Source organism: Saccostrea cucullata, unplaced genomic scaffold, assembly GCF_032062105.1.
Source record: "Saccostrea cucullata isolate Sc308-1 unplaced genomic scaffold, CSIRO_AGI_Scuc_v1 ctg439, whole genome shotgun sequence".
Lineage (NCBI taxonomy): Eukaryota > Metazoa > Mollusca > Bivalvia > Ostreida > Ostreidae > Saccostrea > Saccostrea cuccullata.
The window spans coordinates 95,300-154,609 of record NW_026928938.1 but is presented as its reverse complement, the minus strand read 5'-3'; the positions used below and the strand labels follow the sequence as shown (position 1 = coordinate 154,609).

The 59,310-nt window shown below is 33.3% G+C and overlaps 5 protein-coding genes across 14 annotated transcripts in view; 2 read left to right on the top strand and 3 right to left on the bottom strand.

Annotated features, from left to right (window-relative positions):
* Nucleotides 1-5,789: 5,789 nt before the first annotated feature.
* Nucleotides 5,790-30,902, bottom strand: LOC134279316 (protein dachsous-like; the record flags this gene model as incomplete). The annotated part of the gene is made up of 9 exons (XM_062761674.1): nt 5,790-6,193; nt 7,747-7,886; nt 8,064-8,307; nt 10,879-11,046; nt 11,224-11,341; nt 12,419-12,669; nt 19,568-19,664; nt 30,096-30,436; nt 30,758-30,902. Coding segments are annotated over 9 exons (1,779 nt in total), but the record flags the coding sequence as incomplete, so codon positions are not given.
* A 109-nt stretch (nt 30,903-31,011) lies between these two features.
* Nucleotides 31,012-32,905, bottom strand: LOC134279315 (uncharacterized). The gene is made up of 2 exons (XM_062761673.1): nt 32,833-32,905; nt 31,012-31,295 (listed from the first exon to the last, which is right to left on the bottom strand). The coding sequence occupies exons 1-2, from the start codon at nt 32,903-32,905 to the stop codon at nt 31,012-31,014; spliced, it is 357 nt and encodes a 118-aa protein (XP_062617657.1).
* Nucleotides 32,906-44,479: 11,574 nt separating this feature from the next.
* Nucleotides 44,480-46,017, top strand: LOC134279311 (uncharacterized). Its single transcript, XM_062761671.1, has 4 exons — nt 44,480-44,583; nt 44,729-44,773; nt 45,196-45,300; nt 45,671-46,017. The coding sequence occupies exons 1-4, from the start codon at nt 44,548-44,550 to the stop codon at nt 45,884-45,886; spliced, it is 402 nt and encodes a 133-aa protein (XP_062617655.1). The 5' UTR covers nt 44,480-44,547; the 3' UTR covers nt 45,887-46,017.
* Nucleotides 46,018-49,538: 3,521 nt separating this feature from the next.
* On the top strand, nt 49,539-51,679 carry LOC134279309 (uncharacterized). The gene is made up of 4 exons (XM_062761670.1): nt 49,539-49,623; nt 49,786-49,830; nt 50,083-50,187; nt 51,352-51,679. Exons 1-4 carry the CDS (start codon nt 49,588-49,590, stop codon nt 51,544-51,546), a joined length of 381 nt encoding a protein of 126 aa, XP_062617654.1. The 5' UTR covers nt 49,539-49,587; the 3' UTR covers nt 51,547-51,679.
* Nucleotides 51,680-56,272: 4,593 nt separating this feature from the next.
* The window catches only part of LOC134279319 (tyrosine-protein phosphatase non-receptor type 12-like), a 36,757-nt gene continuing 33,719 nt past the window's right edge, over nt 56,273-59,310 (bottom strand). For all 10 annotated transcript variants that reach the window (XM_062761677.1, XM_062761680.1, XM_062761678.1 and 7 more), the window contains 2 exons: nt 58,103-58,132; nt 56,273-57,533 (listed from right to left, as the gene is read on the bottom strand). In XM_062761677.1, coding sequence (XP_062617661.1) covers nt 57,465-57,533; nt 58,103-58,132 — 99 coding nt within the window. In that variant the 3' untranslated portion in view covers nt 56,273-57,464. The remainder of the gene's footprint in view (nt 57,534-58,102; nt 58,133-59,310) is intronic.

The window sequence follows — 59,310 nt, the reverse complement described above, 5'->3', positions numbered from 1 at the left end:
ATTGTCAAAGAATTCATGCATTTTCATTATATAATCATTAGAACCCTGCCCCAACACAAGAACCCTTGAACAAGGGGCCCTAAAATTCACAAATCTAAAGGAGGCATCCTTCCTCATCATAACTGTATACATAGTTCATTGGTTTAATACTCTGGAGCAGAAAAGAAGATTTTTAAAGAATGTATGTATTTTCACTATATAATGAATTGAACCCCACCAGAACCCCTGGCCCTGGCCGGGGCCATGGGATTCACAATTTTGGAAGATACATTCTTGTTCATCTTAACTATGTGTTTGGTTAGTTTGTTTAATACTCAGGAGCAGAGATTTTTCAAAAAATCAATGTATTTTCAGAGCCCTATCCTAACTCCAGAACCTGGCCATGGGGCCATGAAATTCACAATTTTGGAAGGAGTATCCTTAATTTGCTATGTACTTAATGGTTAGTTTTTATAATACCCAGGAGGAGAGAAGAAGATTTTCAAAAAAAAATAATGCTTTTTCACTATATAACCTATTCTACCCCGCCCCAGTACTAGAACCTCTGAACCCGGGGCCGTGAATTTCACAATTTTGGTAGAGGACTCGGTGCTGATTACAATCATACCAACAGTTTGTTTGCTTGATGTCCAGGAGTAAAGAAGAAGATTTTTAAAGATTGCATTAATTTTAGAAGTTTTGCCCCCCCCCCCCCGGCCCCAAGGGGGCAGGGACTATGAAATACACAATTTTTGTTCTCCATCACCCAAAGATACAGTACTTTATGTCAAAAATTGGTTGAAAATGGTTCAGTGGTTTCAGAAAGCTGAAAATGTTCAAATGTTAACACACGATGACACGAGAACGGATAGCAATAGGTCACCTGACCAAAAAAGAATAAATGTATTTTGAAACATCATGATATTTCAGGGGAAAGAAAAATTGTAGTTTATCCAAGTAATCAAAACTTCTCATTTACAGGTTTCAACTTGCATGTAATTAATAGGTTTTATTCTAATGTAAATTTTAGTTTTAGTTCATTTGTTGATTAACAAACAAGATACAGAACTTAAAGTTCTTCGTAATGTAAACAAGGCTCGTGCCTTGTTTTTGTTTACATATATAGAAAATATCATATTTATAACAAAATGAAGTTCAGCAAATCTGTGGTAACTGTCGAAACGTATTTAAAATTCACTTTTATTTGAAATTATCTTCTTTGAACGAACATATATTAGTATATTAACCTGTGTAAACAAAAACATGACATTAGCCTTGTTTACATATTAACAAAGAATCTGTCTTGTATCTCGACAACTGGTGTTCATATTTTTGATGATCATTATAAAGACCCTAGTTCAATATTTGTAAGAATGCAAAAATAAATTTTGAAATTTTTAGCTGAAACTGTTTCCATGCCCGTTTAAGATGAAATTTCAAACAAAAATACTGCATATATATTCTGGAAGCTATCAGCAAATACAAGGTGCACACAGGGGTGTGACCGGTCGACAGTTGATGCTCACTCGTCCATGGCACCTGATCCCACCTCTGATGTTTTAGAGGTCCGTGTTTGCTCTGCTCCTATATTGTATTGTTTTATGGACTTTGATGTTGAATACTGCTCGTTCTCTCCAGGATATCCTTCATCGACCACGTCAGAGTGCATCATTAATTGATGTATTTTAAATCCCTACGTCACTTACTGCAAACTAAGATTGTTTGTAAAATACATATAGAATTCAGGATAGGATTACGATCTAGTTCTAAGAAGTACTTGTTTCTTTAATATTTAAGGGGTGTAATATATTCTTTACTTTATTATGTGGCGTGATGAACACGATTGCATGACACAAAGGGGAAAAACTAAGAAAGGTAAAATAAAATGATAAAAGGAATCGCAATAAGATGAATAGTAAAGAAAGTGAACAGTATATCATTCTACTTCAATATTAAAGATTTAATACAGACCATCGGAATCATCGCAGATAAATCAGGGGCCTTGGAGGAGTAAGCACCCCCTGTTAACTGTTTAGACCAGCATCGGTTTTTGTATCAATTTTTGATAATTTTGATTAACAAGATGTAATACAAAAATAAAATTCGTCCTGTTTGTATGATCTCCATATTTGTGTACCCTCCCTCTTGTAAGGCACAAACAAGGATTGATTGACCATGCAAGAATGATTTATTTATTCCTTTGTTTATTTTTTCAGGAACAAAAGTTTGTCATTTTAATATATAATAACATACAAATACAATGTTAATGTTTTCTAAAAATATTACAGATAAATTCTTATGAACTACATATGTTTTATTTTTCTTAATTACAGAACTGTTACATGTGTATTGTATGCATCTCAATGAAACCCAAATGCAATTTTAGATATGTATATATTTCATTGATGGGACTAAATATTAAAAAAAAAAAGCTTAAATATAGCTACACCTGTATGTGTATGATTAGTAATTATTCCAAACATTTCACTTTAATGTTTCGTTAACAAATAGTTTAACATTATTTCCATTGCTGAAAACATATATATGGCACTTTGATTTTTATTTGTAGAAAAGGACCATGGCTCATTATGCATTAAAAAGTAAGCGTTTTATTTTAATATCATTAAAAATGGAAATGATAATCCAACCAAATGAGTAACAGCTTTACAGATTTAAAGAAAAGATAAATTGTACAATCTAAAGAAAACACAAATGTGTCCATGCGAAATGTAAATAATTTATGGGTGTCGTTAAACGGACTTTCTGGGAAATCACGACCGAGACGGACGATATCTTTATTAAAAAATCTAATTGTTTATGACAATAGCAATGTCTTCTTATTATCCTTATATTAACTAGAAAAGTCTAGTTTCTTGAAAAATTAAAAAAACCAAAAATACCGGTAATTGTTTGCCCCGAGAGATGATTTTAGATAATGTATAAATCACAATCGTAACCCCATACTCCCTATCTCTCTCGCTCTCATCGTTGTATCCATAATTACGGTCTTCCTGTCTCCTGTTTTCCCCGTAATACCCTCTCCTCACATACCCGTCACCGTATCTCTGCTTTCCATACCCGCCATACAAGTCATAATCGTAATCTGAGTTATGGCGGAAATAACGGTACCTATAGTCGTAATTGTAGCGGTTCTTTCGGTTTTCTTTAGGTTTGAATGATAGAATTCTGTATTCTATCAGATCCATGGTAATGTTCATTTCCCCCTTCCTCTCGGAAACCAATTCTCTTTCCTGACGGGCCTCTCCTATTCTGCCCTTCACAAATTTTCCGTCTCTTTCCAAGCCCTCTCTACCTTAGGAGCTTCCATTACTTTCAGATCTGCCTCCCTATCATCCCCTATAGATCCCCTTTAAGGACAGATGATACAAACAAAAAATGGATGCCTGGATTGATATATAGTTTATGGCCTTATTTCATTGAAATTGATGCAAATAATTAATTTCTAGAATATAAAGAAATTGTAAACCTTCTGTGATGTTCAAAAGTCTGCCCTTCTGAAACCATCCTTATTAATCTATACAAATATTTTTCACTTTAATTTAAATTTTTTCCAAATTTGAGTAAAAAAGTAAAAACTACGAGGTGAAAGTTATTCATTTTATTTATTTAAACATGACCCAAGTTGTTATTTTCTAATTCTTTGACAAAAGTCTGTTTGTATCATCTGTCCTTAATCGTTTAAATCTATTTTAGTCAAATTACAACATCAAATATAGCTACTGAACTGTAGCTCTCCGAAAAAAATATATATTGACAGACCGGATCAATGCCGTATGCAGGTGATGAAGGTACATGTGTATATTATTGCATAAGTAAGGGAATTTGACAGTTGAAAAGTTACAGTCATCACGTTTATCACAGAGCTTGGTGGTTAGATTACCATTAACCTCTCTTTTTTAAGTAAAATATCCAAATATGAAATTCTGCTTCATATGAATACAAAAATAGGTCTGCTAATAACGGGGCGCAATTGATACCCATGGGAATTCCAATAGATTGTTGGTCTCAAAAACAACATAGATATTGTCAATCAGAAACTCAAGCATCTTTTTGATGTGAACTTCTTTGCCAGTTCATTTCTCTGCAAGTGTATATATATATGAGTGCGTTCCTAGTGAATGTGTACTCCATGCAATTCGGAGTTGGATATCTTGTGTTATTTTACTAAATTCAAAACATTATCACAGAAACAAGTGCCTGTGCGAGTAACGTATAGTATATACATGTACAAGAATGACATATAAGGATGAAAGAAACTTCATCACCTTCATCACCTGCATACGGAGTATATATATCTCAGTTGATTCGATACGCAAGAGCATGCTCTACGTATGAACAATTTCTTAAACGAGGTAAATTATTGACAAACAAGTTGATGAAACAAGAATATCAACAGTCTCGTTTAAAGTCATCATTTCGTAAGTTCTATGGTCGATACAATGACCTTGTCAGCAAATACAATTTATCATTGAGTCAAATGCTGATTCTTTTCTGACGTTTTTCATACCAATTGTTAGTTCATTATTTATACACTGAATTGACGACGGATTTTTTCCGTTATTTCCTGATCATGATAACGAGCACACGGCGGGTGTGACCGGTCGGCAGGGGATTTCACTCAAAACTCCATGGCACAAGTCCTCTGATGTTTCGGAGGTCCGTGTTTGTATATACATTTTGTAAATTGTATAATGGACTTTGAGATTGAATACTGTTCGTTATCTCCATATCCTTCCAAGTAGGGTAAATTTCATAGGCACTTCTTTCGGAAATGATTTTTTTAACCCATAGTATAATGTGTTATTATTACATGTATTATACTATGGGTTAGAAAAATTATTTCCGAAATAAGTGTCCTTGGTAAATTCTAAACAATTGCACGATTTCGCCATTATCCATGAATATATAGACATATAACAACGTTACATTTACCTTTATCTCTATCTTTGTTATACTTATGACAAATTACTCTGTTAGAAAAATGTGGGATATAAAGAAAAAGTATTCAATGCGACAGGCTCAAAAATCTTTTGAAACAATGCAGATCAGTAGCAGATCAAACAAGGGCCTCCACAACATTAGAGGTGGGATCAGGTGCCATGAGAAAACGAGCATCCCCTGTCGATCGGTTACAACTGCCTTGTGTTCCTTGTCACGATCTGGCAAACGGAAAAATAATCCGTAGAAAATTCATTGTGTAAATAATGGCTAACAATTGTTGTTATATAATCATCAGTAAACCTTAATTTATTGATAGATTGTAGTTGCTGATTTGGTCATTTCGCGGATCATAGATTTTCATAAAACTTTAAGAATTACCGATTTTGACGCGATAATATACTTCTGAACGCAACAAATTTTTTGGCATGTGAAACATTAATGATGCATTAGAATTGTGTCAGTTTGGGTGTCTGCCTTCTTTGTTTCTTATTTGTAGAGTTGGGTTTTTTTTAATATTAAATCAAATTTCAAATTTAGCCATGAATCATTTATTTGTCTCCTAACTTTAAAAAAAATGTTTTGTGCAGAATATCAATTTTCAAGCTGTTTCCTTATTTTTTTTATTTTACAACTATATACATCAAAAATGAAGAAGCAAACATATCAAAAACTACAGGGGAACAGAGTAAATCTTAAAAATATAGAAACGTTTGTTTTTTTAAAGGCTATAATGGCTCAGTATCGATATCACAATTCTAAGACACGACTCCAGAATAAAAACGAGAAAAAAAAACATATTAAACAAAACTACATAAAAATCATTGGAATATAAAATCACAAGAAGAGTATATATTTTCATTATAACATGAAAAGGTATTTTTGTGTTGTTATTGAACATGAAACGATTTGTTAAAAAATCCCTAAAGATAGGAAACATAGGAGAGACGTCAACACTTCGCTAAATGACATTTTCCTCGTTAGTTTGCTGGTTCAATGTTGACAGAGACTGTCATGGTCCCACTTCTAGGGCTTCCACGCGAGGGGTTATCAACACCAACAACAATAAGCGTGTAGCTGGTACCACAGGTGCTGTAATCAATAGCATTACTTGTGGTTAATATTTCATTGCCGACAATCTGAAACTTCGGAATTTGATCATCTCCACACTCAATGAATACGTCACTACACCCAGTAGGATAACCTTGATGATCCTTGTCAAAATCTGTGCAGTCAAAGCGAGCCACAAAAGAATCTACAAAGAATACCAATTTATCTTATTATTTGATAATTAAATACCTGTAAACATTGCTAATATAATATAGATAACACTAAAGGAGAAATACTTGCAAAGATAAAACGACAATTGAACCTTTTTGGCAAATTTAAAGTATCCTCAAACTTAGGAATAAATATCTAGGATGAAGACAAGAATATTGTTAAGAATGATTTTCAGGCAAGTGTGAAAAATCAGGGATCAAAAGATTTGTGCAAAAAAGATGGACGTTTTTCATACTAATCGTCTGTCCATTATTTATACACTGAATTGACGACGGATTTTGCCGTTATTTCGCGATGATGACAAGGAGCACACGGTGGGTGTAACCGGTCAGCATGGGATGCTCACACCTCCATGGCACCTGATCCTACCTGTGATGTTTTTGAGGTCGATGTTTGCTCTAGATCTACTCCTATTTTGTATTGTTTAATGGCTTTTTGACGTTTTCCATACTAATTGTTAGTCTATTATTTATACACTGAATTGACGACGGATTTTTCTGTTATTTTCCGATCACGACAAGGAGCACACGGCGTTTTTTATGACCGGTTAAATTTATGCATATATCGGGATGCTCAAAAGTTCTTCTCCATGGCGCCTGTTTGGAGGTCTGTTTGCATGATCGGGGAGGAACGGAAAAATTCAATGTCAATTTAATGTATAAATAATGGACTTACAATAAGTATGAAAAACGTCAGTCAGCATTTGACTCAATGATAAATTGAATTTGCTGACAAGGTCATTGTCGTGATCTGGGCATATAACGGAAACGTCTGTCTACTATTCAGTGTGTAAATTATGAACTTACAATTTGGGTATGAAAAACGTCACAAAGTATTCGACCTACTGATAAATTGTATTTGCTGACAAGAATATTGTTTCAACCATAAAAATTACAAAATCGTGATTTTAAATGAGACATTTCATATTTTTGTATCATCAACTTGTTTTTCGATATTTGCCTAATTTTAGAACTCTTTTGTATCAAATCAACAGGGAGAAACTCCGTATGCAGGAGATGGGGTAATAGAATATTACTACATACTAGTGAATAATGGAGCTTCACAATAGAATTGCCAAGTAATCACGTTGATCATAAATTTTGATTTCAGGTTAACATAACGGATTTTTCTTTTTTCCCAATAATGACAATGAGCACACGGCGGGTGTGACCGGCCGGCAGGGAATGCTTACTTTTGCATTACACCTGAACCCTCCTCTGATATTTTAAAGATCACTGTTTCCTCTGCAATATTGTTTTAATGTACTTCTGAACTTGAATACTGTTCCCTTCCTATATTTCATCAGGAATAAGACTGCCTGGTACTTAAAAAATGTGCGTTTCCTCTTTTCCTATTCCTTAATCATTGTTAATTTATAATTTAAGTAAATTTTGAAGAAATTTCAACTCTCTTTGTACAACGTTTAATACTATATCATTGATTTTCCTCAGGATTTGGTATCTTCTTCTGTACATGTTAAAATATATGATCATTAAATATTAGCGATTCACTGAGTGATTTCGCTACCTTGTGGAAGTCTTTCCTTAATGTATACTGTCTGAGTTGCGACACAGAATTGTGGATCATGTTCATTGACTGGCAGAACGTTGACAGTAATCTCTGGACAATTTTCTCCATCAGAAGCGGAGGTACTTCCGTCTCTCACCCTTTCATTATGTCAAATATATTTTTCTAAGTAAATTCAATAATTTTATATCTTGGTATTAACATGAGCCACAATTAAAGAATAAAAAAGTAAAATACACATATTTATATTTAAAGCAACAGTTAAAAAATAAAAATTTTCGCAGAAGATATAAATGAAAAAAAATATTGACATTTACCATACATTGTTGACAATATGTTGAGTTGCTTGTTCAAAATCCAAATGAGCTTTCACAACAAGATTTCTACCATTCAGTGAAAAATATGGGTCATCTCCTCTCATGTAGTATATAACTCTGTCTCCATCGGCATCAAATCCGGAAATCGTGTAAATAGTAGAACCAACATATATTGTCTCCTCCGTGGAAACTGTAGCGCTACCAAGCGACGGACGCACACAAACGGCTTTAGTTCTTGTTCCAACTATTAATTTAATTTTGATCGTTATAAAAATATCTCTAAGATCTCTATATGTTTCCGTCACAATTAGTAAGTGTGTATAATATAAGACTACAATTATAAAGCCTTGTAGCAACTGCTCCGAAATCGCAAGTTTCATAAGTTAAATCTACAGATCTTATTCATAAAATAATATTATGATATTAGTCTCAGAAAAGAAACAAAGATGTTTCAAATATACTCTCTGAAAACAATGTCATTCATGTATGTGAAAAGAAAAAAAACCCAAAATTTCAAAAATCTGATTTAAAGTAAACAACTCCTAGAAGTCATTGAATTGAAGTGAACACATTTCATTGAGAAAAAATTGAAAGGCTCGATCAGTTCTAATGCTAAAAGATTAAAAAAGGAGACGGTTTTCTCATTTTACTACATTTTATCAAATCGTCAAAATATACAGCTCAACGCACTTTTTAAACTCACATGGTTTTTCGCACAAATTAAGGTCACATTGTTATAATGCAAAATTGTGTAACGTGACAACAAAATATATTTTAAAAGTGAATTATAACTTAATTTTGATCTTATTCCTTTACTCTAAATATAATTTACACACCTTTGCCTTGCCTAAATACAGAAAAAGCGCAGTTCATGTAATTTTCGTATTTCCTGTACATTAATATGACACTAAGGCGTAAGATGATAGAAGTATTTCTCATCTATTCGACTATTTCAGTGTTAAAAGATGATATTTTTTCAGGTTAACTCTCTGAAATCTAGCATCATGAAAGATACCTTCCAACGCAAAATTTCAAAGTTTCAGATCCTAAATGTAAAAGAATTTTCTTTTCAATAGTAACAATTTAATTTGTTGAAAGATAAAAAATACTTTATTATCATATCCATTGACATGATTTCTTTATGCAGTTTTGTCATTTTTTGGCGCTGCATTTCGACAAAACCAAGACAAGTAAGGAAATTCTGCAAATTACGTAGAAAAATACTCGTCTGTAAGAAGTCAATTTGAACATTTCAACTATATACCGGTAGTATCAAAGAAAGTTCGATTTATTAATTTGTGAATACGTATGGTAGAATCATACACATGTAACATCACACATTTTTTAAACACATTCCCTTTTAAAACATCGAGTTTTTAAACTTAAGGTAATGATTTTTAGAGAATATGCACCTTTAACGTAAAATAATATAAGGGTTATGTCTCGTACTGAAGTTCGATAATTTTAAGTTTTATTGCAAGAAAAATGTGACCTTAATTTGTGCGAAAAACCATGTGAGTTTAAAAAGTGCGTTGAGCTGTAAATCTATGTAAATGAATGTTTTATATGTAGACTTCTACATACGGGTAGTCGAATTCATAGAGAAAATATTTTTTTTCTTAAATATTTGCCCCTGCCCATGCAATTTGAAGAACATTAAAACAGATATGTGCCTAGTACAAAACACTCGAAACGATTTTTTCCCTTTAATTTCTGGCTGCTTGAATTTGTAATGATTTAGAATTGAAGACTTTTCTTTACTTTGTATTCTTCATATTAAATATCTGTTATGTTAAGCAAGTGCTTTGTTTATATATTTTATGTGTATAACATGCTAGAAGATATGTCCTGTTCCATGCAATTTGTAAATGTTATTTTTTCTATTTCTAAATATAAATATAAAACTCAATTTGAAAGAATTCAATATTTCATATTAAAAGACATTTTAGGGGTCCATAAAAAGAATCTAATTTAGCTGTCAGAGTAGAGTTTGGGGCCCTTCCTATTATTTTCAGAATATATAAATTGCGAGTATTATTCAGATATTATTACAGAAAATTGTTTCGGACCAAGAAAACTCCAGCTTGTTTTAACATCATGCATATTTAGAGGATGAAAAATTTGCAGGAAATGGAAAAAACATGTTGGCAAAACTGTATACAAACTATACTTGATAAAGTCTTTGTTTCAAATGCTAATACATTATCAATAAATGATTTTGAAAATAATGTGAGAAAATATTTTGAGAATATAGTTTATAGGGATATAATAAATATCAAAGAAAAATGTAATGGCAAATAATAATTCTACGACCAGTTTATACGTCAAGGAAATCTAAACAAGCTTGAAATTCAACCATAATTAAATTTTTCCATTTGTAAGAAATTCTTCGTTTTTTTTGTTACTCGATTAAGTAAATCACAAATTACAGATAGATATTGGCTGATGTTATAAGCCAATTTTACCAAAAGATGAGAGACATTGTATTAATAGTCAAAGTGCTGTTGAGGATGAACATTTCTTTTTGTAAGTTCACTCAATAAAAAAACTAAGAAGTGAATTTTGAACTTTTTAAAACAATACATGCATATCTTATGATATTCTTAATCCAGCAAATGTTAATTTAACAAGAAATATTCGTAACTTCATATGTAATGCATTTAAAAGGAGAAAATCTCTGTAACTAGATATATGTCTACTATATGTATGTCTTAATTGCGTCACATGTGGTTTTTATCAAATTAAATAAATAATAAATGTACAGTTGATGCAATAAAACAAACTAATGTAAAAATAAATGAAATAAAAGGAGCACCTGTTCCATTAAAGCCGTTTCTCCAGTTCTTTGTTGTGCAGGATGAGTTTTTATTGTCGACACCTGATCGCTCTAGTCGGAGAGAGACAGTGACGAATACCAAATGGAAACCATCAGAAATCTGAATCATCACGTTGTAGACTGGACTGTCAACGTCTTGATAAGGATCTGGGGAGGAATAGAAAATATTGTTTAATAATGAAATATAACCCACCAATGCGTTGTATCTATAGGGTGTTGGTTATTTTTACTAACGCTCTTATATCAGTTATTGATCTAATCTTAATTTATCTTTCGCCAAACTGTTTATCTCTTGATTTTGTAATAATAAAAAGCTGCTACTACCTTGTTTCACTATCAAGTCACCAGCGTCAGATATATCAAACTTTCCTCCATCTCCAGAAGCTATCTGGTATTTGAATTTGGTCCCCGCATCCGCGTCAGTACACGTGATTGATAAAACCTACATTCAGTTTCATTTATTTGAAAACCATATACTCAGTTAGTTGAATAAAACTATCTTATAGAAAGAATAAATGCTTTTATGGGAGCTTTACGTCCCATTCCAGAGTTTTTCACTGATGTAGAGACGTCACCATTTAACGAAAAAGTTAGGCATTTAACAAAAATTCAACGTGCATCAAAATTTGGAAAAAATCAATGCACTTTGAGCAAAGATTTGAAAGTCATTATTTTGGGACAATATCAAAGCAATTTGAAAAAAAAAAATCAGTGCTTTAAGAGTGAACTGTTACAATTTTTAACCATAATAACACTTAACATGTTTTCAAACATACGTATAAAAAAACATTTTGAACTAATATTTTAGTTGAAAAGTGCCAAATTATCACATTTTTTAATATTTTTTTTGTATTTCAGCCTTTGAGATTTCTTTTATCAGTCAAGTACATGAAAGTTATTGCAAAAAGTCACCAAACTGAGAAACTTTAAAAAGGTTTACCATTTAGATTGCTTTGGGGACTCATTGCAAAGTTTATTTTTTGATACACAATATCTCTAAAATTGCCATATTGTGGTATAAATATAACTGGTATGACTTTTTTGTTAAAAAAAAAACAATATTTAGATTGCTAGTATATTTCTTTTGATGTTCTGTCATTAGTTTTTAGTATAATATCCATGGACGTCTTGAATACTCAAGCGAGTTGTGCGTCATTCTGCAGCGTCATGCATTGCTTACAGCAGTAAGAACAGTGACGTCGTGGAAGCCATTTCCAACATTTTTTCCTAATTTTTGTCGTAAAAAACATTTTGAGACCATTTGGAGTAACAGATAATGTTATTTTTATTTTAATATCACAATATTTTCGATAAGCGTACTGCTACACATATGAATGCATGAAATCAAAAAGCTGCGCAAAGCCATGCACACTCGAATTAGACTCCGTCTTGTTAAGAATATTCAAGAAATTTAAATCAAATATGGATACATAAACATTCCAAAGCACTTATGAACATAAGAGACTGTAAGAGACCTTTTATTTTCTTATACCAGATTTTATATTCTAATTATGATTACCGCTGTTCCAAGGACCTGATCTTTACGTAAGGTGATGTTTGCTTCTTTGGGCGTACAGACAGGTTTATTGTCGTTGACGTCAGTTACTGTGACGTCAGCAGTAGCAATAGATGACAGCCCTCCTCCGTCAGAAACTTTTATCCGTAAAGAGTGTGTTTTTGGTTCGGTAGATTCAAAGTCAACTGGCTTATGGAGGTAAATTTGTCCCGTTGAAGGATTAATCAAGAAGGTCCGATTCATATCATTTCCACCTAATCAAAATATTGGAGTTCTCCAAGAGTTTGCAGTTGTAAATTATTGATGCATTTATAGTGTTTCTCTATAATATCTACTGTGATGGTGGAATAGAGAACACACTATGATAAAATTGATGATTATTAGTGCCCGCAGTTATAATAATTTATATAAAATACAATAATGACGGAGCTAACAGAGACACGTCCGTTCTCTGCAGCTTGTAGCACAAAAGAGAGCGAGGATAGGTACAATACGTCACGACAGGTGCTGTGACGTATACCATGTGATCGGAGGTAGCAGGGCAATTCGTGCCCAGTACCTCCAGGACCACCACATTCCTCCCCATTTTGAAAAAAGGGCGTCCCAGCCCGTTACAATGGGACAAACTAAGAAAGAAGTTTAAAATTTAAATAGCTGCACCTGACCCCTCATCCCTGCGGGGACAGAATTCCCCAAACTATTCGCAACCGAGATCGACGGGACTGTACTCAGGGCAGATATACTGAGGCACTGTCTTAGCATAATCCTCACAAATCCCCACACACCCAGGATGGAACCAGTCCCGGCAGTTGTCGCACTGCACCATCATCCCCTTGGGATTAGACTGCAAACAAACACAATATTTTCTGGTTTTAGTTCCCCTAGTTGCTCAAGGCCTTTTAGGCGACTTGGGCTGTACGGGCTGATCTTGTCTTTCCCTAACCCGCTTACGAGTACCCATATACGGACCTACTGACTCCGCTGGCTTGGGGCTTACTTTCAGGTGACCCCTACTCCCCAGGCTCTCAGGACTTATTCCTGAGTCCGCGGTCCCCAGCGGTGCAACCACGTCATGTACAGAAGAACTGTCCCCATCTCGGGCTACTGACTGTCCGGGCAACTTTTTCTGATAATTTATTAACCATTTAGGGAGTTGCCTGGACTCGCACCTCTTAAGCTTGTCACGGTGCATAACCTTGACCTCGCGCCGAGATTTGACTACGAATATTGTGACTGACTTGGCTTCAGGTATAACCCTGGGACCCCTCCAAACTGACTCTACATTTTTCCCGCATTGCGGCGCCAGTATACCAAATCTCAGACTTTGAACTTGCTGGTACGGACCTTAATGTCATGCGACCTTTTCATTGCCTTCTGCGCGACTTTAAGTTTCTTGCGGGCAATGTCGTGCGCGCCTTGAACATTCTCTTCGAGGTCCCGTACGTATCTGTCCACCTCACCCTCCTCCCCATTTTGAAAAGACGTGGAAGGCGGTGGGGCAAACATCAAGGTTGCTGGTATATTTACTTCACGACCCAGCATTAAACGATTCGGGGTATAACCGGTATGGCGATTTACCGCGGACCGCAATGCTCCAGCCAATGGGCCTAGGTACTTATCCCATGACTTGGGCTGACCATCGACGTAGCAGCGAACTGCGTCCATTAGAGTGCGGTTATAGAGCTCTACCTGGCCATTCCCTGACGGATGGTAGGGTGTGGTCCTGGCTTTATGTATCCCTAACATGGCGCAAATCTTGCAGAACAGCTCGCTCTCGAAATTACGGCCCTGATCTGTAAAGATTTCGTAAGGATAGCCAAATCGAGAAAAGTAACTTCCGCTGTTTGAGACGGAAGCGGAATACACTCTACCCACTTGGTAAAATTGTCTACCATCATAAGAATGTATCCGTTTCCGCTATCAGTTTTGGGGAGTGGCCCGAGAAAGTCCAGATGTACCCTTTCCATCGGGCTCCCGGCTTGATAACTCTTAAGCTCGGATCTGTTCGGCAACGAACCTCGCTTGTTTCTCGCACATACTTCGCAAGTTTTGACATATATCTTAATGTCCTTTGTCATGCGCCACCAGTAGAACTGTTGTTTAAGGCGTTCTTTAGTTCTCTGGATTCCCTGGTGACCAGAGGACGGAATGTCATGACATAAGTGCATGACCTCGGATCGGAGACTCCGCGGCACAAGGAGCCGACGGGGCGCATCCGAGTCCTCGGGTTCTCGCCAAACAACACCTGACTCGTCTAGATAAAAGCAGTCTCGCTCCAGAAGATAGCACTTCTCTTCCGGACTGCAGAAAATTAAGTCGCTTTCGGCAGGTAAAGCCCCAGACTCTAAGACTTGAGGACTAACTGTCTCAATCTTGGGATTTAAACTCGACACCCCACTGACATTAATCTGAAAACTGGGTAGTGCAGAAGTACTCGCAGTCGAGGGAGTATCTTCCAAAGAACTAGAAACAATGGCCTGACGGAGAGTGGGGTCTAACGAATCACATTCACCCCCCTCAGCAGAAGGACTCTCCGCTGACACAGGCGTTTCGCTAAAGAGTTGGGACAAAGAAATTGCGTCGTCGATTTCAGTATTAAAGTCGTGCCAGCGCTCGTGGGCTCGGCGGCAATACCGGCATCCGCCGCACGGCAAGTCTTCGACCCTAATTCTCGTCGAGTACCCCTGGCATAAGTCGGGTATGTCCAAATAACCGCCAATAGCTCTTTTCGAGTAGTACAATACCTGCGCTGTTCTGAGGATAGCACAGCACTCCCATACCCTATTGTTCTTTCTTTCCCACCCTGGACTTGGCTTAATTCCCCGCCTACGGCATGATCCGAGGCATCAGTATCCAGGATGAAATGACCTGTACTGTTCGGTATCGCTAGAACTGGAGGTTTAGTCATTAACTGAATGAGTTCCTCGAAAGCATTATGCTGCTCTTCGCCCCACCGGAAACCGCTTTTTCTGGTCACCGCATACAGCGGAGCCGCAATTCTGGAGAAGTGAGGGATAAAACTACGGTGATAATTGGTGAACAGGAGAAAACGCTCTACGCCCTAAATATCACGCGGAACAGGCCAGTCACGCACTGACTCAATGTACTGATCCCCCATCTCAACTCCATGCTCGCTCACGGTTCTACCAAGGAACTCGACCTTAGTCTTAAACAGCTCGCATTTCCGAGGCTTGAACTTACGCTCGGAATCGCTCAAACACTTGTCGTAGGTTATCAAGGTGAGCTTGCGCCGAAGATCCTAGGACTAGGATATCGTCTAAGAAAGCTAAGGCGATCTTCCAGTTAAGTCTGTGCAACACCAAATTTATGGCCCTAGCGAAGGTCGCAGGGGCATTACACAGACCGAACCCCATTCTAGTAAATTCGAATAAGCCGTACTTTGTTATAAAGGCAGTCTTTTTCCGGTCTTCTGGAGCTATTTTTACTTGCCAATAAGCCGAGTTAGCGTCAAGCTTGGAGAACCAGCGGTTTCCTGCTAGCGTGTCCATGCACTCCTCGATGAGTGGCAGAGGGTACGTGTCCTTGACGGTCACCTTATTCAGGGTTCTATAGTCCACGCACCAACGGACGCTGCCATCCTTCTTCCGGACCAGAACTGGGGCGGACGCCCAGTCCGAGGAAGACGGCTGGATGACTCCGGCTTTTAACATCTTATCGAGATGACCCTCTTCCTCCCCTTGAAATACAGCGGGGGTGCGTCGCATCCGCTGTTTGACGGGAGACGCGTTACTGGTGTCTATTCGGTGTTCGATCTCGGAAAAACTTCCGAGATCAAGGCCATCAACAGCAAAGTCGTCGGCAAATTTTTTGACTAGCTCCGCTGCCTGAGATCTGACTTCCACAGGCGCGGTCTTGTTTAACTGCTCTAAGAGTGGAGCGATATGGTCATAGTTCGTATCCCACTCAAAGGTTACACGACGCACTGTGGGTTTAGTATCGTTGACTAGATCGGCGGGGACGGCTTTCCCCACCTTAGTGCCAGTCTTCACAATATGACTTCGGTCTGTCAAGTTCAAGATGCACAGCTTGGCTTTATTCCCTGCAGCGTTGTATGTCCGCGAAGCTAATATACCAGGCGGAAATATGCTAGCTGGTTCCAGCATAAACTCTGGCATATAGGAACTAAGGGTACCCTCGATAACTTGGGCAGTGTGCGGGGGAATCCGCACTCTGCGGACTGAAACCGCACCGAGTACTGGTACTGACTCATCAACACTCATAGCGAATGTGGTGTCAATGCCCTTGACCCTTAAAGTACCAGCTCCACATGAAATTTCTACACCATGCTTGCGCAGGTAATCAATTCCCAGGAGCATATCATCTTGCAGAGGATCAACATATATCGGGTGAGCAAAATCATAATCCCCAATTCGTAAGTTAAGACTCCCGAAGTACTGAGCGGTCATACCATCTCCCTCGCCAGCTAGCCTGCCTTGTAAAGTTCGCTCGATATTATCGTTATGTCGGCTGCTGTGTTGATTGTTGCCCTCACTTGTTGGCTTTCTACTCTTATCGGAATACGCCACGCCCCTGAACCGATGGTTTGACTATCGGACCTAACAGACGGAATAACATAGGTCGCATTCACATTCGGCTCATAGAACTTGACTTTGGTCTCATGGTCTGACGCACTATGTTTGTCTTTAGTTTTATTACTCGTCGACTTAAGACAAGGCTTAGGGGTCCCCGATCTACGCCTACACTGGCGGATCGGGCAGTCGCGACGCAAGTGCCCTGGCTCTTGGCATTCGAAACATATAATAGGCGCACGAGAACGTCCCCTATTTGATGACGGATCCCTCGAGGACTTCGCTCGGGACTTGATCCTCGGGTGCTGTCCTCCGAGTCGCTGGAATAGTATGTTCTATACGAGCCCCGATCCGGCGACTCGGAACGGTCCCTGCTGGCACGTCGATCAGAACGGTCCCTGCTGGCACGTCGATCCTTCATAGAGGTGCTTTTGTCATAACTTATCGACGGTCTCTTAGGGGAACTCCATTCGACGCAAAGGTCCCTCGGATCAGGTCCGTCTCTGTCTGCGACGCAAAATCGGTCCCTTGACTCTGCGCACCCCCTGCGTGCGACGCAAAGATCTTGAGACTCAGAATCTGATCTGGCACGATAATGGCCCGGATTGGGCGACTGACTGCGGTCATTCTAACGGTCTCTAGATAGGGATCTTACCGCTCATGGCCGGCGGGCTAAAGCTCTGCAACTAAGTTGATAAGTTTTGACTCGATTAATCGCTTCTTCTGCCCCCCCCCCTTTTTTCCCCAATATTACCTTTACTATAGTAAATGTTCATTGAAAGGATGGTTGCCCCCCCCCCCCCTACTTTATACCATAGTATAGTGAAATGAAGGATTGTAGGGAAAAAATTGGAAGTGATAGCAAGTTAGCTCCGAAAAAGTTGGCCACTACCACCCCCCCCCCCCGGAATTAAATTCCAGCTGTGAGGCGGCTTTAAGTGCTTATCTCTCGGTCCATTATTTACACCCATAAACCACGAGATAAATTTATTAAATACACGTAAAAATATCTCGCGGCTAATCCGCTCAAAGCATAAAACAAAATACAAAAGAGACTTTAACCTTATAAAAATACTTTACATAATAAAAAGGTACAAAAAATCCAAGATGGCACGGCACTAGCTAACACGTGCTAGGCCGGCACCCCGCTGCCCAGACAAAAAACCCTGGGTCGCAGCGTCAATATAGCGTTTCCCTATAATATCTACTGTGATGGCGGAATAGAGAACACACTATGATAAAATTGATGATTATTAGTGCCCGCAGTTATAATATATAAAATACAATAATGACGGAGCTAACAGAGACACGTCCTTTCTCTGCAGCTTGTAACACAAAAGAGAGCGAGGATAGGTATACGTCACGACAGGTGCTGTGACGTATACCATGTGATCGGAGGCAGCAGGGCAATTCGTGCCCAGTACCTCCAGGACCACCACACATTTATTTTCGACAAATGGACGTTCTCAATCGACATATACTCATTATTAAAATGATACACAAAACACAAAGACGAAATAAGATCATTTACATTGAAGAAATTTTGAGAAAAGAATTTTTTTATGAAGATTGATTTCGAAGGAGCCCAGTATATATGGTTCTGTGTTATTTCCTCAGTAATTATCTAAGAAATTATATAGAGAATAATACATACCCTTTTCCATATAACATTCTGTATCAATCCGAGACACCAATATCAGCCAGAGGGCTAAAGGCCCGAGGGCTGATACAGGATGTGATGTGGAAAAGGGTATTTTTATTATGTTTAGTACATACTTAGTAATAAAATACAGCAGTGAGCACAAACTAAGTTGAAAAGAAAATAAGTTAATAATCATGCATAGACTTCTTAAATACATGTAGGCCTACATATTGTCTCATAGAGTTTGGGTTTATTTCTACTTCTATTTCAATGCACTCGATCCGTAATTTGAAAATAATCTATTATTTGTCAATTATATTATCCTTATTTTCAAAATGTTAAAATTAAGAGATTATGAACCCCCCAAAACATTGTGTCTGATCACAAGTACTGTTTTTGTGGTTTAATTTACTAGGGGTGTAAAATTGATCCGTATCAACTCTGCAGGGCTGATAACCTATATCAGCCCTGCAAATCCATATCAGCTCTGCAGGGCTGATACGGCTATTGTCACGCCAGCCATATCGCTGTTGTTGTTCTGATTATGTTAAATAATCTCATATTTTGAGGAAATAAAGAATGAATGAATGAATGAATGAATGAATGGAACAGAGCAAACACGGACCCCTGAAACATCAGAGGTAGAGTCATATGCCATAGGGAAGTGAGCAACCTTGTGAAAAACAAATTAAAATTTTGAAACAATCAAATGTTTAGATTGTAAGAGTCCGTAAGTGATATTTATCCTATAAATCTTTATTAAATTGTAATCAACTTATTACACTTGATAATTAAAAAAAGAGTAGAATAAAACCTGTTTTAGTAGAAAAAAATGTTTTGAAATCTTTTTTTTTTTTGGTCAAGGTCGTAATATCGAAAGGTAAATTAATCCATATCAATATTCTTTTTTTTTTTTTTTTTTTTTTTTTTTTTTATAGATGTCTCTTTATAAGGAATTACCTATAATTTTGTAGGTAAGCTTGCCATGAGGTCCTGCGTCACGATCTGTAGCATTCACCTTAAAGATCTCCCTGCCAACCAATGTATCCTCCGGAATCTGTGATGACAAAAAATCATTTACATACCGCTATATGTTTAGAAAAGTCATCAAAATCTTTTTAAAAATTCATTTTACAGTTATAATGTCGCTTTAATGTTCTTTTAACCCTTTCCATGACAAAGATTTTAAGTATTTCTAGACAAATTGATATTAAGATTTCAATGCATTTTTGGGGCATTTCTTGTAATTTTTGTAGATACTAATGTATATATATTCTGAAATATGGATTTGTGTAGTTTCTGAAAATGATTATAAAAATATCATTTCAGTTGCCATGGCAACGAAATACACCATAATCATGCTGGAATTCCCATTTATTTAATAATGAATTTCATTCTAGTTTTTTTGCTTAGTTCAATATATTTAAAAATATTTATTGTTGTGTTGAAAATTTTGAACATGTACATTTTTTTAAAAAACCAATTTAAGTATTTCAGGGGGATTGGGTGGGGTTGGGATTAGTCTGGTCCTGATTTTTAAAAAGAAGGCTAGAAATAACTTCTAACGACAAAAAATTATTATTTGGTCCAGCATAGTTTTTTAGCCTAATTCGAGTATGCTGATTCCGAAAAAAATATGCTGGCCTTCATGAAAATGGCATTGAAGAGGTCAAAATGGCGATTCAAAATAGCTGACATCCATTTTTTTCAATTTTCTCTTAATGTCGTTCAAAATGGAAAAGGTCGTGTGTGAATATCTCACTGAGTGAAATACAAGTATGAAATGATAATAGAATGCTAATATTATTAGTTTAACTCAGAAAATTTAGTCGTTTCTACACTTAATTCGAATTTTCTTTGATTTATTTGTCTATTGCTTCTATATTCTGCTTTGTTCGGGATTTTACATTTGCAAACATCCATACACTGCAGATTTGTATTTTTCCCTCTACATCTCACTTTTCTACAGTTGAACAATATGTTGAATGTTGTTGCAGCTGTAAGTCAAAATGGCGATTCAAAATGGCGGATATTCATATTTTTTCAAATTATTTCTTAATGTCGTTTAAATAGGAGAAATGATTTGTGAATATCAAACTGAGCATAGTACAACTATATAAAATGACAATAGAACACTAATATTATCACATTAATTCGGAAATTTAGTCGTTGAAATTTGAAATGTGTTAATTAGCTAAAAATGGCAATTCAAAATGACGTCATATACACTCGAATTTCGTAAAATACTAGTACTTAAACTGCTTAATTCTGAGTTTTGCAGAAAATAAATTAATGGAGGTTTTTTATTAATGAAATAATGATCAAATATGCATTGGAGGTTTGAGGATACTTTTGTAAATGACTTAAGATTTTGATGACACGGATTTTTGTTTAATTACTTCTATTATTAAGATAAACTTTTGACGACAATTCGGGAGACATTTTACCTATTACCTATCTCACTATGCTTCTTCATATAAAAAGTTAATAGTATCATACAATAATTGCTGTTTAGAGGACAATATGAAAATTAAACTACCCCGAGGGCAGTATTCCCCGAGTATTATGGCGAGTGAACATTGTAGTTCGAGGGGTTGCTAAATCATATCAGTTGTTGGAAATTCTTGATCTATTTTTATTTTTTATTTCTATTTTTTAGAAAAAAATAAATGTTTATGTTCTTGAAGGTCTAGTGCAACATAACTTAGTATGATTTTTAAAATGATGGATTATGACCAATTAGAGGGCTAATAATTGTTACAGCATATAAATCTGAATTTATTAATTATATTATAATATCCAAATAATAACATATTTATGAAGAATTATCAGTATAATATACGTTAACCATAAATTTTCTTGATTGTCTAGCTATGATTCTGTGTCCCTGCATTTGCATTTTGTTATTCTCAAGATTCAAATGCATTCACAAATATTTCATGTTGTGAACGGATAATCTTGTATTGAAAAGTGTATTTAAATTTAAATTTTGAAAGAAGTCTGTTCACTTTATGCATTAAATGGCCCTGTAGATATACAAATTAATTGATAAACGATTTATTTTCTAATTGAAGCATTAAAATAAAATAGAGACTTGGTACTTTCATATACTATTAAAAAATTATTTAAGATAGGATTCTTCTCTGGTTTTTAACGAGATTAAATATTCAAAGTATAGTTGCTTATATGTGTTATATATTTAGGTGTAAGAGATTTAAAAGACCACATCTTTCTTTTCTCATCAAAATTGTACAACTTTAAATAGAAATGACAAATTGCCTTTGAAATCTAACAGGGACTATATTTTTGGCGGAATGGTGGCAAGATGAAAATATCTTCTTTTCTGCCTTTCAAAATTATTATATATACATGCTAAATTTTGAGTCGTTTTGCAGAAAATAAATTAATGTTTGGGTTTTTTTATATTGTATATACTATAAATAGTATACTGATTAGTCTATTAAATATGAAAAAACAAAAATACTAGAAAAGTTTCATTTTTTTTCTGGAAATAGTTAAAAACAAACTCAACTTAAGAGTTTCCAAATTTTCCCCTCGTATTTGATCGTGTTCCAACGCCTTTGAGCCGACCCTGTCCACGTGAAATTACTCCTGGATCGCTGTCATTATCAACTCTCATTTCTACTTCAACATCCCTCCATCATTCAAATAACGGAAGAAATTCTTGTCTGATTTCTTCGATACTTTGTACTAGGTTTTGAAATTAGCACTGGTAAGAGCTTAGTATTTCCCCTTTACATCTTCTATTCCAGCTTTATGGTTAATGTTAAAATTAAATTTTGTTTTCCAAAACCTTATGCAAAATGAACTAGAGGTACTGTGAGCAATGAGCGCACTAAATGATACCCCCGTCTCCCATATGAATATAATGACAGTGTCCATGTTTTGCTATGGGAAACCCAAAATATGTGTTTGATCAAAAAAGTAAAATAGGAGGTGCACAATGGCAATATATGTAATGAAGATTCATGAAAGTTTCATCAAATTTCATTCAGTGGTATGAGAGGAGTTGTGGATAATAGATGGGTACCCCAAAGCGTAACAAACGGATGGATAGACATACCGATCACTATATACCCTCCCGCTTGAGAACTTGAGAAGCAGGGGTACAAAAAAATCTCCGATATTCAAGACATGTAGCTTTCTATTTTGAGGCCGTATAGATTTGTTGTCTTTTTGGGTAGAAAGGTATTTCTATTAGCAAGAAAATTCTCATAGTTTATCATCTGGAATCACGTTGTGCGCATATTTTAGTGAGAAAAGTTGGTTAATTATGCAATTTGAGAGCGCCTGCAGATTCCTTGTGATTCCTTTCACGTACAAGCTTTCGTACAAATAGGCCTAAGCCATTCTTGACTTTAATCTAGTCATCACTTCTCTTGGCAACAACATTTTCTCGAACACTCCAAGAACTTTACAAGGCAACTAGATCCACACTTCTTTGTTAGGATAGTGTAAGGTTGTATGAAGAATCAAAGGGAGATTGAACACAAACATTTTCCTCTTTCAGATTTTGTAAAGAACAAGGTTCACTTTTGCCTTATTTGGCCCTGTGAATTTCTGAAAAACTGAAACTGTAGTGTTCTAGTTAACAATTGCCTTAAATATCTTAGGCATTTGTGAATGTGTATCTATAAAAATGACGTCATTTTCTGGCTAGTCAATGCATTATGACGTCACGAAAAGCGTCAATTTCCTCATATTCTGAAAAAATCTACAAAAACGGCCAATTTTTAAAGCTATTTTTTGATATTTATATAGAGCGCAACCTCTGATCTAAAATATGCAACTAGTAAATGATGGAACTGTTTCTGAAGATTAATGGATATGTTTTATTTTTTAGATCAGAGAGTGCGCTCATATTATTTTTCGTCACTGAAAAAGCTCAATTATACCTGTTTACCTAAAAATTCAAGAACATTGCAATTTCATAAAGCCAGTTTCTCAAGACCTGGACTTTGCTGAGAAATTTTTTAATAGTATATGAAAGTACCAAGTCTCTATTTTATTTTAATGCTTCAAAAAGAAAATCAAGTATTGAACAATTTATCGGTGTATTACAGGGCCATTTCATGCATAAAGTGAACAGACTTCTTTCAAAATTTAAATTTAAATACACTTTTCAATACAAGATTATCCGTTCACAACATGAAATATTTGTGAATACAGTTGAAGTTTTCGACTGAGAATAACAAATGCAAATGCAGGGACACAGAATCATAGCTAGGCAATCAAGAAAATTTATGGTTAACGTATATTATACTGATAATTCTTCATAAATATGTTATTATTTGGATATTATAATATAATTAATAAATTCAGATTTATATGCTGTAACAATTATTAGCCCTCTAATTGGTCATGGTCCCTCATTTTAAAAATCATACTAAGTTATGTTGCACTAGACCTTCAAGAACATAAACATTTATTTTTTTCTAAAAAATAGAAATAAAAGATAACAAGAGGCCCATGGGCCACATTGCTCACCTGAGCACTGTGGCTAGGAAAAAGCAGAATTGGTTTATACTTGAAAAAGCTTAAATCCAAAAGTAGTCCCATGACCAATCATGGCTTTGCTATTCTTGAGAAGAAGATTTTTAAAGAATTTTCCTATACATTTCTATGTAAAACTTTGGTCGGCCATTTTGGCGCCGCCCTACCCCTGGGGGTCATGATTTGAACAAACTTGAATCTACAATACCTGAGGATGCTTCCATAATTATATAAATATGATCAATTATGGCTTTGTTATTCTTGAGGAGAAGTTTTTTAAAGAATTTTCCTATATATTTCTATGTAAAACTTTGGTCGGCCATTTTGGCCCCGCCCTACCCCTGGGGGTCATGATTTGAACAAACTTGAATCTACACTACCTGAGGATGCTTCCATATAAATATGATTAATTATGGCTTTGCTATTCTTGAGGAGAAGATTTTTAAAGAATTTTCCTATACATTTCTATGTAAAACTTTGGTCGGCCATTTTGGCGCCGCCCTACCCCTGGGGGTCATGATTTGAACAAACTTGAATCTACACTACCTGAGGATGCTTCCATATAAATATGATCAATTATGGCTTTGTTATTCTTGAGAAGAAGATTTTTAAAGAATTTTCCTATATATTTCTATGTAAAACTTTGGTCGGCCATTTTGGCCCCGCCCTACCCCGGGGGGTCAGGATTTGAACAAACTTGAACCTACACCACCTGAGGATGCTTCCATATAAATATGATCAATTATGGCTTTGTTATTATTGAGAAGAAGATTTTTAAAGAATTTTCCTATATATTTCTATGTAAAACTTTGGTCGGCCATTTTGGCCCCGCCCTACACCTGGGGGTCATGATTTGAACAAATTTGAATCTACACTACCTGAGGATGCTTCCATATAAATATGATCAATTATAGCTTTGCTATTCTTGAGAAGAAGATTTTTAAAGAATTTTCCTATATATTTCTATGTAAAACTTTGGTCGGCCATTTTGGCCCCCGCCCTACCCCTGGGGGTCATGATTTGAACAAATTTGAATCTACACTACCTGAGGATGCTTCCATAAAAATATGATCAATTATAGCTTTGCTATTCTTGAGAAGAAGATTTTTAAAGAATTTTCCTATATATTTCTATGTACAAGAGGCCCATGGGCCACATCGCTCACCTGAGCACTAAGGGTAGGAAATAGTAGAAAATGGCTTTCTATTGTAAAGTTTAAATCCTAAAGTAGTCCCATGACAAATCATGGATTTGCTATTTTTAGAAAATGATTTTTAAAGAATTTTCCTATATATATCTTTAAAAAATTTGGTCAGCCATTTTGACCCCGCCCTACCCCATGGGGTCATGATTTGAACAAAATTGAATCTACACTACTTGAGCATGCTTCCATAAAAATATGATGAATTATGGCTTTGTCATTCTTGAGAAGAAGATGTTTAAAGATATTTCCTCTTTCTATGTAAAACTTTGTCAGCCATTTTGGCCCCGCCCTACCCCTAGGGGTCATGATTTGAACAAACTTGAATCTACACTACCTGAGCATGCTCCCATATAAATTTGATGAATTATGGCTTTGTCATTCTTGAGAAGAAGATTTTTAAAGAATTTTCCTATATATTTCTATGTTAAATTTTGGTCGGCCATTTTGGCCCCGCCCTACCCCGGGGGGTCAGGATTTGAACAAACTTGAAACTACGTACACTACCTGAGCATGCTTCCATATATATATATGATGAATTATGGCTTTGTCCTTCTTGAGAAGAAGATTTTTAAAGAATTTTCCTATATATTTCTATGTAAAACTTTTGTTGGCCATTTTGGCCCCGCCCTACCCCCAGGGGTCATGATTTGAACAAACTTGAATCTACACTACCTGAACATGCTTCCATGTAAATATGATGAATTATGGCTTTGTCATTCTTGAGAAGAAGATTTTTAAAGAATTTTCCTATATATTTCTATGTAAAATTTTGGTCGGCCATTTTGGCCCCGACCCTAGCCCCAGGGGTCATGATTTTAACAAACTTGAATCTACACTACCTGAGCATGCTCCCATATAAATATGATGAATTATGGCTTTGTCATTCTTGAGAAGAAGATTTTTAAAGAATTTTCCTATATATTTCTATGTAAAACTTTGGTTGGCCATTTTGGCCCCGCCCTACCCCCGGGGGTCATGATTTGAACAAACATGAATCTACACTACCTGAACATGCTTCCATGTAAATATGATGAATTATGGCTTGGTCATTCTTGAGAAGAAGATTTTTAAAGAATTTTCCTATATATTTCTATGTAAAACTTTGGTCGGCCATTTTGGCCCAGCCCTACCCCCGGGGGACATGATTTGAACAAACTTGAATCTACACTACCTGAGCATGCTCCCATATAAATATGATGAATTATGGCTTTGTCATTCTTGAGAAGAAGATTTTTAAAGAATTTTCCTATATATTTCTATGTTAAACTTTGGTCGGCCATTTTGGCCCCGTCCTACCCCCGGGGGTCATGATTTGAACAAAATTGAATCTACACTACCTGAGGATGTTTCCCCATAAGTTTCATCTTTCCTGGCACAGTGGTTCTTGAGAAGATTTTTAAAATATGCCACCAAATTTTCATTAATTCCCAATTATCTCCCCTTGAATGAGGGCGTGGCCCTTCATTTGAACAAACTTGAATCCCCTTCCCCCAAGGATACTTTGTACCAAGTTTGGTTGAAATTGGCCCAGCGGTTCTTGAGAAGAAGTCGAAAATGTGAAAAGTTTACAGACAGACAGACAGACGGACAGACAGACAGACAGACAGACAGACAGACGGACAGACAGACGGACGCCGGACAAAATGTGATCAGAAAAGCTCACTTGAGCCTTCGGCTCAGGTGAACTAAAAATAGATCAAGAATTTCCAACAACTGATATGATTTAGCAACCCTCGAACTACAATGTTCACTCGCCATAATACTCGGGGAATACTGCCCTCGGGGTAGTTTAATTTTCATATTGTCCTCTAAACAGCAATTATTGTATGATACTATTAACTTTTTATATGAAGAAGCATAGTGAGATAGGTAATAGGTAAAATGTCTCCCGAATTGTCGTCAAAAGTTTATCTTAATAATAGAAGTAATTAAACAAAAATCCGTGTCATCAAAATCTTAAGTCATTTACAAAAGTATCCTCAAACCTCCAATGCATATTTGATCATTATTTCATTAATAAAAAACCTCCATTAATTTATTTTCTGCAGAACTCAGAATTAAGCAGTTTAAGTACTAGTATTTTACGAAATTCGAGTGTATATGACGTCATTTTGAATTGCCATTTTTAGCTAATTAACACATTTCAAATTTCAACGACTAAATTTCCGAATTAATGTGATAATATTAGTGTTCTATTGTCATTTTATATAGTTGTACTATGCTCAGTTTGATATTCACAAATCATTTCTCCTATTTAAACGACATTAAGAAATAATTTGAAAAAATATGAATATCCGCCATTTTGAATCGCCATTTTGACTTACAGCTGCAACAACATTCAACATATTGTTCAACTGTAGAAAAGTGAGATGTAGAGGGAAAAATACAAATCTGCAGTGTATGGATGTTTGCAAATGTAAAATCCCGAACAAAGCAGAATATAGAAGCAACAGACAAATAAATCAAAGAAAATTCGAATTAAGTGTAGAAACGACTAAATTTTCTGAGTTAAACTAATAATATTAGCATTCTATTATCATTTTATACTTGTATTTCACTCAGTGAGATATCCACACGCGACCTTTTCCATTTTGAACGACATTAAGAGAAAATTGAAAAAAATGGATGTCCGCTATTTTGAATCGCCATTTTGACCTCTTCAATGCCATTTTCATGAAGGCCAGCATATTTTTTCGGAATCAGCATACTCGAATTAGGCTAAAAAACTATGCTGGACCAAATAATAATTATTTGCCGTTAGAAGTTATTTTTAGCCTTCTTTTTAAAAATCAGGACCAGACTATAACGTGTTACCCCCGCATTGATTTTGATAATGACAAAATCGTCCAAATAGTGAGCAAAGTTTTACTTAAGCTAGCAAAAAACTGGTACAACCAATAAAAAAAATTTCTGTTTATTATTTTACCGTAATTATTTTTTCTTTCCAACGGTGCAAGATTTATTCTGATATTTGCATTTTTTACGAAGTTATGAATGTTTTTTCACACTATACTCGTGTTTCAAATCAGATGCGTAGAAATGCGTATATACCATGTAAGGGGTTAATCTACAAATTTATTGACCATATGTAAAGATAATATTAAAATTGATGGACGTAAACTCGCATTGGTTTAAAAAAAAACGTGAAAAATTGTATTGCATGCTAACGTTGATATATTTTGATCTTTCCTTTTTTTTTTTGTTGTTTTTCATTTGATTTCTTAATTTGAGTGTTTAGCATTATGTTGATGTCAATAAGTTGAATTGAATTTTATTCAATATTACTGGTTTTCAATTTTTGGTTGAGGTTATTCAAAATTTGATTTTTAAACACCGAGATTTAGACAGTACTAATATAGGAAAAAACTTTCCCCATTATTCATGTTATTTGAAACCTTTATATTTTATTCAAAGATTTGATCTTTATTTATCCTAATTTATGAAAGAGTTCTGATCAGATATTTTGGGTTGCTTTAAATATACAATACTAGTAACTATCAGACCCTTGTAAGAAGAGGGTAAAATCAGATATCCAACCTAAGAATAATTGTTGTTTTAAAAAACCATTTGCTAAATTACTGTTATATGTAATCTTAAGGGTGGTTTTAACAATAGTAATTTCCATACGATACGATATATCCTGGTGAGTTTGAGATAAAAAATACCACAGAGTCTGACACATCTGTTTCATTCTTGGATATTTTACTTGAAAAGGGCGTTAATGGTAATCTAACAACCGAGCTTTATGATAAACGTGATGACTTTAACTTTCCTATATGAAAAATAGAATATTTGTGACAAACTCACTGGATATTTACATGTATATATACCGCACTTTGAGATCTTTTTATAGATAATTATCATTCATTTTTAAAATTGATATTAAACAGATTTAGATATGAAATGCAAATTAACTTGCATCAAAACTGAAAATATAGAACCATGAGTTTTTGATAAAAAATATATTTTTTTAAAAAATCAATTGAAGTAATAATATTTTACCTTTTATATCTTATAATAACCTTGTCTTTACTAATCATAAAGCAAGGGGACTTCTTATACATGTCAAATTATTAGGTCTCTTCAGTCAAGGAATAAAAATACACTTAATTAACAAAGCATTTTAAATCAAATTCATATAAATGCATATGGCATATGTAAGCTCAAGAATGTGCTTAAACTATACTGGGAAGCTCGTTATGTTTGCCAGAATTTTATTTTCTTGCATTTACACGAGAGTGTCAACTCACAAAAAATTATTATCACTTAAAATATTTGGTTTAGTTTATATTACGTAAACAAAACCAATAATTTGTCCCAAAAACATTGCATATCTTTTAGTTTTAAATATCAAAACGTATCTTGCAAAAATAAGATGTCATCTTTTACCTGTTTGCTGTGTACTACTTTTTTCTTGTGATCAAAGACCATTCTTAATATACAATTGTGATTGTGCCAAACTAGCCTCATATCCAAAATTTAATATGTCTCACTTAACTGAATAGATTTGTAGACTTCGAATATTTCCAGATTAAAACATGAAGGTTTTAAAAGATAATTCTGCATTTGTATAATTCATAGAAATTTTAACACTTTAATCATCAGATGTCATGTTCCAAGTTGGGTAGAGAGTGACATTTAATAAATTTTGAAATGTAAAAACATGCTGTTCGTGTTCTCCATATCTTTCACATGAAAACAAAGTAGCTCCCTCTAGTATATATTATGAAAAAAGAATATAGATAAATTAGAATATATATTATATCTCACAATTGTTCCTAGTGGTTGGTTGTGTATGGTCGGGGTGTACTCGTTAACTGGTTGAATGTTAACTGTAACCGTCATGGTTCCGGTCCTACGAGCATCTCTTGTCGAACTATCAACACCAATCACAAAAAGTGTGTATCTGACGTCACCAGTGTCGTAATCAATGACGTTGTTAGTTGTAGATATTGTACCATTAAAAACTGTACCATTAACTGTGTTCGAAGTCAGTTTAAAATTCGGTTTAGCATCATCTCCCGACTCAATAGATATTATAGAACATCCGTCAGGATCTCCAACAGACTCCTTGTCCTGGTCACTGCATGCAAACTCAGCCACGTATAAATCTAAAAGCATTGGTAGACAAATTTTTAAAAACTTATTACAGTGTTTATGTATATAATTGAAAATGTGAAGCCAATTCCGATGTTTCTTTAAAAGTCTTTCAATTAACGTTTAGTACAAGTGTTTTTAAACACGTGTATTTACTGCTTGTACTTATATATAAAAAAAAAGTCAAGGGTACAGCAAAATTATTATAATGTATAGTTTTGCGAATAATTGTTCTATTTACACAATTATATCAGTTCTTCATTAATGGTACCTTGCTATTAATAATAAAATGTGTATAAATCTTTCAATATGAGAGTATTTACAGGGAAACATACCCTGTGGTGCACCTTCCGGAATGGTGATAGTCTGAGACGTTGGAGTGAGGATCGGGTCATACTCATTGACAGGAAGTACATTGATAACTAGTGCTGGACAAAAAGTAGCATCAACGTAGCTGGTGAACCTATCCCGCACTCTAGGTCAGAAACATGAAATTAATAAATATTCCGATTTATTATGTAAAGCTTAAATTTCAATTTCAAATTAAATAAAACCTCTACATAACTAAAGTAGAATTAAGAAACTATTCTTAAAAGAATTTTCTTAAAATAGGAATTTTATAAGTGTACCCAACAGTGTCCACTATATACAAAGATGTAGGATTTTCGAAGTCCAGGGCAGAAATTAATGATAGATCTCTTCCTTGCAAAGAGAAGGGTGCCTTTGCACCTCCATATGTAAAGTAGTAAACAGTATCTCCATCACTGTCTGTTCCAGAGTAACTATACAGTATGGTACCAACAGTTAAGTCCTCTGGAAAATTTAGAGTAGTTGGAGCGGCAGGCCTCGTACAAACTGCCTTTCCCGCATTTCCTATAAATAAAATAAGTAAAAAACAAAAGTTTTTCATTTTGAAACATATTAGCATATCAACATCTTTCTGGCATCTTAGAACCTCCATTGTTTTTTAATGGAACTAGTACGAGTCTAGTAAGTTATATAGTCATCGGTCGATCCAAAGACAATTCAGTATGTAAATAATGGCCTAACCGTCATTATGAAAAGCGTCACAGAACATTTGACTTACTGATAAACTGTATTGCAGTCAAGGAAATTCTATTAACCATAAAACTTGCGAATTGATGACTTCAAACACGAATGTTTATATCCTTGTTTATCAACTTGTTTGTCAATATCTTGCTTCATTTAAGACATTGTTTGTACGTAAAATATCAAAGCAAAAAGACAGAACTAACTCCCTATGCATGTGATAAGGGTGTATTGCTCCATACGTAAAGAAAGTTTAAATGACAATTAAAGAGTGTCTTCCCTACGTGTTTTCCCTGCATTCTTTGCAAAGAACTTTGCCTTTTCATTAAGCTAAAAAAATGTTAAATATGGCCTTTGCTAGAGACATGAAAGCAAACGAGGGAGTGTGCGAAACCTTTGTTTCATTTCAAAAAAATTTGAAGAACTAATTTGGAAGTCCTGGCTTTGAATAGATTGAGAATCAAGCCTTATATTTCGTCCTGCACAGATTGATTCAGATGGATTAAAATCTAAAAACAAGATGTGGTTGTACAAATTGAAGAGAATATGGTTTTGGAAGACAACAAAAATGTTGATGCAACACAAAGGTATAACTTTAATTGTCATATTCACTGTGAAAGATATTTGTTTGTTAATTGTTTAACGTCCCCCCTCTCGAAAATTTCATTTGAAGACACTGGGATTTGCCGTTTGAAGGGCAACTGTTTTGACCTATACTCGGTACTAGGGGACATAAAACATCATCTAAATGATTTGAAATTCAGTTATATATCAGTCTTTTTATCAGATCGTCAAAGCTTTGAAATAGTTTATTTCAAAATGAACTATATTAAAAGGTTAAACAAAAACGCCTTTTTTGAAGATGTGATAAAAATAGCTAAGATTTGTACAAAACTAACATGTTGTGGGATAAAGAATATTTTTAGATCAGAAATAATTTATTATCAAGCTTGTTATGTGTTTTCTCAAAGGGAAAGGAGATAAAAAAAGAGATGTGAAAATTTTATTCGAATAAAATCCATGCAAATTTAATATATAATTGATGAAATTTTTTTTCCGAAATAAATTCTCCGAACGAAGCAATTTTCTCAAAAAAAGTTCAATTGATTAATTCTTATCATACCCAAAACAAGTGGCAAATTAGATTAATGTAGATTTGTTCGTTGGTAACCCAAGGCCTGTGCATGAATTTGTGTTTTGTCTACATAAGTATTCATTGAATTTTCTGTGTATATAAGATACCCTAGAAATACATCCCAAGGAACGAACACAATTGTCCTTGTCCAAGAACATTGACGCAACAGAGGGTAGTGAAGTAAAAAAAAATACACATAAATAAAAAACAAGAAAACAATCTTACCAAAATCTACAAAATATCCTAGAAGAAGTGCAAAAATGAACAGCATAGCGGCGTTTTGCTGTTCCAATATCATCGTCTATTTTGATTCTCGTTGTAATGACTTTTAAACTGCGAATTTCATAACTTCTATTTAAATGCCTGCGTCAATCTGATGTAACAGGATGCATTGCAGTAAAAGAATTTATAAGATATATATGGAATTAAACTTAATATGGCTGTAATAAAAATTATTTCATCCAAAGAAGGGAAAAAAGAGAAAAAACAATCCTTTTCTTGTTAAAACCAGTTGATGTACTGAGCGTCATGTCTGACTAAAGAATATCTTTAACTATGAGCTACCGGGTATGCTTTATAAGTTGATGAACATATTTTTGAATAAAATTAATGCTTGAAATTGTGTGTAATACATGTGTGATTGTAACAATCAATGTCAACCAAACATACAAAGTTGAAAGAAGAATTATTTCTAAAAGCTGTACACTGGTCATAAAAACATTGTTTTCGCCATATTTTATCTTTATTACCCTATCCTTTCAACCCCTATATAATTCGCTGACCTTATAACATAGTATTTTTGCTGTAGATTGACTGCTTTATTTTACTTTCATTACGCTATGCCTACAACGTCTGCATCATCTGCTGACCTTCTAACCGTTAAAGTATTTTGTTGTAGATTGTCCGCCATATTTCTCTTTTATTACCGCTATTTCTACAACCCGTATATGATATAAGCCAAAGACCTCCTAACAGTTCAAAGTGTTTTGCTGTAGAGCTTTTACCTGTGTGGACATACACCTTATATTGAGGTGTTACTTGGTTGCAAAATCAAATATACAATTCAATGTATTATAAATTATTTACTATGTTAGAGAAAATACACAAAAAACAAAGATAAAGGCACAAAATCTAAGAAAATGAAAGGAATACTACAGGTCGACCACAAGTTTCAAGGTCGTTACGAAATCAAAGGGTTTATATACTTGGGTGTCGGTGCCTATTTATGAGTAATTCGTGATCCTTTAAATTTTTATAATTTTATTTTTTCTACAACTGAACAAAGACAAGTTACTTCTCCTGCCTAACTATGTTTTTTTTGGATGCTTTCATGTCAAAAAATATCTGCTAACAATATATTTAGCTAATAAATATAGATTCTCAACTGACTTTAATGAATGTTCGTTATTTATAGCAATGTGTCATTAATAATACTTTTACAAATCATAAAACTATTTTTATAAGACCAACTATGATACATGTATTTTACATGTACATTTTTTAAAATAAAGATTTCATATTTATTTATCTTTTACACACGTAAACTATTTATAAATTTTGTAAACAACATTATATTTGGAGATATACAATGTATTACATATAGTTTATAAATTGAAAAATCTTCTTTATTTTTTGATTTATTTTTTATTTAACACAATATTTTGATTAAAAATAATAATTGTAACCAGTAAACTATTCACTAAGTTTGTAAACATTTTCTTGAAAAAAAAAAACATTAGAAATAAGTTGGAAATATACAATTAGTGGTATTGAGCTCATCCAGATGAACTTGCAGAAACACCAAAACAGTTTGAAATTAGAACAATACACATAGTTTATAAATTGAAAAACAAAGTCTTTTATTCTCCATAGTTCTGTTTTCTTAAATTTATCTCAAGTTTAAAGTTTTTTGGTGCACATATGAAAACAAATTTTGGTATGTTTATTCTAACTTTGAATTCAAAATTTAATGTACAAGCTCATTTGCTTTAACAAATTACTTTTTATATCAGTGATCTTGAAATTGCATTTATGACTTTCGTAAATATTTTGCTACAACCTCTGCTGAGAATCATGCTCTGTACCAAGTATGACATTCCACTGTTTCTCAATACCTTCATTACTTGCATATGGAGTTTATATAGCTCAGTTGATTCGATACGCAAGAACATGCTCTACGTATGAAAGATTCCTTAAACGAGGTAAATTATTGATAAACAAGTGTTGAAACAAGAATATTAGAAGTCTCGTCTCGTTTCGTTTGAAGTCATCATTTCGTAAGTTCTGTGGTAGACACAATGACCTTGTCAGCAAATGTAATTTATCGTTTTTCATACTAGTTCTTAGTCCATTATTGATTCACTGATTGGACGACGGAGGTTTCCATTATTTCCAGATTGTGATAAAGAACACACAGCGGATGTAACCCTTCGGCAGGGGATGCTTACTCCTGCATGGCACTTGATCCCACCTCTGATGTTTTGGAGGTCCATGAGTGCTCTGCTCCTATTTTATATTGCTGTATAGTTTTTTGATCTTGACTACTGTTTATTTATTCCTATGTTTCACAACAAAGATAAAAAATCAATATAGTTTTTAACTCTACTTTATAATTTGTAATAGCAATTGCAATGAAACATAATTTATGGAGATAACGAACAATATTCAAGATCAAAAAGTCCATAAAACTATACAATATATGAGCAGAGCAAACACGGTCCTCCAAAACATCAGAGTTGGGATCAGGTGCCATGGAAGAGTAAGCATCCGCTGTCGACAGGTCACAAACCATATAGAATGGAATATAAATGAATTTCTTTTGCCAGTGACCCTGAACTTGCTGGGGAAACATAATATCAAGGAAAGCACAACTACCAGGTATTTGCCGTGTTATTTAAAGTTATTTTTATTATTTACATGTAGTCTACAGATAGCAAATTCCTGATATATTCATGTAGTGTATATATATGTATATTGACAAAATTATATTATTGATCAAGGATAATTTAACATTACACACTAGGGCTTCAAACTAACTAGTCTATCATGCCATTAATGTTGTATGCACAAAAGTTTATATCTTATAATTAATTTTAAAACAAGAACATGGATGTTTCAGACAGCTATCAAAATTCAACACAGTTATCTTTAGATCCCATACTACTTTTAATGTATGGAGTTATAAAATCGACCTTCTGTTCATCATAATAATCAAAATTCATTGATTACGTGTTAATTTGTATTGTCATGAAAGCGATTGAGATTGCATGTAAAAAAAATGGGAATAAAATTCACAATAATTTTATTTAGCACGGAAGGATAGCAAACTACTTGGAATTTACGCAGACCATTAGACAAACCAGAGGTTGGTCAGAACCCTTCTTGACACTTTACATCCATCATCAGCATTTTGTATTGATTTTTAGGAATGTGATGAACAAGAGTTTTTCATGACATTAATACAAAATTAAATTTTTTGTGTAAGACTGACTCTACGTTTCAGCAACTTAACTTTGACTTGTAACAATCAAAATAGACAAGGCACTTGTCCCCTCCTCCTTTAACACACAATTTTTTTTTTTTTTGACCAAGATTTTTTTTTTATAACTTTGTTTATTGTTCTGGAACAATAGTTTGTCATTTTAAAATATAATAACATACAAATACGATGTTAATATTTATGGAAAAATAATAAATGATTTTTACATGTAAATACAATAGGCTATGCTTATTTTTCTTAATTACAAAACTATTGGATTGTTGATATCTTTAAAAAATACTTCTTGATGAAATCTAAATCAGTGTGTGTAGGTTTTTAAGCAAATTTTATTGATTGGACTGAATATGAAAAATAAAAGGTTACATGTACGTCTATCATTTGAAACATTTCGCTTTAATACTTCTTTAAGCTAACAAATTCTTTCCATTCTTGAAGTATGTGGCATTTTGATTTGTCTTTGTAGAAAAAGACCTTGTCTCTTCAAAAAGTATTCGTTTCATAGCAAAAGGTTAAAACTGGAATCGATAATGTGAACAAAAGAGATATTTAATAGAAGGTGAATTGTACATTTGAAAAGAAAAAAAAAACATAACTTTGTTCATAAATGTAAAATGTAAATAATTTATGAGTGCCGTTCTAGGACTTTCTAGGAAATCATGACCGAGACGGACACTATCTTTATTTAAAAAAAAAAATTATGGTCATCGCGATGTCTTCTTATAATTCCTATATTAACTAGAAAAGCCATATTTCTTGAGATGAAAGAAAACATTATGTGTTGCCACAAGATATGATTTTAAACAATGTATAAATCACAGTCTTGGCCTTCTTAATAGTAAACAAATGTGCTAAACTAGTACAGAGTTTTTGTGAAATAATTTATGTAAGGCCTGTAAACCGATAAATTCTATTTAAAATTTTTTTTTTCTTCAAGAAATTTCTTTTTTTCTAATAAAACAGTGTTCACGATCAAAATGAAAAACCTAAATTTTGGTAAAGATTATTTGTTAATTAAGATCCTTGTAGTATTATAGGTACTAATACTTATACTAATACGTGAAACAAAAAAAGCAAACAAGTTCTATTGTAAACATTAAATATCACTAAATATGAAAAAGTACTTTTTTTGCACAGTCAAGAGACCGCTCATATTTCTCTTCTGGGCCAGAATGGGAGAGAATCGTACATCGTGGCCGTGGTTTGCGACAATGGTATGTTTTTCTTAATTAAGCAACTGAATGTGCAGCATTTCTTTATAAGAAACCATAGTTCCAACACAATTCTGAGAAAAAATGTGCCAAAGGACATAGAAGCCTTCTTCATATTTGCCGGAGCTTCGGAAGAAAAAAAATGGGAACGAAAATAGAAAACTCCGTCTTGGACACAATGATTCTTAAGTTGCACATGGCAAGTGGCAATCACTATTGTTGAAATATTTTTGTTTATATGAAGAGTTGCCTAAAGTATATCCCTATATCTAAATGGCAATAACATGGATATTATAATTAAACACTGTCTTGCATGTCTTCACAAATTAATCACAGATAAATATATACAATTGTTCAAAGCTGCTTTAAACCATAACCAAGGAAATATTCACCCTTATTCTAATTACAACCCAGTTTCAGTAGGTTCTTACTAATAGCCGTAAAAGTTTTCATCTCCATAGTATCTCCCGCCTCTTCCATAATCCCTTTTCCTATCGGTGACGTCATTATATCCATTTCCATCGTCTCTCTGTTTATTGTCTTCCTTGTCAGTCTGATCTGTGTCAATGTTTTCCTCCCTCAGGTCTTTACCACTTTTCCCATACTCCCTATCTCTCTCGCTTTCGTCGTTGTATCCATATCCATAATCACGATCCTCTTTTCTCCTGTTTTCCCCGTAGTCCGTACGATAAGGATAATCTCCCCCGTAACCTTTACTGTAATACCCTCCTCTCACATACCCGTCACCGTATCTCTGCTTCCCATACCCGCCATACAGGTCATAATCGTAATCAGAGTTACGGCGGACATACCGGTATCTATAGTCGTAATTGTAGCGGCCCTTTCGGTTTTCTTTAGGTTTGTATGATAAAATCCTGTACCCGTCTCTATCAGACACTGACTGGCCTCTCCTGTCCTGCCCTCTACCAGGTCTGCCGCCTCTTTCCGAGCTTTCTCTGCTTTCTCCGGATCCGCCTCCTGATCCACCACCTCCAGATCCGCCACCCCGTGATCCGCCCCCTGATTCACCGCCAGATCCTCTCCTCGACCCTCTTCTTCCTCCATTATCATCCCTCCTCCTGGATTTCCTTTCATCCTCATCACCTCTCTCTTCCTGTCTATCGTCTCGCCGATCATCGCCGTCATTGTCCCATCCTCGTCTTTTGAAGATCCCCTTATACCTTTTTCTGTATTCTGATTCCCCTACAAGATATATTTTCTTCGTCACTCACAATTCATCACTTAAGCTGTTTCTTAAAATTTTACACATTGTTTACATAAATTGGAATAAGACATAAAACTTTAAATATCAGCAGAGCAAAGACAAATGAAAAAAATGACAGGTAAGAAAGAGTGATCGGTCTGAAAATATCTAGAGCTGCAGAAAATATGTAGAGAGGGTAAAAACAAAGAGCCCTGTAAATTCAAGAGGTGGGAACAAGCGCCAAGGATAAAGAGCATCTGTTGACTAGTCGTAACCGCCTATGTACTGAGCAGGTGGACGGAACATTTTCTTAGTTTAATTCAGCTTGAAAAGTCAAAGAACTGGTACAAGTAAGCCAAAACGCGAAGCAAGGATCGGTTATGTTTGCTTTGCCTTGTTCATTTTAAGTGGGATATATCGAGTCGACACATACTAAGGAACGTAATCTTTGTTAAGTGATATATGTTGTCGATATGCATATATCTAATTACAAGTCGAAGGCTTCGGCATTTTCTTTATATCATTTTTTTAAAAAATTCAGTTTCAGAGATCGCGTTCTCTTGTTGAAAATAGAGCGTCAATATATACCGTTGAATGACTTCATGCAAATGATCAGCAACTTTCACTTAAAGTATTAAGCGCTTGGCGAAGGAACAGTTTCTACTTTTTAACTCGACTTAAGCCAGTCGCAGCCGAGGTTTGAACTTTGTGATCACGGAGCAAGTGCTCTACCGACTGAGCTATCGTGAAGGTACGAAATAAAATAAAGATAATGATCTACCAATTTTCATTAAAAAGTTCAATCAACATTTGATCTAACTTCTACAGTTAACATTCATTAATGTGACATCAACTTATTTGTATCAAAAAAATTATAGTTATATATTCTTGCATGAAATTCTATGGAGGTACATCGGAGGTAGGATCAGGTGCCATGAAGGAGTGAGCATCCCCTGCCTACCGGTCGAACTATTGAGGCATAAACAGAAAATATGCAGATGATATCAGAATATTTTTTATATGAGGAAATTAAACATGATGATAAAGATGCCGTTACATTTCAATTACATGTTTAGTTGTAAGGCAATATATCCCTGCATTCAAACATCACACTGTGATATTCAGATGCGTCTCAGCTTATCATGATTTACTGAAAATATATGATACTTACGAGAAGAACCCAACGCTTCAACCAGGAAGACAGTTAGAACGAAAAATACAACCAAAGTCCGCATAGTCTTGGATCCTAGAATTAAAAAAAAAACCATTTCTCTCAATAATTAGTATCTTCAAATATCATTTCCAGTTTATTCCAAAACACAAAAATTCTCAAAGACTTAATTTTGTTCTTGCACAAAATGATAAACACCCTGCATACCGTATTGTTTCCTATGAGACAGAGACATTAAAAATGTATGTTTCGCTTCGTATTATCTCAAATATATTTATTTTACTTTTATTTAGTTTTTTTTTTTAAACATATATTGACAGAAATTTGCTTATTAAAAGTAAGGATACAATTTTGAATAAAGGAACAAACAGTTTTTTTTCTTCAGAATGAAACCCACGACCTCAATGACAATTTATCATAATGGAAGCTCCTGTATTGATACATCTAGTTCTCATTATGTGATTACACCTTGTAAATTTGCATACAAGCATAAAACATTATAAGCATTTTATAACACACTTGTTCTGAGTATTGAATCATTTTTAAATATTATTTTGCTGAATAAAGTGTTTTTTTCTTCCATTTTTGTAAAATTAGCCTTACCAAATCAGTTATCTCCCTTTACATACCACCTGTACAATTAACTTCATCATAAAGGTTACATTTCTTTTATACCTCTTATTTTGCCTTGTTAAGGTCAGATGAGGAGACTATTGACCTTTTTAAATGAGGGTCATCTAGAGTTACCGGAAGTCCAGGGTCTAAACACAGGGCGGATTCCAAGAAAAGCAGGTCACTGGCACTACTGAGCCAGTATCAGCTCTGCTTCGTATTATTTCACTCAATTACTCTCCCCCTCATTTTTTGTTAAATATAAATGATTGAAAAAAATAAGATTTAAACTGTGTAAAAAAATGTTAATCTCAATTTAAATTGTTCATGTAACTGTATGAAAATATACTCTTTGAAAATCTCTGTACAAGACAGAAGAAATTACTACATGTGGATCTAATCATATTTCAAAAAATTGAGTATATTTCAATGAGAACCATGAACATGAATGTAACAAACACTAATCGTGCTAAAAAGTCCACTGAAACAATTTAAACCAGGAGCATATCAAACACAGGGCTCTTAACTCTTCAGAAGTGGGATCAGGTGCCATGGAGGAGTAAGCATTCCCTATCAACCGGACACACCCGTCGTGATTCCTTGTTGCCATCAGGTGAACGAAAGACAGTTCATTTTGAAAATAATGACATTAGAAATTGTATGAAAAACGTTAGTCAACATTCATGCAGCTTATGATTTCAATCCCAGAAATAGAAATTTGACATGTTCAGTAATAAGTTCTGTAAAATGATGATGATATAATTTGAACATTTATTGATAGGCCAAATAATTTTGCAATAGAAATTGAGAAAGAGCTTAAATCAAACAACCAAGCTCTATCATAAACGTGATGAGTTTAACTTTCTTTCGTCAATTTCACTTACTTATGTAGCAATATACCTTCATCATCTGCATATGGAAATAATATATCTCAGTTGATTCGATATCCAAGAATATGCTCTACGTATGAAAAATTTCTATGACGAGGTAAATTATTGACAAACAAGTTGATGAAACAATGGTATCAGCAGACTCGTTTAAAATCATCGTTTTGTAAGTTCTAAACAATGATCTTGTCAGCAAATGAAATTTATTGAGTCATACTAATTGTTGATGCATCATTTATACGCTGAATTGACGACAGATTTCTCCTTTTTTTCCCCAATCATGACAAGGACCACACGGCGGGTGTGACAGGTCGGCAGGGGATGCGCACTCCTCCATGGCACCTGATCCCACCTCCGATCTTTTGGAGGTCCGTGTTTGCTCCAATTTTTTTATTGTTGTAAGGACTTTTGATCTTGAATACAGTTTCTTATCTCCATATGCTTTATTCTAAGATCTCACTTAGTAGTCATTCTCGCTTTGAAAAATATTAAACTTAGAATAAACAAGTGTTATCTTTGTTCCACATAGATCATGTAGGTAGATGGATATTATTAATAATAATTTATCTCATTATGTTTGGGCTTCAGGGACAAATTAAAAAAAAAAAAGATATATTATTTGTAGGATGTAAATGTCATATCCTGTATTTCTGACCTACATATAGGTAAATTATTGTTGAAATTGATATATATGTAAATAGGAAAATAATGCTTACATGAGAACTAAGTGAAACATTTTTGACTTTGTTGAATATTTTATGCAGTGAAGGTCAATCTTCAATTCTTTTGTTCAGTGTACATGTATATAGATGTATTGTTTCATTTCATTATTGCTTTTTAAAGAGGTCATCAGAAGAGGTTGTGAATTGAACATAGGGTATTTTTTTAAATTAATTTGTTTATCTCGATACACTGATTTAATTTTCAAGAATTCTTATTTTAAAATAGCCTAACTTTTAAATAAATCCCCAAGACATATAAATATTTTCTTCTTATTACGTACGTCTTCTTTCAACTCATCTTACTAATAACTATGGACACGGAAAACTTAAAAACTTAAAAAAATTTATTCGTAAAAATCTGTTAGCTATTTCAAATTCCCGTGTATAGACATGTCCTTTATGATAAATAATGACTTAGTACTATATCATTCTTAAGCACTAGAGTGTCATAGAAAGTAGCTAGATTCTTTTAACTGCTAATGAAAAAAAAAACTGCAGGGGATTTCTTTTCAGTTTTCTAATTCATCGCTTTAGTGGTCAGCAAATATGTTGACCTTTACGTGTTGTTTTGATAAATTAGATACAGACACGTTTGTTTAAAATTAAAAAAAAATGTATTGATTCTTAACGTTTAAGTGTAAAATGTGTTTGTTTAGTGAACGATGTATTTAAAATTAAAAAAAAAAAGTATTGGTGTTTTCTTACCACTGATTTTGATGATAAGACTGATTAACGTTTAAGTGTAAAATGTGTTTGTTAAGTGAACGATGTGTTTAAAATTTTCAAAAATAAGTATTGATGTTTTCTTACCAGTGATTTTGATGATAAGACTGATTAACGTTAAAGTGTAAAATGTTTTTGTTTAGTGAACGATGTGTTTAAAATTTTTAAAAAAGTAATGATGTTTTCTTACCAGTGATTTTGATGATAAGACTGATTAACGTTTAAGTGTAAAATGTGTTTGTTTAGTGAACGATGTATTTAAAATTAAAAAAAAAGTATTGGTGTTTTCTTACCAGTGATTTTGATGATAAGACTGATTAACGTTTAAGTGTGAGATAAAAGTAGAAATACTTACTTACAGATTTTTTCATTTTGTTAATTTATTGAAAAATGATTTTACTGGTGTCTATAAACGATTGAAAATACAGGACATTCGTTTGGTTCATTTTAGTAAAAGGGTTTTTTTTTTTAGATTTTCAAATTCATGTGCCTAAATTGAACTTTTATAACTTATTTGTAAAAATCTTGAAAATGGCATCTCGTAATAACCGAGGAGCATTAATGTAGCTGCGTTACTAAAATTCCACAGGGCAAGTATTATTATTTGTCGTGAATTTTGTGAAATTGGGGAATATGTTATAATTATAGTATAATTCAAAGTGATACATTTTTGAAATATTTAACATTGTTTAAAGTGCATGTATTTAAAATTGACTTGTAATTGCACTTTAATTATACTTTCAAAAAATCTTTATTGCATTATCGAATTATGCACATACAATTTTTCGTTTTAATCGGTAACACAGCATAAAAAAATGAACTAGTCAATCTATTGATTTAGTTTCGTGTAAAATCGTTTTAATTTTTACAGAAAAAGCATACTTATGTAAATTTTTAAAAATCATCAAACCGACAACAAAACCAATATAATATGCACTTTTGAGCATATTATTTTACATTTTCTGTAAAAGTTTCCATCATTAGCTACAAAAATAAAAACGTAGTTCCAGTACATGGTTCCAGTGGTTCCTAGCGAAGTAAAATATGTTGGACATGGTATATGATTGTGCATGTTGGATTTCATAGTAGAACACTCCGGGAAAACATAATATTAAGTCATTTTTAAAAAATTATCCAAAGTTTTTAGTATCCTTAAAGAAATTGATTTCCTTATCTTGAGAACCTTGGGCCTCTTAAATTCACTAGATCTTTCACGCACGACATTGCCATCTATGACATCAATGTAATTATGAATGAAAACCCGGCTATCATGTATAACCTTCCGCGTTATCATCGAGGTTGCTCTAGTTGTGATATATTAGGCAAGTGATTAGGCGTTAAGAACACGTGGTACAATATCTTGAGGACTACATTCTGCAACATAAAACCAAATATATATCTATAATGTTTGTCAAACTTCTTTATTTTGAGGATTACGTATTTCATTGATGTCGTCCTTAACATTCATGAATTTGATTCTGACTAATGCCTTGTTTTTAATATAAACAAAGCGAATATTTGAGAGATATATTTTTCAATCTCTCTCTCTCTCTCTCTCTCTCTCTCTCTCTCTCTCTCTCTCTCTCTCTCCTGTAAAACAAGCAGCAAACTTCATTAAAAAGTTTCTCACTCACGAAAGTACCTTAATTCGAAAGAAGACTTCGACAAATAATTCAAAACCAGAATATAAACAAAAGTTCAGAGATTATTAACAATAGAAATATTCAAGAATTGAAGTTGGTGACCTTAAATGCTGATTTTATTTCGTTAAATAACACGCTGATCACGAAATAGCTTCAGACTTCAAGGCAAGACTTAATGTCTTATCATTCATCTAAGATACATCATGATCTCACAGAAAATCGTAATATAAAATAGACATAGCATTATACACCCATAGGTCAGTTTGACAAAATGCAGACGTTCGCAGTATTCGTTTTCTTCCTTGCCGTAAGTCTTTTCAGAATTTTTTAAAAATTTTATTATAGGAAATAGCACTTCTGTTTTAAATAAAGTTTTTTCTTGCAAAATCAATTTTTTTTGTAAGCAAAAATAGTGTTTGTGAAATAATTCTGATGTTTCCCATTATTTTTAGATTAACTATGTTCTCTGTGAACAAGTTATGTATGACCAGAAGCATGTAAGTATAATTTACTGATTTAGAATTTAGAATATTATTCAATTGAGAATAATCTTAAACCATGCGTAAAATTTGAAATATATTCATTTTTGATACTGTATCTCTTCCAATTGAAACGTTTTATAAATGTTATTATAAATATATCTACAACCTATTATAATGATAAGGTAGACATGGTAGATTCCTCGACTACCATGTACCTCTATTGTACTAAGACCCGCCTAATCTATTCGTCATCTTTGTACATAAAAGAACATGCAATTATAAAACAGGCTCGATTTTGCTGTAATTGAGTTTAAAAATTCATTTTAAAAATGCAGTTTTATTCAACATGTTCTCATTATGTCTTTATGCATTGTTCTTAAATGTGAAATTTGAAAGAATATTTTCAGAACTGTTAACATTTAACACAATCTTTTTAGCATAAAGCCATCATTTATCGACCCGGAACCGGATGTTACGAGTATCATTTGAACCACCAGGAGACCCTGGATTCTTATGACGATGCTCTCAGACCAGGCCTGGAGGTAAATTAATTATTAACTGCATCTTTAATTTTCTAGTGCACGTTGAAAAACAAAAGACATAAGATTTTTTAAAAGAATAAACTAGGAAGACAGCTAACAGTAAGCATGTACATGTACATAAGTTTATTTGAACAATACAAATTAGGAGCAAAACATGTAGACACCTCTAAATTTGTCAGAGGTCAGATCAGGAGCCATGAAGGAGTAAGCATCCTTTGTCGCATCACACCCGTCGTGTGCTCATCGCCATGATGGAAGAAACGGGAAAATCCGTTTTCTATGAAGTTTGACAATAATAGCCTAACAATGAATATGAAAAAGTCAGTCTGCATTCAACTTAAAGACAGATCATTTCTGATATCTCTTCCAGATTAAAATGATAGAGAAACTAAACTGTAGCAACGACATCCACGAAGTCGGCCATCACAGCATAGACCACCTCACCACAGAAATCCGCAACGCATGCGCCTCAGTACCTGTTTACAGATTCGATCAGACCGGGTCTGGGTGTACTACTGGAGGTACATCTGATATGCCATCAACATCTGATATGCCATCAACTGCTCCCAGTTCATCTATGCCATAAACCTATGTTTGAAGTCGCAGTTTTGCCAGGATAAATCAAGAAGACTTTATGGAGTTACTCTTTATCATGTTCATTGTGTTATAATATAAAAAACAGTTGAATGTCTTATCTTGTTCGAATACATGTATTAAATAATATTCTTTTTATATATCCAGACTGTTATTATAACGTAATTATGATGGTGCGTCAGACATTGAATTTGTAAGACTGTAATATGAAGGGGTAAACAGTATTAAGGACAGATGATACAAACAAATTTTATCTTTGGAGGAGATTTGATATCATGTCACAAGTTTAGAAAAGTGGATAATTCCTAGAATTTTTTCTCCTAAGAATTGGAAAATGAAATAGAGTTGGAAAATATTACTAATATTTCAATTAAATTATAAAAATGGATAAAACACACTCAGTAAAGGTTTACAGATGAGAATAAGTTTCAGAATGTATTAACTTGGTGTTAAAAGTGTAATATAAACCTGAGAAAAATATACCAAGCCAGTTGAATTTTATGAGGAAATGCAAACTGGTAAAAATCAGCTCATATATTATAGGGTGATTTTTACTATTTTGCATTTCCTCATAAAATTAACCTGGATCGGTATCTATTTCTAAACTTTATATAACACTTTTATCACCAAGTTAACATATTCTGAAATTTGTTTTCACCTGTAAACCTTTACTGAGTGTGATTTGCCAAATATTTGTTTTTATTGAAATATTAGTAATATTTTACAAGTTTATTTCATTTTCCAGTTTTTAGGAGGAAACATTCTAAGAATTATCAACTTTTCTAAACTTGTGACATGATATTAAGTCTCCTCCAAAGATAAAATTTGTTTGTATCATCTGTCCTTAAAGCTCAAATTCCATTTAAACAAAACAAATCAGGGCAAAGCAAACACTGACCTCTAAAACATCAAATCTTCAAGACAACAGGTTGAGATCAGAGGAAATAATTAATATACTCTTAAAGACAAGTATCACTGATTAATATAACTAATATATTATAGCACGAATTATTTATAAAAATAAGTACAGAAAATAAACAAAAAAAGTAATCTACGAATAAATAAATATGTTAATTCCTTGAGTGTTATGTAATACTTGTAGAAAAAAAAAACATACTTTTATTTTGTTTTTTCCAAAAGTTAAGAAACAACTATCACATAAAGTAGCGGAAAATGATGCCATAATAAATATTTTTAAAACTATGCCTTCTATAAGGATGTGGAGATAACGAACAGTATTCAATATCAAAGTCAATAGATCTGAAATTACAGACAACTGCTTCTTCAATAAAAAGTGTAAGCTGAAAATATTCCTATCTTGTCAACAACAAAATCTGTTGTTTAGAACACTCTTCTTTTAAATTCTAGTACTCTTAAGTTGATAATAAACGGATATTTGAGTTCCTAATTGATAACACTTATGCGGTCTTCGGTTACCAGAACTTCTAAAAAAGGGTCTAGAGACTCCCTTGTACACTAATATATTGCCTTTTTTTTTTAGCTGACATGTTTTATATTCCTATGAAACAGAATTTACTTGAAGAAAATATTGAGTTAGTGAACTTGTCCAGAACATATCTCCAACAGGATATTTTTTTAAAACAAGACAGACAACTGTTAGAAAAGTTGGCGTTAAAGATATGTTAACAATCTACGTGAAACATGCGGAAATAACAAACAATCTTCAGGATCAAAAGGCCATAAAACATTACAAAATAAGAGCAGAGCAAAAACGGACCTTCAAAACATCGGAGGTGGGATCAGATGTAATGGAAGAGTGAGCATTCCCTGCAGACCGGACACGCCCGCTGTGTGCTCTGTCATGATCGGGAAATACCAGAAAAATCTGTCGTCAATTCAGTGTATAAATAATGGATTAACAATAAGTTTGAAAAACATTAATCAGCATTTGACTCGATGATAAATTGTATTTGCTGACAAGGTCCTTGTATCGGCCATAGGCCTTGCAAAATTATAACTTTAAATGAGATTGCTGATTTTCTTGTATAACTTGGTTTTTAAATAATTCACCTCGTTTTAGAATTGTTCATACATAGAGCATATTTTGGCATATTGAATTAACTGTAATGTATATAAACCCCGTATATGGTTGGAGTCAGTATTCTGTAAATTCTGTGGTCTTTATAAGGGCGTTTTGAGCAAATATAAACTATCATTTGATCGTTTTGTTTTGTTTTGCTGCCTTGTTTCCTAACAAATCATTAGGGATTTGTTTCTATAGTAAATTTGAAAACAGAACTTTTCGTCTACCAGATCAATACAAAGGGCTCACAACGGAAGGGACCAATCTACAGGGGATGTTTTTACCTCGTTGGCACCTGATCCTTCCTCTGTAAATTTCAGGTGTTTGCGTTTTATATCCACCTCACAGACTTGTATTGTTGATAAAGATCAATCAATGTTTTTTTTTATTTATTTTTACCTTCATTAGTGTATAATCCTATTAACCTGATCCCATGTCTGGAATTTCTGGGATTCATTCCTTGATCACCGAATTGTAGTAGTTTTCGTGAGATTGGTCTGTATTCGATATCTTCACCTTTTTAATTATAAAGTATAAAATAGCCGTGCATTTAGATCTCACTCAATTAAAAAAAAATATCAAACAAATTTAAAAGTTCATGAGAATTTTGAAATTCTGCATCTAATTTACGCCATCTCTAACATCTCTAAAATATGCTGAAATAACAATTAACAATATTAATGGCTTTTTCCATTCTTATTTCGATACAATACATCCCGGTCAGCTTGAGATGATAGATACCACAGAGTCTGACACATCTGATTCATATTTGGGAATTATACTTGAAAAGACGTTAATGGTAATCTAACAACCAAGTTCCAGGATAAATTGAATTACTTTTTAACATTTCAATCGTCAAAATCCCTTACTTTTGTAGCAATACTCCTTCATCACCTGCATACGGAGTTCATTACCTCAGTTATTTCGATACGCAAGAGTATACATTACGTATAATTTTTTTAAACGAGGTAAGTTATTGACAAACAAGTTGCTCAAACAAACATATCTGCAGTCTTCTTTAAAGTCATCATTTCGTAAGCTCTACGGTCGATACCATGACCTTTTCAGCAAATTCAATTTATCATTGAGTCTAATGCTGGCTGACGTTTTTCATACTAATTGTCAGTCCATTATTTATTCATGCACTGAATTGACGACAAAATTCTCCGTTATTTCCTGATCATGACAAGGAGCACACGGTGGGTGTGACCAGTCGGCAGGGAATGCTCACTCCTCCATGTTACCTGATCCCACCTCTGATGTTTTGGATGTCCGTGTTTGCTCTGCTCCTATATTTTATTGTTTTATGGATTTTTGATCTTGACTACTGTTCATTGTTACCGTATTCCATCAGGCCTCAGTTCATAAACTTAAAACAGAATTTGTGGTAATGCAACAAACTTTATGTTTTCCTTTTTTATTATATATTTGTATAAAATATAGTAAAAATCATTCGAGACTAGTTGTAGATCAAATTGGTGATTCAAGGGCTTATAATTAAGTTTAATAACTAATCAAGGAACTGTTTCGGTTTTTATAAGACAGAACTAAGCGTCTTATCATTTTCGTGTGACACCCTTTGCTCTCATGGACAAATATACTGATTATAAATTTAACATATCATTTCATCATTACCTCACTTCGTCAGAATGCAGACATTGACAGCCCTCGCACTACTGCTTGCGGTAAGGGTTAATAATGTTATAAAAGTATATCCGATTTTTTATATCAAATAAATGGAAGTAGAAGATTTTGAAAATTCAATTGCAAAAAATTAATAAATAAATAAATAAAAATACTTTTTTTAATCGCATTGAAAGAATTTCATCACGGTTGGTTTTCTATAGGTGAACTACGTTCTTTGTGAACAAGTTTTGTACGACAGGAAACATGTAAGTACATTGTAATAAAAACTTGGAATGTTTGTTAATATTTAACATTACAAGTATTTAAAAAAATGTTGCTCTTCTAAAATTTTTATATTTACTCACTGAATGAATTGAACGTTTTTTCCGATTTTTTCACAATTTAGACTAAATGATGAGTCAATGAATCTTCAAGAAAACATTTTGCATAATTCACAGTTCTCCGACGGGGAATTTTACGTCAAACTATCAATATGAACACAGTGTTATTCATTTTAGCATAGAGCCATCATTGTACGGCCAGGAACAGGATGTTACGAGTATCACATGAACCACCAGGAGTCGCAAGATTCTAATGATGATGCTCTCAGACCAGCTCTCGAGGTAAATTACTTTATACTTTGAATTCATGCATCTTCTAAAAACTCCGATGCACTGCACTCAATTGTGAAACCATACTATTAAAACAAAGCTCTCACTTCCATATCTTGTGTTTGTAAAGGAGTTTTTAAATCGTTTCTCATTGATTGAAATCAAACAAATTATTTATGTGAAGAAAATGAACAGTAAATTGTGCTTCAAAGTTTAAAAATTACAAACCAAAAGCAAAACATGTACACCCCCTCCCCCCGAACGATTGGGTAAAAGGAAAAAACATAGAAAAACTCCTAAAAAAATAAAGCCATTACAATTTGCATAAAGTAAATTCATTTGCATTCGTAAACGTTAGACCAAAACGTCAGAAAATTGTCAAGATTGTGTAATTAATATTTCATTCTAAAATGTAATTCACGTGGCGCAGTGATAAGGGACTTACTTTTGAATCATGGAATAAGGAATTGGTCCTTATCTGGCTAGTTTACATCCCTTATAGAGGAACCTGAGACCGGTCCTTCGGAAAAAAAGTTATTAACCGAGATCCCGTGTTGCAGTAAATACCGACACGAAAAAGATTTCTCCTTTCTCCCTGGTCCTTGGTCTTAGGTGCCGAATATAGATTTATCTAAATATAAACATATACCGGCAGGTAGTTGCGTCTCTATATGAATATAAAAATTATCGAAAAGACGTTTAACAAAAAGGACAAAACAAATTTACAAATCATATATTGAAATGCGGCTTTTCTTCGTTTTTGATGCATGATTTTGGTTAAAGTAATCAACCATAATTAAGGGCGAGGTTTGCAAACAAGTTAGAATCATTTCATTTTTAGATGACGAACATGATAAAACAAATACAGTTGTTATTAGTATTTTTAGTCTAGCACGGCAAGTTAAGTCGTTAAAAACAGTTATACTCATTTGAATATATTTTTGTGAGAAAAAAAAAATCCTGTTTTATTTTTGTTGACTCTCTTTTCAATTACATTTCCATTTCCTTTTTTTCTTTTTTATTAATAAAAATAACCTCATAAAAATTTTAAAATATAGATATTTGCAACGCTTCCTCCCATGAATATGGGTATGGAATTGTATTAAGAATTAAAATTATTCTTAATTTGTTTAAAAGTTAAAAGATTAAACATTTCGTGCTTGCTATCTCTTCCAGACTAAGATGATCGATAAACTAAACTGTAGCACAGATATCCATGAAGTCGGCCATCACAGCATTGACCACCTCACCTCAGAGATCAAGACCGCGTGTTCTACCGTACCTGTATACGGATTCGATCAGACCGGATGTGTCTCTTCATCTTCCATGCCAATCATTTCCGGTTCCCCTCTTTCAAGTGCAATGCCATGAGCGTGTCTTGACTGGACATGTTGAGGAGTGTTTCAACATCCTGTAAAGCGTATTTGTTTGAGTGATTGTTGAGGATTATATATCTATAAGCTGTATTTCTTTAAAAGAATAATAAATAGTGTTTTTATTTTTTTCTACGTTATCTAAAATTTCAGAATGAGAAATGTTTTTGTCTCCCAGTAATAAATCACTCTACACAAAATACTAGTAAAAACGACTTATAAATTCAGAGGTTTGAGAAATTTCTATTTTCCGGTTTCTTGGAGTTCAACTTGTGTTTAAAATCTTCTTCAGAATTTTCTATGAATTTTTTTTATGATGTTATGGGTCAGAATTACCCGAAATGCCAGCAAAGATCAATAACACAATTTAAACTTAACAATAATTTATTTACAGTAATATATAATAAATATATCAAACATAAAGTACAAACTTAGCAAGAATCTTAAAATACATACATCAGAGTGTCCGTTGCTGCACACAATGTCCCAGTGAAAATATATCCCATTTATATCTCAATAGTGCTTATACGACAAAGTATAGTATCTCTATGCATCGAATTGACAGGGTATTTATACAGTAATATAAATCTAGAATATTCTAGAAATTGTTAAAACATGATATTACTGGAACAATCTGGACATACAAAATTTAAGAATGTTCTTGATAAAATGACCGAACATGTTGACCACTCTGGAATGTTCAAGAAACTTAATGTCACTAATTATATACATAATGAAACAATACACATCTCACAACAATGGGTAGAGAAATAAATGAATGAAAACTTGAATGTAACGAACATATTTATTCACAACACATGACATAAACAAAGCCTCAATAAAATACTTAATACCAAAGGTGGGATCAGATACAGAGGAGGGGTATGTTACAACGCGAAATGTAATAACAAAGCAACATGTAATAAACCGGGATTCTTACATTTTATGTTATTACATTTTGCGTTGATCTTGACACAAAATGTAATAACTAAAATGTAATAATCTTGGTTTATTACATTTCGCATCATAACAGGGGTAAGATTACATCTCTCTGAAATTGTACGGATGATGATAATAAAAATCGAAAAAAAAAATTGAAACAAATTAAATTTGATTTAAATCTAATAAACATTGATTTACTATATTGAAAACTTTGGAACTTTGATTTACTATAAAGAAAACTTTAGAACTTTGATTTTCTCTATAGTGAAAACTTTCGAACTTTGATTTACTATAGTGAAAACTTTGAAACTTTAAATTACTATAGTGAAAACTTTGGAACTTTGATTTATTATAGTAAAAACTTTGATTGATTTTTCTATAGTTAACCATAGTAAACTATACTTAATTATCCTTTACTATAGAATTTTTTATTAGGGACGAAATCACATTGATCACGATGTGACTGTTTTATGACATAACTGAACATTTCATTAACCCCCTTCCCCGCAGTCATGCATTTTAACGCATATACCATTTCCTGTTTCTAACGCAAAATCATGCATACTGTAAAATCACATATTTTCGAGGGGTCAAACTTTCGTGGTTTGAAGAAAATATATTGGTTCATGGGGATTTGATTTCGTAATGAAGAATTATACAGTAGTTATATTATATATCCCCCCCCAACGAAAATTAGTGATTTCACAGTATACTCTTTTCCCCGCAATCATGCATTTTTCACACACTTTCGAAAATATAATTATTTAATCTTCAATTTAAGGACAATTACCTCCCATTTTATACTTGCTAAAATCTCATAAAATAAGAAGTTATAATCTTATAAGATATTACGTCTTTATATTATTTACGCATAACTTTAGAGAAACTTGTACCGCGCTAGAAAGTGCTTGCGGGGAGAAGGAACGTCATATTTCTATGACGTGAACATTGAGTCCTTCGTACACAATAACGTAGTCCACAGTCCCACACAATAATGTAGTCCACAGACCCACACAATAATGTAGTCCACAGTCCCACACAATAATGTAGTCCACAGTCCCACACAATAATGTAGTCCACAGTCCCACACAATAATGTAGTCCGCAGTCCCACACAATAATGTAGTCCACAGAATTATTGCGTGCACTAAAGATACGTTTTTAAAATTTACATCGTTAGAATTGTAGTTTATAGTATTTCAGTTCGCAAAAATATTCTTATTTTGCATATCTCAAAATAAAAGAAAACAAAATTTAAATAAATAAAAACATTCAAACAAAAAAATAATACAAATGTAATGATAAGATAAGCAAAATTTAAAACAAAATTTTAAAAAAGCTCAGACTATCACAAAAGCTATAAAAAATCATTAAAAAAATTAAAATTTCAATCATAAGTGTTTTAATCAGTAATTCTTAACAACAGTATTTAGATCATCACCCATAAACTTTCATTTTTACACACTGTCCAATTTCACAATTAACTTACTTTCAAACTATTTTAATTAATATTAAAATAGGCGTGTGGTGTATATTATTCGTCAAGACAATATACTAGTACTTGATGTGAATATTCATAAATTATAATATGTAATATTTCAAAACATATATTTTAAATTAAGATGACTTCTTATACAGAAATATTATGCCATATCATTCCTTGACCTTATAAGCCCTGACATGCTTTGTACGAGACATAACATTGCGTCCTGTAAATAGATCAGTGAGACCTTGATTTATGTCACGTTCAGATTAAAATAAATGCTGAAAAAGAATCATTATTTGCATTTATTTCTTCACCCTAAAAAGTTCATTTTCTTTTTTAGAAAATTAAAATGTTATTAAAAGAAGTTGCAGCTGTGACTTGTATTTGTAAAAAAAATTTCAACAAGGAAAAGGTAAAAACAAAATATTCAAAAAATAAATGAATAAATAAAGTAAAAATGGAAGTTTTGTGTTTCGCACAATTAAATATACTCGTTATAGATCATTCTGATTCTAAGCTAAAGTACACTAAGGATAATGTCCAACAAAAACTTGTATTCCTCCGACACAGTTTGGCAGCCCTCTCCACAGACCTTTAAAATCATATTATGGACACTGTTTATCACGAAATATATTTAAATATTATCGAATTTTTTGTAATTACAAAAATTCAACAATGGTTTATAAATATAATCATTTGTACCATCTTCAGCAGACTCGTTGAAAGTCATTATTTCGTAAGTTCTTTGGTCGATATAATGACCTTGTCAGCAAATACATTCTATTATAAGGTCAAAAGCTGACAGACTTTTCATACTGATTGTTAGGCCAATTTTCAAAGATTTGTCCACGAATTTTCCTGGGATTTCCCAAGCAGACAGCGGGTGTGACCGGTTGACAAGGGATGCTCACTCCTCCATGGCACTTGATCCCACCTCTGATGTCCTAGAGGCCCGTGTTTGCTCTGCTCCTATTTTGGATTGTTTAATGACTTTTTAGCTCGAATTATGTTTGCTTTCTCCACATATTTCATTATACTTCTTAGTGAACTCAAAAAAATTATATTTTCTGATTGAGGGTTTAATAGCTTAGGCTAAATAAGAAATGGATTGACTAGATTTTCCACCATCACTTTTCCCTATTTACAATGTACGTAGAATGTTAAGGTATATCTTACTCTAAATGTACATCATTTTATGGCGTTGATGTTTTTAAAAAATTCAAAAGCTCGTTCTGTCCATAACCAATTTTAAAACTAAGTAAGACTTTTGGCTAATTCATCACTGTTGTCATAAGATTCTTAGTTTTACAACTTACTAAGAATTTTTTTTTTTTTTGGAAAATAACTTTTTTATTCAAGAAAACAAACAAAATATGTGAATTTAACCAAACAACTGAAATCAGGGGTTTGAAATTCATTGATTATGATTTAAAAGTTAATTACTACACGTATTGATTTTAAGCATGAAACATATTGAATACTGTTCGTCATTTTCATATAAAATTAATATATCTTAAAGTCTGACAAACCTGTTTCATATTTGGATATTTAACTGGAAATAGACGTTAATTTTAATCTAACATTAAACTTAAGCTGAAGGATAACCATTGTGACTTGAACTCTTCAATCGTCAACTTCTCTTACTTCTGCAGCAATATATATACCTTTATTATCTGTATACAGGGTTTATTCTCCCAGTCGATTCGGTATGCAATAGCATGCTCTACGTGTGAACAATATCTAAAACAAGGTAAGTGATTGACAAAGATGAAACAAAGATATTAAGTCCTCATTTCGTTATGTTCTAATGTAATGGTCGATACGAGTCATAAAATACTATTTTTAATTTCGTTTTTGGTACTAATTATTAAGCTATCATTGTCGACGGATTCTGCCGTTGCTTCCCGATCACGACAATGAGCACACACCGGGTGTGAACGGTCGGCAGGGAATGCTCATGGTACATGATCCCATCTTTAATGTTTTAGAGACCCGTGTTTACTCTGCTCCTGCTTTGTATTACTTGAATGGACTTTTGATCCTTAAATACTATTCGTAATCTCCATACATTTCATTTGATACTCTTACTTCAATTCTAAACACTAAATCCTCCCCTCTTTTTTTAATTTTAAAGCATTACAAAATGTTTTCAATTACTCGCAGAGTAACCTTCATTAACCATTTACACTGCAATGTTATATCTTTTCAAATACATTATACTAAATCAGATTATGATTTCTGATGTCATTTATTTCTTTAAAATTATAGGATACTAGGAAAAATTATACAAGAAAAGCTCAAGTGTAATATTTATTTAAGAAACAGATGTATATAAAACATGTAAATTGTAACAAGATTTTTTGTACAATTTACAAAACTAGTTCAAAATAAATACATTGCATTTGTACACGCTGTAAGCACATATACTTCTTTAAAGCTTATAAATCTAGAATAATTTCCCTCGTAACTGGATTATTTCCCCTTGATGACACGTTTTCTTTTAAATATGACTTAAAAATATGCATTAAAATTTTCATTCAGTTATAAAATTTCAGAATGATAACATTGTCTGTAGTCAATCTTTATAAATATTTAGATAATGTTTCACTATTATAAGCAACACTACTTTGATTATAAATCAGGTTCCACCATAAATGTACTGGCATATATATTTGATGACAAACTTATTGGCATGTGTATGTGGTAACAGAGTAAATGAATTATATACACTTCCTGAATAATCAGACTGTCTAACTCTTCCTTTTGGTACAGTCTGAGTCCAAAGTCTGTGTTTTATTTGTAAAATCAGTTCCATATCTCTCATCAACTTGAAGTTTGGTTATGGAAAAATGTTTTTAAACTTTATGAATAATGATCCATTTAATGACTTGCATCAACTATAAGTAATCAGTTTAAAAATTTAAATGTTTCCAGGTCAATTTAAATATGTATTTACCTATCTTTATATTTATTTCTATGGCAAACAAAGTATAAGGATCTAATAATGGTTTTCAGCAATAGGAGCTCTTTGTCTAAGTAGATAAAGCTAATAAATACAAAGTCCAAAAACACTTAATCCAAAAAAGATTATAACAATATTTCATGATTATTTGTATTCCATTTATTACTTTTCATTTTTGTGAATCTTCTGTAATAAGAAAAATGGAGCAAGGTTTCATGAAATGAGCATTTTTCAAACTAGAGGTTTTTTTAAAGTACCCTTTGATTGAGGCCCATAGTGTTCAATGAACCTTTTTACTAGAACATATATTTTCCACTTGTTTAAAATTCAGAGAAAGCGTGCCTTTGTGTAAATATTCTTAACTGTCATGGTTAATTAATATCTTTACACAATGCAACTTCCACAATTTGCAAGCAACAGTTTATAACAATACAAAGTCATTTTCAGAAAAAAATAGTATAAAAATACAAAAATAATGGTTATCTTAGGATATGTTACGAATGTATGAAAGACAATGTTGGATCATTTCAGGATTTTTTTCCAAATAGGTTTTTCTTTTGGTCCACCAGGCTTTTTGTCGAGTCTTTTGTTAAATCCTGAAAAAAATATATTTAAGAAAATATTAACCTAAACGTCTTGTTCAATGTAATAGCAACAAAAGTATGGAATTCTCAACTTTGTTTTTAACATACACTGAAACCAAATCTGTTTTCAAGGGATGGTATTTCATATTGAATGAGATGTTAAAAATTCTTGCTTGCAATGATTTTTATTAACTGGTGAGATGTTATTAACCTTAATTTAGATACTCAGTAAATTTTAACTATTTTTCTAGAGATGTTATTGTTCTTGCTTGGGGTAAATTTTTTCAATGGTGAGATGAAATGATTTTAAACTCTTTTCTTTCAAAAGCAATATAGGTCAATACGATTTTTTACTGGTGAGATGTTATAAACCTTAATTTAGGTGAATTTTAAATCTTTTACTGGCATGAAAAAAATCCCTCCCTGCTCAATGGCTCTGGGTGCCAAGCATAGGACAAAATTTGTAGCTCTCCATTGGCAAGTGGTGAGGTCTCCATATGTGTAAAAATCCTCAAGAGGGGCGTTAAACAGAATAATCAATTAATCAATCTATCCAAAAAAAAAAAAAAAAAAATCTTTACCTGGGATATGACTGGTGTCTGTCCCCAGGTCTAAAAAATAAAAATAATGATAAATGAATCAGATATAAATTGTCATTTTTTGGTGTTGTTGACTACTATACTACAATTAACTTCTTTTATATCATTTATTCTAAGTAAAATACATAACAATAAATTCAAATTATCATAGTATTTAATCTAAGTATTGATTGTACTCAACTATTATTACACTTGGAAGTTGTAGTACAGTACAGTTAACTATGATTACGTTTTATCTTATCTTTAAGAACGTAAAATATTTGTAGTTTACATTTTAAAAGACAAGATAAAACAAAATCTTGCAATGTATACGGTTTATAAAGCACGTTTACATACAGATCGACAAGTAACCTTTAACAATAATAAATTCATTTTTTAAAATACATTTTAAAAAATATATCAATATTTATTTCCTGGTTTTCTTTTAAGCAAAAAATGGAATTATTTTTTATGCCGTTTTTGTGAATACTCACAGATATTTGCTCTAAAATGACGTCATAATGAGGCGATATGAACGTTGATAATAAGGTACATATTTAGGATAGCGGTAAACTAAAACTTTGAGTGTATCTTTTAAGGTTTCAAAATACTTAACCCATGGTCTCAAGTGACTACGTGACAGGTTTGCATGAATAACACACCAACAACAACAACAAAAAAACAAAAACAAAAAACTAAAGACAAAAACATTCTAAACACAACATCCATATAAAGGAAATCGCACTCAGAGAGTAGACGGTGTGATTGCACGTGATGACATGACATGAAATGAGTGTTAATCTTTATATGTGCTAGCCAAAGAATCTTAATCTGTCTATAGTACGACTGGAATTTCTATTCAAATAGCTATCATTTGTTCTGAGAAACAGTAAATAATTTTTAGATAGTTTTTAAATTCAAAATAAAAGAATAGCAGATTAAAACTCTTGGCCATGATTTTGAAGAGAAATTCACAAAGTGTTAAACACCAAAATCATGCAGTAAAAGACTTTAAAATAAAAACAGATGAAAAGTTTCGTAAACTTTGCTTTAATAGTTATCTGATACTTTATATAAAATATAATTTTCAAAATTTCAGAAAGACAACAGACCCGTAGCAACGTTTTTCTCAAAGTAAATGCATTTGTGTTGCCCAAAAACCTAACAAAACTCATTTCCAGGGTAGATGTCAGGTGGTTGTTTGGGCTCCA

What these genes read in the sequence shown, in the direction of transcription:
- LOC134279315 (XM_062761673.1), bottom strand. Translation starts at nt 32,905, where the DNA reads ATGATATTGGAACAGCAAAACGCCGCTATGCTGTTCATTTTTGCACTT. An exon ending in AGGATATTTTGTAGATTTTG is followed by an intron (nt 31,296 to 32,832) that starts GTAAGATTGTTT and finishes TTTTATTTATAG; the next exon opens with GAAATGCGGGAAAGGCAGTT.
- LOC134279309 (XM_062761670.1), top strand. Translation starts at nt 49,588, where the DNA reads ATGCAGACATTGACAGCCCTCGCACTACTGCTTGCG. An exon ending in CCCTCGCACTACTGCTTGCG is followed by an intron (nt 49,624 to 49,785) that starts GTAAGGGTTAAT and finishes GGTTTTCTATAG; the next exon opens with GTGAACTACGTTCTTTGTGA. An exon ending in CTCTCAGACCAGCTCTCGAG is followed by an intron (nt 50,188 to 51,351) that starts GTAAATTACTTT and finishes TATCTCTTCCAG; the next exon opens with ACTAAGATGATCGATAAACT.
- LOC134279311 (XM_062761671.1), top strand. Translation starts at nt 44,548, where the DNA reads ATGCAGACGTTCGCAGTATTCGTTTTCTTCCTTGCC. An exon ending in TATTCGTTTTCTTCCTTGCC is followed by an intron (nt 44,584 to 44,728) that starts GTAAGTCTTTTC and finishes CATTATTTTTAG; the next exon opens with ATTAACTATGTTCTCTGTGA. An exon ending in TTATGTATGACCAGAAGCAT is followed by an intron (nt 44,774 to 45,195) that starts GTAAGTATAATT and finishes CAATCTTTTTAG; the next exon opens with CATAAAGCCATCATTTATCG.